Source organism: Manis javanica, chromosome 8 (assembly GCF_040802235.1).
Source record: "Manis javanica isolate MJ-LG chromosome 8, MJ_LKY, whole genome shotgun sequence".
NCBI lineage: Eukaryota > Metazoa > Chordata > Mammalia > Pholidota > Manidae > Manis > Manis javanica.
The window spans coordinates 35,735,176-35,801,174 of record NC_133163.1 but is presented as its reverse complement, the minus strand read 5'-3'; the positions used below and the strand labels follow the sequence as shown (position 1 = coordinate 35,801,174).

General features: G+C 44.0%; 3 protein-coding genes across 5 annotated transcripts; 1 reads left to right on the top strand and 2 right to left on the bottom strand.

The window, feature by feature from the left end:
- The first annotated feature begins 13,490 nt into the window (after window positions 1-13,490).
- On the top strand, window positions 13,491-29,298 carry CHURC1 (churchill domain containing 1). The gene is made up of 4 exons (XM_017660417.3): window positions 13,491-13,648; window positions 20,112-20,247; window positions 21,768-21,838; window positions 27,075-29,298. The coding sequence occupies exons 1-4, from the start codon at window positions 13,529-13,531 to the stop codon at window positions 27,165-27,167; spliced, it is 420 nt and encodes a 139-aa protein (XP_017515906.3). The 5' UTR covers window positions 13,491-13,528; the 3' UTR covers window positions 27,168-29,298.
- Window positions 29,299-32,487: 3,189 nt separating this feature from the next.
- Window positions 32,488-35,887, bottom strand: GPX2 (glutathione peroxidase 2). Its single transcript, XM_017660414.3, has 2 exons — window positions 35,505-35,887; window positions 32,488-33,186 (listed from the first exon to the last, which is right to left on the bottom strand). The coding sequence occupies exons 1-2, from the start codon at window positions 35,724-35,726 to the stop codon at window positions 32,836-32,838; spliced, it is 573 nt and encodes a 190-aa protein (XP_017515903.1). The 5' UTR covers window positions 35,727-35,887; the 3' UTR covers window positions 32,488-32,835.
- A 2,619-nt stretch (window positions 35,888-38,506) lies between these two features.
- On the bottom strand, window positions 38,507-63,218 carry RAB15 (RAB15, member RAS oncogene family). Of its 3 annotated transcripts, none has more exons than XM_037006239.2 (7): window positions 63,063-63,218; window positions 46,529-46,589; window positions 45,672-45,732; window positions 45,105-45,182; window positions 44,324-44,413; window positions 41,305-41,370; window positions 38,507-41,168 (listed from the first exon to the last, which is right to left on the bottom strand). In XM_037006239.2, exons 2-7 carry the CDS (start codon window positions 46,573-46,575, stop codon window positions 41,010-41,012), a joined length of 501 nt encoding a protein of 166 aa, XP_036862134.1. In that variant the 5' UTR covers window positions 46,576-46,589; window positions 63,063-63,218; the 3' UTR covers window positions 38,507-41,009. The 3 variants fall into 3 exon arrangements, with proteins under 3 accessions (XP_036862134.1, XP_017515901.1, XP_017515902.2); XM_017660412.3 differs by lacking the exon at window positions 63,063-63,218 and adding an exon at window positions 62,406-62,747; XM_017660413.3 differs by lacking the exons at window positions 45,105-45,182; window positions 63,063-63,218 and adding an exon at window positions 62,406-63,022.
- Between the last annotated feature and the right edge of the window lie 2,781 nt (window positions 63,219-65,999).

Here is a 65,999-nt window from a genome sequence, read left to right as displayed (position 1 = left end):
TAATTGATTCTATCTGTGCTGGTTCTATTGTCTATGGTACAACTACTGAACTGAAAAATTCTTCTGCAGGAAATGAATGGGGACAAAGCAAAAGTGTTTCCATAGATGTATTGATTCATAAGAATGGTTTTTACTCTTTTCTGGGTAATAACCCCTGTGTGACTATCTGATGAAAGCTGTGGACCCTCTCACCAGAGAAAAGTGGACCTTTTTTTTATTTTTAAGGTATCAATGATATATAATCTTATGAAGGTTTCACATGAGCAACATTGTGGTTACTACATTCACCCATATTATCAAGTACCCCCCCCACACCCCACTGCAGTCACTGAAAAATGGGCCTTTTTATAAGTAGTTTTACATATAATTCTATCCTAATTTAAGAACCCTAGACACATACAGATGGCCAGCAGGTACATGAAGAGATGCTCAGCCTCATTAATCATCAGGGAAATGCAAATTGAAACCACAATGAGATACCACCTCACACCTGCTAGAATGGCTATCCTCAACAAGAAAAGAGATAATCAGTGTTGGAAGGGATGTGGAGAAAAAGGAACCCTTGTGCTCTGTTGGTGGGAATGTAAATTGGTGCAGCCACTATGGAAAGCAGTATGCAAAAAATTAAAAAGAACCACCATGTGACCCAGCAATTCCATGTCTGGGTATTTATCCAAATAAAATGAAAATGTATAGTTGGCATATAACATTGTATTCGTTTCAGGTGTACAACATGATTCGCTATTTGTTACACTGAAAAATGATCACCACAATAAATCTAGTTAACATCCATCACCATACATATTTACAAATTTTTTCTTGTGATGAGAACTTTAAGATCTACTCTTTTAACAACTTTAAAATATGAAAGCCAATATTATCAACTATAGTTACCAAGCTGTACATTACATCTGTATGACTTATTTATTTTATAACTGGAAGTTTGTACTTTTTGAACCCCTTCATCCATTTTGCCCACTACTCCCTGCCTCTGGCAAATCACTGATCTGTTCTCTATATCCATAAGCTTGGTTTTTTGTTTAGATTTCACATATAAGTGGGATTGTATGGTATTTGCATTTCTCTGCCTGGCTTATTTCACTTAGCATAATACCTTCGAGGACCGTGCACATCATTGCAAATAGCAAGATTTCATTCTCTTTTATGGCAAATAATATTCCATTGTGTACATATGTATTATATATCACCTCACACTTTTTAGAATGGCTATTATAAAAAAAAAAGAGATAACCAGTGTTGGTGAGGATGTGGAGAAAAAGGAACCCTTGTGCACTGTTGGTAGGAATGCAAATTGGTGTGAATATGTAGATAGATATGTATGTATGTATGTATGTATATATATGACATCTTCTTCATCCATTTATCCACCAATGAAAACTTAAGTTGTTTCCATATCTTGGCTATTGTAAATAATCCTGCAGTGAACATGGGGTGTATATATCTTTTCAAGTCAGTATTTCCATAGGGAAATTTTATGTGACCACTCCAGATAGAAAGACCAAATGACCCCTTTTTTCATGCCTGAGAATCAGTTTGAATATAAGGAAATTGTGGAAATTAAGACAGAAAAGGTAAACCAAAGCCATATTGTAGCCGGCTTTAAAAGTCAGGGTGAGGAGCCTATATCTAATTCAGTTGACAATGGGAATTTGTTGAAGATTTTTAAGCAAGGCACAGATAGTATCAGAAGTCTGCTTTAGGAAAATTAATCTGGCAGCGGTGTGTAGGATAGCTGGAGTGAAGAGAGGCAGGACACAGACTATTACAGCAGTCAAGGTGAGAAGTAATTGGGGCCTGAACTAGGATGGTGGCTGAGGAAGTGGTAAGCAGGATGGATGTCAGGCTGGGAAATTTGTAGGCCACTGAAGGTTTTTTTTTAACTGAGGGGTTGATTAGGGGATTGAGAGAACCTTCAACAACAACAGAAATCTCAATATTTTAGAGATGTCCTCTCCTAACCTAAATGTCTGCCCCAGCTGTAAATACATATGGTTTCTGCCTGAATGGAAAGAGACACCAGCTGTGTGTAAAAAATTGGTCCATTTTATGGGCAGAGGATCTGAACAGACACTTCTCCAAAGAAGAAATTCAGATGGCCAACAGGCACATGAAAAGATGCTCCACATCGCTAATAATCAGGAAAATGCAAATTAAAACCACAATGAGATATCACCTCACACCAGTTAGGATGGCCAACATCCAAAAGACAAACAACAACAAATGTTGGCGAGGATGTGGAGAAAGGGGAACCCTCCTACACTGCTGGTGGGAATGTAAATTAGTTTGACCATTGTGGAAAGCAGTATGGAGGTTCCTCACAAAACTAAAAATTGATCCAGGAATTGCACTCCTAGGAATTTACCCTAAGAATTCAGGAGCCCAGTTTCAAAAAGACATATGTACCCCTGTGTTTATCACAGCACTATTTACAATAGCAAGAAATGGAAGCAATCTAAGTGCCCATCAGTAGATGAATGGATAAAGAAGATGTGGTACATATACACAATGGAATACTATTCAGCCATAAGAAGAAAACAAATCCTACCATTTGCAACAACATGGATGGAGCTAGAGGGTATTATGCTTAGTGAAATAAGCCAGGCGGAGAAAGACAAGTATCAAATGATTTCACTCATATGTGGAGTATAAGAACAAAGCAAAAAGGGAAGGAACAAAACAGCAGCAGACTCACAGAACCCAAGAATGGACTAACAGTTACCAAAGGGAAAGGGACTGGGGAGGATGGGTGGGAAGGAAGGGTTAAGGGGGCAAAAGGGGCATTGTGATTAGGACATATAATATAGGGTGTGGGACACGGGGAAGGCAGTATAACACAGAGAAGACAAGTAGTGATTCTATAGCATCTTACTGCTCTGATGGACAGTGATTGTAATGGGGTATATAGTGGGGACTTGCTAATGGGGGGAGTCTAGTAACCATAATGTTGCCCATGTAATCGTACATTAATGGTACAAAAAAAACTTAGGTCCATTTTAATCACCTGTTGATGATTAACTGTTAACTCATTGATCAGTTCTTCTCCTATCTATTTTTTTCTCCTCCCTTCCTCTAGTAAACTTCTTGCTTGGAAATCAGAAGAAAGGTACTGTGAGCAATTTGAAAAATCAGGATTTATGCTATGCAAATAAAGTGCTATCTACAGTCTAACACAGAATATAAATTCTTTATCATATCCTTCTAAAAATCCTTCCTTAATCCTGGTTATTTCTTGAACTTTCAACACATTCTTTTCTTCCTTTACTGCCAAATTTCTCACAAGATTAGCCTTCATTATGTCCCTTGAATTACTAGTTCTCATCCCCTAACCCTTAAAACATGAAGTCTACCTCCACAGCTATAATAAAATTATGCCTTCCAAATAATTTGTGTCATCCTTACTACCAAAAACTATGCATTTTCTCAGTCTTGGTCCTCACTGACCTCTTTCCAACATTTTGTTCTGTCGATTAGTCTGTCAAGCTTGAAACTTTCTTTCTCTTTGGTTGTCTAGACTACACACTGTCCTGCTTCCTTCCACCTCCGGGATCTCTCTTCTGCTATCTTTGCAAGCTGTATTCCTTCTTATTCTACAGAATACAATTGCAAGCCAAATGATAATCTTGAGCTGTATACTATTTATGATCTTGAAGAGAAAATTTTTTCCTTCAATTATCCAACACCCCACAGAATGCCTAAATCCACATCTAGCCATTGCCATGGTTCTGTGCTCCAATCCATATTTCCTGCTGGACATTTCCAAACAGATGTCTCAAAGTCATCATGTCTGGAGAAGAGCTCATCTATTCCCCAAAAAACCTAAGTTCTCTCAATTTCCCCACATTCATCAATGATACTGTCATTCTCTCAATTCTTAGACTCCAAATCTTCAGTCATTCTGGATTGTTCCTTCTCCTTAAATAGCTAGCCAGTTACCACACTCTGTCAACCCTGCCTTTGCAAACTCTCCCAAGTCTGTCTCTTCATGACCCTTTCAATTGCCACTCCTGTAGACTCTTACCACCTTTCCCAGGCATTTCCAAAACTTTGGGAACTAGCTCTCCTCCTTCTTCTTTCTTCTCCTTTCAATACATTGAACACTTTAGTTAGGAATATTAATCTTCCAAAACCATTTTGTTGTAGGCATCAATCTGTGCTCAAAACTCCTCAGTTATATTTTAACCCACTATAGGATAAAATTTGAATTTCTTAGTATGGCATTTATCATTCTCCACTAACTGTTCTTTCCTTGCTTCTATTCATCTCTCACACAGATCCTCTACACAAGTTCTCTTCTCCAGCTCAAGTGATCTTCTAATTGTTCCCCAAATACGACATACTCTTAGAGCCAACAGCTGCATGATCCAGAGGGAACCAGTCACAGAGAACATAATGTGAATGGTGTCCCCTGAAGCTATGCAATGGCTGTCTTTATTCCCACATCCATTTTGGTATCTTTGTTATTGATATCCTCCTGTAGAATGCCCCCCTTTACTTCTGCTCTAACTCTTCCTTCAAGGCCCAACTCAAGTTCTACCATCTCCATGAAGACCCCACGAGTTGCCCTAGCCATTGATAAGGACACCTCCCCTTAATTCCTGGACCACTGGTCTGTACATAAGGCGACTATATAATTTATCACCACACCGTGATGTTTGAGATTTCAGGGGACACAATTACTCTGCAACCACAGGCATAAGCTGGGACTATCCAAGATAAACTGGGGCATATGACCAGCTACTTGCATATTACTCATTTGACACTCAGTACGTGTTATCTGGCAGCTTTTGTTTCCTTGTTTGTTAAAATGGGCGTCATGTATTTTACATGTACATGCTGTATCTCCTTAAGACAGTAAATTCTCTGAGAAAAAAATATGTCCCTCTTGGGTCACCTGGTACCCCACCAGTGTCTTACACATAGTATACACTAAAAATTGTTCATTGTGATGATGTCTTTTCTGTTATTTAGGAATGAAACTGGAGGTAGGCATGAACTTACAAAAGTACTAAATTTACCCAATTATCATTCTGGCAGGAAGACAAAATTCTCAATGTCTCTAGAAAAAGATATTGACATAAAAAAATGTCCTAAAGTATTTGGTTAGGGCTGGGTCCTGGCCTCTGGCCTTGTTGCATTGTTATGTAGTAATGTCCTTGCTCCCTATCTTGACAGCAACCCCCTGTCATTGCTCTGTCATGACCCCATGAAGAAAACTGACAGCCCCAACCAGAGGCTTATGTAACTCACTTCAAAATAAAACCATATTTAATAAAATGCTGCTGAGATGAACTAACCTGAAACCAAGTATTTGGAGGCTGTGATTTGCTTGACTTATTTTGCTTAGTTAACATCTGGACCCTGTTTAGCATAATGCCTGCTAGCCTAGCAGTAACCAAAGGAGGAGAAGGAGGAAGGTCTAAGAACAGAAAAAGACAGCAGGCAGTCCTGACAGCTTCAGCTCCAAAAATGAACTATAACACAGACTGAAAAGTGAAAGACATGTGGGGAAGAAAGACTGAAAGCAGAATTATATCTCAGGAGTAAATACTTAACAGAGAACAGTGCTTCCAAAAAGCATCAAGTACCCCCATCAAATGGGGGTGTGAGTGGATGCTGAAACGCTCCTGGAAGGAAAACCATTTTATTTGAACTATTGATGGATTAGGCCTTACCAAAATCTCTCCTACCAAATAGGTGACTAGCATTAGGCAACATTCATCCATTTTTATATGGAATAATATAAGGAAGTTTGGCTTTGACAACTGCTCTAGAATTTCGTTCTTAGAGAACATTCATCTGTAAATCTTTGGCCTAATGTTTTTGCTTAGGCCAAGTTTCTGAGCAGACTCTGAGCCCTTCACGAAACCAGCAGTCTTCATAAACACAATAATCTATCTAGATTTCTTTAATATTTTTGAGAGTTTGATGAAGAGCTCCTTAGATAAAGTGACTCCCAGAGATAACCTTCTTCTTTCCGCTTAAGATCTTTTTGTACCTAGACATCTTTGGGATTAATTATATAACCTCTTAGAATTCTCAAACTTTTCATTTTGTTCTTTTTATCTCAAATGATGTAACCATCTGCTTTGGAAGATTTAATACAGAAATAGGCAACTAATGGCATATGTGCCACTGAAGTGCATTTCCTATATCCTTTGTCTGATCTTTCTGCTTCCTTCCCCTTCAGCTCTCATTCCCTTCTTTCTGCTTGTGATTTTATTTTGTTCTCTCTCCCAACCCCATATTTCTTCAGATATATTTGGGGCCCTTGGTGGCAAGCAGGGCCAAATAGCATTCACTTAAGCATTGACCATCTTAGATGCAGAGCAGTATAGTAAATAACTTCTTGAGAGTTCTGCTACCTCTGAGATTCTCTGGAGCTGTGGTTAATTATCATTCCTTGATTACTACCCACTTATCCTTGTATTTTTATTAGATTCTCTGGACTCATTTTCATCAACATAGCTAACATTTATGGAATACTTAAAAATATATCAGACCTGTACTAAGTGGATTATCTTCTTTAATGCTCACAGCAACTCAATGAGGTAAGTGTATTTCTATTTTGCATGTGAGGAAAAAGACACAGAAAAGTACCTTGCCCAGTGTGTCACAGCTAATTAGTGACAAGTCTGAGATGTGAATCTACATCTATATGGCTCTACATAACCACTTTGGTGGAAATTGTGATGCTGATACACAGTAGGAAGAAGCCTGAGCAATTTTTAAGTCTGTTACATGAAACTTCCACTAGGGCTGGGCTTAGGCACAATTATGATGTCAGTCTCCACTGACTAAGGGTCAAAACTTTATCCTTTTCATGAAAGACCTGGACATGACTTAGATCTATGTTACCTAGTCTATGCACCAGTCTTCCAAACTTGTTTCTCATGCCTCTGTGGTCTGGCACTTTTATTCCCCTGTCTAGGGAGTACCCTGTCCAACATCCCCTAATGTCCACCAATTCTTAAAGTCTGCTGAAGTATCAAATCTTTTAGAAAATCTTTGCTAACACTGTGCCCCTCCTCTTGCTGAGAAGTCCCAGGCTGAGACACCTGCCCTTTCTCTGAGCCTCAGAGGCATCCGTAAGATCAGTTATTATACTATATCATGATCACTGGGTTTTCTTCCCCCTGGCATTGTAAGCTGCTTGAAGGCTGGCAGGGAGCGGGTATTCCAAACATTATATGAATTGAGTCAAATTGAATCCCTAAGCTTTAATATTATCATATTACTTCTTCCAGATATATTTACATTTTGAGCACCGTTTTAAATTTTGTAGTGAAAGGCTCTCTGATGTAAGCTCTCAAATATTAACTGAATTGTTGAGAGAGGATTAAGAAACCACACTGGCAGAAGAATCACCTACCCTCCTTCAACTTAAATTAGCAAACCATTATTGATCCTATTATCTGTAAAAGAAAAAGATAAAGTAGTATATAGAACTAATTGAAGTCAGGAAGGTGTTGCTAAACTTCCAGGACTGAGGTGATAAACTGAACTCTAGGTTTACAGATCATTTCCTAGAGAGTAATGAGGTGTTAAATTGAATGTTAGGACACAAGTTGTTCTCCTTGTTGAGTCATCCATTCCTTAGGCAGAATTTTCCTTTTGGTGGGCACAGCATGAAGACATGACTTAGCAATCAATTCTTGGTGAGTAACTGATGGAGAGGATATTGGGTTTAAAACAATTTTAACCAAAACTTCTCCTAAAAAAATAGTTTTCCTTCTCAAATATTAAACCTTTGAAAGCAGTAACCTGGAGTGAACAGGGTGAAATCTAAATGAGACAGGTGGAATGGTGGCTACTTTTGGCCATGGAATTAGGATGGGTGAAACTGTGTTTTCAACTTTTGTAATCAATCAATCAATCAATCAAAAAAAAAAAAACCATTACTGAACGCCCACTATGTGTCTGGAAAGCTGAGAAACAAGCTGTCAATTCAAGGAGTTCACAGTCAAGTAGAGACTGTACCTTCTATAATAGAAGGATGAATTAAGTGTTGCTATAGCAGTTTAGAATAGGAAACTAATATCTGGTCTTCATGGGGGAAGTGAGGTTTGAACCGCAAGAGAGACTGAATGTGACTTCAGCAGGCAGAGAAAGGGCCATTCTAGGCAGAGGGAACAGCACACAAAAAGCTAGAAAGAAGCCTGGGAAGAAGTTGCTGTGATTAGGGCCATGAGAAGTTTGGTGAGACTACAAATAGGTGATGTGTGATGACAAGGAAAGGACAGCAGAAGGAAAGGTGGGGAGCAGCTTGATATGAAGCAAGAGAAGTGGACTGAAGTCAAATTTTAAAAAGTTTTGAATGCTGTAGTAAGGGACTTGGTCTTTACCCTGAAGGCAATAGGGAATCAGGGAGCTTTTAAAGCAGTGACATAATGAGATTTATTATAACTTACATTCTTGGCACTGTCTTCCACTGTTGCTTAATAACATGCCTCAGTCCTTTCAACCTTGGTATATACTTTCTGATTAGTTCTCAAAGAGGATTTTTTCAGGAGAAAGAAGTACAAGGAACCAGAAGTAGGGTTAGGAATCTGTGGTTCGTTAGGTATGTGCCCAGAGTAGGGTTCCTTGCCTCTGTATGTCTTTGGGTAACCTTCCAAGTCTACTTCGTGAAGGAGCTTGGCTTTTGGAGCTCTCTCTCTGCTTCCTATGGTTCTCCTCCCTAACCCAGCTCTTCTCCCACTTTATCCTCTCCAACAGCAACAAGTTCACTCAGCCTTTTCAGGTGCACACAAACCACCTTGTACAAATTAAAGTACACGGTCTCATATTACCCAGTTTAGCTAGACACAGATTCACATCGCAGGCAGGCTGTTAGTCATTACCAAGCCCCTTCTCCAAATTGATTATCCTCCCTTCTACCACCTCATGCTTATGGCCAGAGCTATTTTTCTTAGCATCCTTGAGACATATGTATATACTTATATATCTAAAGCATTTGGGTATCATTTTATAAAGTACCTCTGTCAGGTAGGTATATTTATTATTGTCATTATTTTACAGATGAGAAAATTGAAGCCCAGCCAATAAATGACTTGCTTATGGTCTCTTAATAAATGACTTGCTTATTATTAAGATACAATTGGGACCAGAATCTAAACTTTTAACTTTAAATCGCATCCTTTCCTCAAATATTCCTTGCGGCTTCTATGTACACCTTCTCTATTCCAAGGTAAACTTACTCTTTTCAAAACTACCCAAGGTTCTTGATTCCTATGGATTTTATGGCTGAATTATCTTGAAGTAACACTCCTTCCACTGGCCATTCTCAAGACAAAAACAATAGCCTCTTTGCTTCCATTTCTTCATTACCTCAGCTTCTCTGAAAATTCCAAATACCTTCATCTCTCAGAGTTGATGTATATGGTAGAGAATAAAACCCTGCTCTTCTGAGTCTTATTCTGTCTTTGGGGCACACTTGAGAAATAGGACAAAGTAAAATAAAATCACATCTTTTTAAAATTAAAGTGTCATTGATATACAATCTTATGAAGCTTTCATATGAACAATATTGGGGTTTCAACATTCACTCATATTATCAAGACATCACTCCCCACCCCCACCTCATTGCAGTCAATGTCTATCAGCACAGTAAGATCCTATAGAGTCATTACTTGTCTTCTCTGTGCTGTACTGCCTTCCTTGTGACCTACCTATATTGTGATTGTGAATTATAGTGCCCCTTATTCCCTTCTCCCTCCCCACCCACCCACCCTCCCCAACCCCTCCATTTGTTAACCGCTAGTGCCTTCTTGGAACTTTGAGTCTGCTGCTATTTTGTTCCTTCAGTTTTGCTTTGCTCCACAAATGAGTGAAGTAATTTGGTACTTGTGTTTCTCCACCTGGTTTATTTCACTGAGTATGGAGCTTCTAGCTTCATCCATGTTGTTGCAAATGGTAGGATCTATTTTCTTATAAAAGCACATCTTAAACCCAGTTACATTTTCATTATTAAACTCATCCCAATCCATGTAACATTTCAGAGATACTTCCCCAAAGGCCACTACATCAGAGATTTTGAGATATCATGAAAATTGTATCTGGAAACGATATATGAATCTTTTCATCTGTATGTGAAAAGAAAGTGAGGAGAGCTGAAGAAAACAAAGGCAAACAGTAGCCATTCCCTAGCTTTTAACTGCCAGGTACTTGAAAACTGGAGTTTAGTATCTCAATAGCTCTGAGAACCCTGAAGGGAAGAAAGTCCAATGTGACCACTGAACTAAAAACAACGTGGTCCTGAACTTCTAGGGGTTCTGTTGTAACCACCCTCAGCCAGACTTGTGTTCACTGTGCTAACGCAGAATTGCTGCTGACTCATTCATCTCAGTCAGGAGATATCAGATATGATAACAACTCCTATTTCACACTTCCCTTGAGAGAATGGAAAGAACCTAAACATACCTTCCACCAAGCAGATAAGCTTCCCTCCATCTGTGAAATTGGTGTGACAGTGGAACCATAAAGGCTCCGGGTTCTTTCTTATCCCTTTAAACAAAGGACAAGGAGGATAGGTCTGCTCAGCACTGCATCCTTCCAGCCTCTTGGCTTCCAACATCATAAAAGGGAAAAAGAAAATAAGTACTAGAAAGAGAATGCTAAAAGGAGATTCAAACTGTACTCTCAAGGGAAAATTTTAATCCTGCCCCAGGGATGTAGTTTAGCATATGTAATTGAACCATTTTAACATTTATAGTTTCCTAAATGGATTCCTTTTACCAAGTGGTAGCTCATGCATAAACTGCAACACATAGGTGTATTTGATATATATTATTGATAACACATGTTTATTCAAGATTATAGGCAGGGTAATGTCCCCAAAAGACTTCTGTTAGAAGGGTAATCCTTAAATGGTTCCTGCAAACTTGATTTTATATAATTATTAGAGAAAAGAAAATACATTTTTAAACATTTTTTTTTTGCTTATTTTACAACTAATTGGTCATTCTTTTAGGTGCTAATCTCTCCTGCTTTGTATCCTTTATTTTCCTTTCTCCCACCTGTCAGCTTCAGAGACTCTCATATTCCCATTACCACAATTACATTGCAATTTCTGGTCCCGTCTCCCTCCTCCTGCAGTCTCTTTTGCCACCTCTATTCCATGGCTATAGTTAGATTTGAGTGGAGAACTTCACTGGGTGGATAGCCATTAGCTCTTGAGTTTTTGTGCCTATGAATAAGATTTTGATTTTTTTATTCACTTGCTCATTTTAATAACAAGATACCATATTATTCTGGGAAGGTAAAAAGATGCTGGTAAATATGTAGATTGTCTTTTATGCTTCTGAACATGAAATCAGTTCATGCCAAAAAACCTACTCTTTGAGATCTTTAACACACTGTAATTTTTTTTAATTTAATTTTTTGATCATGCATGTTCTCCATTACTGATGCGACAGAAAGCTATCCATCTCCTCCTTGTGGTTCCTGTTAGTGTATACCTTTGAATGTCCAATTTCTTCCAGTTCCAATTGGTCCCAAATGATGCTAAAATAACCTTCCTAAACCGCAGGTCTGATATCACTCTCCTGCTCAGACTTCCAGTGGTTCCCTATTACATGCAGAATAAAATCCAAACTCCTTGGCAAGATCCATCTGAAATTCCTACAGTTAAACTCTCTGCTTTTGAAATGAAATACATTCTTCAAGACTCAAATTCCTCTTTCCAATACCCCTCTTTAAAATAGTCACTCCATTTTGTGCTCTTTGATCACCATCTGCCAGTAATTATAGGTATTTGTGCTCATTTATCTCTAAGACTCTGTTATTAATATCTAGAGAACAAGAAAAGACAATGTTTTTTCATCATCCTGTTGTCCACATAGTTCCTTGCACAGCAAAGGCACTCAACTAATGTCTACAGAATTGAATAGAATAGATACAATGATTAGTAAAATTGAAAGTCAGCATTAGGCTTTAAAAAAAGAGGACTCATTTTTACATGGATCTAAAGAGAGAATTGTGTAGACCAGCCCTGTGCAATAGAAATATAATGCAAGCTACATGTGTATTTACATTTTTCAGTTGCCAGGTTTTAAAAAGAAATAAGTAAAATTAATTTTAATAATATATTTTTGTTTAGTCCAATCATCTCAATATGTAATAAATATATACATTTCTAGTGAAATATTTAACTTTTTTCATAGTCTTCTAAATCCAGTTTGCAGAATGTATTTAAACACATCTCAGTTCAAAATTGAAAGGGCCTTAGTCACATGTTGCTAATGTATTAAAAAGAAGTTGAGCCAAGGGCAGTTCTAGCCCTGGCGGAATACTGAGTAATTTTGTTATCATAGACAAGACCAGTTCTTTCCTTGGTTTCCTTATCTGGGAAGGGGAGACATACTTTCCTCAACAATTTTATAGGGTTGTAAAGCACACAGAAACTGAAATGAGGACATTTTGAAAGGTTTAAAATGTCATTCAAAGGCATTATAATTATTCCAAGAATAGAGTGACTCTAAAGGCACTAGCTTGTCCAGTGCTTCTCAACACATCTGTGACTTTTATTAGCTATTGCAGATCCTTACCAGAGGCTGATATAGTAAAGGTTATAATTTCAACACTCCAGTGGGGATAGAATTCCCATATATTGGCAAACCCAATTAAACTGGCTGGATCCTGGAATCTCATATGCCTCCTGAGCTTTCTTCACTGACTTGGCTGCAATAAAGCAGGCTCAAGGGAGGATGCTGATGTTCCATTAGCTGGATATGATAAAAATAAACAAACAAACAAAAAAACAGCGTGTTCAGAAACACAAAGACAGATTTTGAAGGTGTGTATTCAGGTTCATTATATCATTGTGAATAGTAAGATGATTTCGATATAGAGGGAAAGGAAGAGGTAGGGCACCATTCGCAGCATTTTGAGTTCCAGGGGACTACAGGGATAACTGACCTGGCCATTTTCTATTTACATAGTTCTTGCCTGCCACTGAGGTGCTTCCGTGACACATAGGGAGATAGAGACACTTTCCGTCGTTATGTTCCCCAAAGGACTCTGGGATGGTCATTTGTTACTGACATTTTAAGTGTTCATTTTAGGAGATTCTCTACAGAGTTATTAAGTGCCTCTTCCCAAACACTTTAGTTATTGCTTATTCACCTACCGAGATCTGATTTATCACTCTCGACTGTCTTAAGAAATGGTATGGAAAAACATTTGAATTATTATTATTTCATCTTTATATAGAATAAATAAGCCGAGGCTGTGAGAAACAAATTATCTTTCTTGTGTACTATGACTTGCCCTTCTGTCAACCTAAACTCAGGAGAGCGCCTATTAGAAATCTGTTCAGTCCAAGATCCTTTTCCCCTTCCCGCCACATGGCCCACGGTTCTTTCCTCCTGTGTCACATTTCCAAAGTCCTATTCCCTGGGCGCCGTTGTTGCCTGCAAGACCAGGCCCCGCCCTAACAACAGTTGCTAAGGGGCGTAAACTTCGAATCGTTCTTGAGACCAAATACTCCAGGGTCGAGTACTTGGGGCGCATGCGGCAACCTTCTATTAGATCTCGCGAGGTTTCGTCTTCCCGGAAGCACAGGCGAACCTTCCTCGGTAACGGCGTCAAGATGTGTGGGGACTGTGTGGAGAAGGAATATCCCAACCGGGTGAGCGAGTGGACGCCGAGATTTTCCGCTTCCTTGGCGCGTGAGGCTTCTCCTCCCCGCGGCTGGCCTTCCCTGTGAGCCGGGCTCGGGATCGACTCAGCTACTCTGCCCATTCCGGTGACCCGGTAGCTAGCTGTATTTAGGCACCTGTCAGCGGGGGCGGCCTGCGGTCGTCAGTTCCCTCTGTCCCGGCCCCGGCGGTGAGATCAGCCGTCACCCCGCTTCTCTTGAGCTCCAGGGGCAACAAGAGAAACCCCCACACCAACAGCAACCCCAATCTACAGCAGGAGGACGCTCCTACGCCTTCCCGTGCTCTCATCCTCAGGCTCGCTTTCATGAAGTTGAATTTTCTCACTGAATTCTAGCTCTGGAAGGGGCCTCTGGGGTCATCTGTTCTAACCCAACTTTGCAGATGAAGAAACTAATGTCCAGAAAGCGAAAATCACTTGCCCAAGTTCACATTCTAGTTAGTATGAGAACCAAGGCTAGAGTTCAATTTCCTGGCTATTTTCTCTCAAATCTCTTTTCCTCTCCTGCTCAGGAGGTTGCGCAACTTCTTTACTGTCATTCACTCAAGGTACATTTATTGAACGTATGTGCGTATGTAGCCAGATTACTTTGGTGGGCCAGAAAGGGATACCAAAGAAGAAATAAAAGGCAGCTTCCGTGCTACCTTACTGAAAATTTAGGGTTTAGGGGAGTATGGGATTAACAAAAGATGAGTAGAGTCCACCATAAATGCTATTCAAGTTTAGAAAGAGGGGAGAAAAAAATCGGTTAGCGTTCTTCTCCCAAAAGAAAGGTGGATTTGAATTGGGACTTGAAAGATAGTTGTGTCTAGGGTAGAAAAGAAAGAAAGGAGAAGCCAAAGCCTGGGGGAAATAACAAGAACAAAGATTCTTGTATTGGTTGGAAGGTAGAAAATCCCTATCGTTGCTTTTGTTTCTTAGTATTTTGAGTAGCATTTAGTCTTTTGGGATGGGTATATAGCCACATAAGCACTCGCACAGTAAAACCTATTTGAAAAAGGTCTAGAATTGTCAAATAAAGATAATATATTCTGAATGACTCATCAATTCCCATTCTAGAGAAATAAATGCATGTGCATGTGTTCTTAGAGACCTGTATAAGAATGTTTATAACATTATTTGTAGTAGTAGACTGGAAAAGTGTGATATAGAATGGAACACCATTAATGAATGAGTAATGAAAGTGAATAAATGAGAGCAGTGGTGCATAATTAGGAGCGCTCTTCCCTCCCAAGGGACTTTTGGCACTACAGAGACATTTTTGGTAGTCACTACTGAGGGTACTACTGAAGTCTAATAAGTAGAGGCCTGATGCTGTACATTAATGTTTCATTTTCTGTATTGTGTTCTATTTAAAGTTTAAAAAGAGATTTTTATGAATACAGTAATGAACCCTTCATATTACATGGACCATGAGGGAGCTGTTTGTAGTGGCGAATATTAAAGACATTAGTTTGGATACATAGGAGTTGAGCTAATCCAAAGACAAACTATAGTGAGTTTAGATTTTACACTTTAGGCATTGGGCTACCGTCTAAAGAAAATTGAATAGGGAAATGATTCCAAAATCTATTATTTAGGAAAATGAATCTTACGGTTGTATGTAGAGATGATGGGATGGGGGAAATGTGAAAGGAGAGCCGTACAGAACATTTGGGGAGTCATGGCGACAGTAGTGTAGGCATGAAACAATGAGACCTCATATCAAAGAGAGAATTAATGGGACTCAACCAATTTCATGCAGTGGGAAAGAAAGAAAGAGCTATAGATGATCTTGGGGTTTTCAACCTAGGCAACTGGGAAACTGGAAGTATCATTGCAGCAATTGGTGGCATATGGAAGGAGAACCAAATGGTCAGATTGTTTTTATCATGTTTCACTTGAGGTTAAGAATGTAACATCCAAGGAGTCAAGTGAAAATAAAAGATCGCAGTTTGAGTGTCAGATTCAAACAGATGAGTCCGCCAGATAAAGGTGTTAAAATAGAAAGGATATGTTCCCTTAGGAAAAGAAAGTAGAGAATCAAGCAGAAATCAAGGACTGAGTTTCAAGGAATGAATGAATCTAGGAAGTGAAAATAAAGATGGGAAGCAGAGAAAAGGATTGAGGTGATTGGAATCCTTTCATAAGCACTTTTCTCTGACTTTATTCTGTTCTAAAATAACTAAAAGGCTATCATGAGGAAGAATTAAACTTTTATTTGGAATTTCAGAAGGCAGCTTTAGAAAGAGTGGGTGGATGTTAGCAGTCAAAGGCTTAGAGTCAGAATAAAGAATTTAAACCAACATTTTCAAAAATGGAGTGGGTAACCTTTAGATGAATTGAACTCTTTTGTTCAGTAGAGACTAACTGATCATTTGAAATCTCAAGGATCTTCCAACTCATGAGATTTTTTTTAAGGGCAGTAAGAGCATAAGCCACTTTGCTTGAACTTAGCAAAGGATAAGGTAATAAGATGGTGGTAGCAAGTGTAGTCCATTCACTCAAAAAATTTGGCAGAGAAAAAAATGAATTGGCATGTTGTGAAGCTTTTAAGTGCAGGTGAGTAGGTAATACTAATTTTTTTATCCTTGGTTTCATAAAATTTTAGAGTTTTGTAGTAGTTGTTTTTCAGAGACTAGAAGTACACAGTATTGAATTCCTAATGGAGCTCTGGCCTACTTATTTGCAATGTTACACCAAGAACTGGAACTTAAGCATGAGTCAAATTCAAAATGAACCATAGTAATTTTCTGAACCCCAGTTTTTTTACTCAGCTGTGAATTAAATTTTTTTTTTCTTTCAAAAAGTCATTTAAAACCAATTGGAACCTGAATTCTACTGCATTTCTAAAAATTAAAATTGATCAGGCACAAAATTGTAATAAAACATTTTCCACATCAAACTGGAAATGAAACCTATGTAGTTTACATTTCAGCTTTAAATTTCTTTGTAATGCAATAGCAATATAGAAATGCATCATGGATTTAGATTAATCAGAGGGAAATGATCAGTGTGAATTAGTGATATGCTTAAATTAGAAATTACATGTTTTATATACATCACTTAAAATTAAGCTACCAGAGTTCATGTACATATTCAAATTCTTGCTTAGCATTAACCATATTTAACTAAATGCTGGGTTTGATATATAATTAGTAAAACAGTTGTATGTAATGCATGCTTTAAAATTACATCCTGCTTTAAAATGATGTCCTGCACATATATTATAAAGGAATAATCTGGAATCAATAACTTAACTTTCCACTTAAGAATATGAAAAAACAAAAGCAAACTAAACCCAAAACAAGCAGAAGAAAGGAAATAGTAAAGATTAGATGTTAATGAAGTAGAAAATAGAAAAACAGTAGAGAAAAATCATAAAACTAAAATTTAGCTCTTTAAAAACTATATTCTCCATTTTTAATTTTAAACATTCTCTGACAAAACATGCATTATTAAATTGTACCACCTGAGATAATAGTTTTCTGAAAAAATGCATTGGTCCAATTCCTAGCAAAGTAATTACAGATTTATCAAATTTGCAAGATTTTATTATATATACTGTCATCCTAATTATCATCATAGTATTCAGTTATTTCTTCTTGCACACTTGCATATCTTTACAAATCCTCGTTAATATTTGACTTTTTCCCCTGTTTGCTTGAAACTGTTATAACTTACTCTTCTTACTGTGGAATTGGTTTAGATCGCATTCTTCTTTTTCCTCCCATTGTGAAACCCTCAGAAGCTTTCCCTGAATATTGTGTGCTTTAATTTACCTTCTCAAATTTGGATATTAATTTTGCCTCATCTAATAAAAGCCATGTCTCACTTATGAAGGTTCCCTCACTGCTTTCAAATGACCAAGGGCCCTTTAGAAAGCCCCATCAGTTTCTAGATAGTGTACTTGAATTTTGCCATTTCAAGTATTTATTTCCTTACAACAGTTACATAGATCTCTTTTCTCTCTGTTTCCTTAAAGTTTACCTTCTGCCTACAAACAAGGTTAAATCACAGAGGCCACATTGTATAGGGTATATTTGTATTTATGGGTACAGTCCTTTCAGAATTCTTAGAATCTGTTCTTAAAAAGTGAATTTCAGTTTATTTGAAATTGGTATTTAGATCTTTATTTTTTTTAACAGTTTTTTTTCATTCTTTAATTTCTTAGAGTCCTCAGCAACCAGCTTTTATAGGTTCAGTGCAGTCCCAATTCAAACCACAGCAAGCTTTTTTCTAAAAGTTTATAACCTGATTCTAAAATTTGTATGGAAATGAAAAGAACCTAAACTAGTGAAGTTGTAAAACATAAACTACCTGACTTAGAGACTTACTATAAAGCTATAGTAATCAAGAGAATGTGATATTAGGGCAAAGATAGACCTGTAAATCAAGGGAACCAAGCAGCCAAAAGTAGACCCACACATATATAGTCATTTGAGTTTTCCACAAAGATGCCAGTGTAAATGAATGGGGAAAGGATAGTCTTTTCAACAGTTGTTGCTGGAACAACTGAATATTCATATGGAAATAAATGAAACTTGATCCTTAGTTCATATCATATATAAAAATTATTTCAAAATGGAGCATAAGCCCAAACCTACTAGCTAAAGCTGTAAAGCTTCTAGATGTCCTTGAAGACAAGCACAGATACTGAAAGAAAATATTTGATAAATTAGATGTCATAAAAATCAAAACTGTTCTTCAAAAGACACCAAAAAAAATGGAAACCAAATCCAAAACATATTTGTAATATAAATCTGACAAAGGATGTATGTAAGATATATAAAGAACTCTTTTAACTTAGTCATAACTCATAACTCAGTAAGACAGCTTAACTTTTAACAAATGGGCAAAAGACTTGAGTAGACGTTTCACAAAAGGAGATAAGTAAATAGGCACCATGAAATGATGCTCAACCTCATTAGTCATCAAGGAAATGCAAATTAAAACTGCAAGGAAATAATGAAATACCACTTTACATCATTAGAAAGACTAAAATTAAAAAGACAACAATACCTAGTGTTGGAAAAACTGGAACTCACATTGCTGATGGGAATAGAAATTGGAAAACTATTTGGCAGTTTCTTATAAAGTGAATACATACCCTATTTTTGCTATATGATTCAGCAATTCCATTTCTAGATATTTACCCAAGAGAAAGGCATATGTCCACACAATGCTCGTACATGAAACTTCTTAGCTGCTTTATTCATAATAGTCAAAAACTGGAAAGAACCTAAATGTATATCAACAGATAAATATATGCAATGAAATACTATTTGGCAATAAAATGCAACAAATTACCAATACATACAAAACTAATGATTAATATGGACATCATGTTGATCAAAAGAAGCTGGATGCAAAAGAGTATACTATATGATTCTATTTATTTACAATTTTAGAACAGGCAAAACTAATCTCTATAGATAGATAGATCAGTGGGTGCCTGGAGTGAGAGAGGGGTTGGAGATAAACTGCAAAGGAAGGAACTTCCTGGGAAGATAGAAATGTTTATATTTGAATGGGGTAGTGATTCCACTGGCATATGTTTGTTAAAAGTCATCTATACCCTTACAGTGTGTATTTTGCTGTACGTAAATTACACCTCAGTAAAGTTTTTTTTTAATCAAACATTTGTTCTTAATAGCTAGAAATTTATACTTTAACCCCAAGTTTTTTCCCCTTTTGTAGTTAAGTTGATGTGCCTATGATTTAGTATATCCAAACTATATCTTTATCTTGATTTCCCCCCAACCAGAGTTAATCTCTTCATTAGTATATAGCACTAAAAGCCACCGAGGAGGAAGATATTCATCGTGGTGGTGAGAATTCAGGAAGGCTTCACTGTGGCATCATTTAAGGCATCATTTAATTCCCCTGATACTTCATAAGCTCCTTGATGGTAGAAAGATATTACTCATCCTTGAATCCTCTGCTGTGCTTTACACAGTATCAGGCACATAGCTGGATTGGAGAAATACTGATTTGAATAGTTTTTTGTCATATCAACTATCAAAATATTCAGTTGGACAAATGAGGTTGAATTAAATTATTAATAAAATGACTTATTTCTAAACAATTATTAGTAAGCATTTAGTAAAGACCTCCTTTGAGCCAAGAGCATAATTTGTTTACAGTTTCTTAGTGTGAAGAAAAACATTTTCCTTTTGAATGCCATGGTGTCAGTCCGATGAAATGCAGAGCTTATCTTCTCTGCCTGAGTCATACGTATCTGTTAAGACTTACATCTGTAGAACTGAGGGTTTATTTTTATTTGCTTATTTTGTGGTATATTTAAGGCTTAAGTAATTTCAAAAATTACTTGGCATAGCCTTCGAGTAAATTCTGGCCATATTTTTTGCCATTAGACATTTTAAGTCTATTAAACATTTTCACCAAGGATTTTGAAATATAAGAAAATTAAATTCCTATTTTTAATGTTTTAGGGTAACATCTGTCTGGAGAATGGATCTTTCTTGCTGAACTTTACAGGCTGTGCAGTGTGCAATAAGCGGGATTTTATGCTGATCACAAATAAATCTTCCAAAGAGGAAGATGGAGAAGAAATAGTTACTTATGATCGTAAGTAGACTTTGTTTTCATACAAGTCTGTTAGGTATTGGTTTTGAAAGTTGATATGCTGTGCAAAACATGAAGCCTATTTCAATATTGTATTGCAAGATAACAGTTACTAGTTAGGTTTATAAGAGGGAAATACATATGCCCTCTTATATCTGACATCATCATTGGATAGTCTACGTAAGTGATTTTTAGATGTAACTGAAGACTGACTCAGACAGCAGTTTTGTTTATTTTTAAAGCCTTCTGAAACAAGATAAGAGACTATTTTTTTTATCTTTAGGGTCATCCATGTGATTTTTCATTTTCTACTATAACTGTGTAACACAATGATGTACTCCACAGCTATTGAAGTGTTTACAGCTGTTTGCTCCCAATGACCCTGGGATTTTTAGTCTTATTTCTGCTTCCATCACAGTTTTTGCTTGGTCTCCCATCTCACTGTCAGTTTGTTGTTTCCTTTGCTGCTGTGAGCATGCTACCTTCATATGCTGGCCCTCATCCTCAGTGCTGGGAAACAAAATAAAGTGTGTAATAAAAGGGAATCAATTCTAAGGTTGGCACTGAAAATTCCTATGAGTATACTAAGTATGTGTACACCTTAGAGCTCAGATATTGTGACAATTATTTAAACTGTTTGAATCCCCTTTTTGCTTGTCTCATGGTTGTTCAGTATGCTCTGAATATGTGAGAAACAAATGTTGAAATAATGATTTTTGAAAGAGGGGCATAAAGACACTAAGCCTTTAGAATAAAGTCAGACTACAGAAAAATGTTCCAAATTAGAAGAATCTTTTCTTTGTTTTAGCATGTCTCCCTTTAAACTCTTATTTTGTTCCAAGTAGTGGGGCATAGTGGTTAAGAGCAGGGGCTCTGGAGCCAGAATGCTTGGGTTTGAATTCTGGTTCCAACATTTCTTAGCTCAGTAGTCCTACTAGTTACTTAACCACAGTGTGCCTTTGTTTCCTTATACCTGAAAAGGTGATGATAATGGCATCTACCTCTTTGGGTTTCTTGAGAAAAGTGAATAAACAGGTAAAAAAACATTTTTAAAAGTATCTGACATACAGTAAGCACTCAGTAAATCATGGTTGTTATTATATATGTTTTTGCTAGTCTTTTGTTACCATTAGATTCACTTTAATGACTACCATTGTTTTGATTTATGATTGGTTATAGCAGCACAATTTCTATCATCCTGAAAAACAAAAGCTTTTGTACACTAGGTCCAGTTAGTTTAAAAAACACACTTACATATCTGTTCATTGATTACCTTAGAGAGCTTTTAATAGGAATTAATATATGCACATTAAATCTCTGAATTCAGACCCTTAATTATATAGCATTGCTACATGATAGGTTCTGGATTTCCTATTAAGATAGATATTATAATAGGTTTCCTGCTATATTAAATATGACAGAGTTAAGATTCTTTTAAAGCAATTCCATGGTGAGAATAGAATTTTACCATCCTAAGACATCTTCCAAGAATTAATTATTTAAGTCTTTCTCTGTTTTGGCAGATCTGTGTAAGAATTGTCATCACGTAGTAGCCAGACATGAGTATACATTCAGTATCATGGATGACTTTCAGGTAAATATATAAAAATGGTATGTTGTTATGGGGGAAGGGGATAATAAAAGTACCTTTGGAAGTCTAGATATAGTTTTCATAAATGAAGTGTTAATGAATATTAAAGGAGACCATCCCTCTCTCTCTTCTCCCTATGTAAGTTGAGAGAGACACTACCGGTAGTTGCATCTGCTCAAACCTGACTTCACAAGAGTCACAAAGCAAAATGCATGCCTTACAAATGGCATTTCTGTCCTCTCATTTTTGTTTATGAAGAACAGCACATTATGGCTTCTTATGAGGTTACTATCACACCCGTTTTTTCTCTATCCAGTTATCTGATTGCATAATTGTTGGCTTTAAGTGTTGACCTCTCCACTGCTGGGCATGGAAATTATGAGAAGAGGTTATCTTTGTTACCCTTGTAGGTGTGTTGAGTTGAGCAACTCTGTAATCTCAGTTGTGGTAAGACATTTTAATATTATTTATTAAGTAAAATGACAAGATGGATGTACCACAGTTGGAGGAAAGAAGCTGAACCACTGTAAGGATAGAGAATGGGGATTTATTATAAGGATAAGGTCTTAAACCATTGTGAAAGCATGGGAAGAATGCCACAGAAGGCGGGTGTAGGCCTAAGTTGCTGAAGATGCACAGATCTGTGGTCAGGAAGGAAAGCTGGACGATGCGGGAAAGCCAAGGACAAACTAGAAACCACGAGAACGCACTGGAACCTGTGTCTGTCGCTCACTGCCTCTGTTTTCAAGACTTCAGATTGAGTCATTTTTTAGTGTGACTACATATTCATCCATAGGGCATAAATATCCGGTTAAAGCTTTTAACAGGCAAGGAATTTTTTTTAATCCTTCAAATTTGGGTGCTATTTTAATTATAAAAATTTTTTTTCATAACAATCTTATAAAATAGCCATTCTTATTCATTCTTATTTTAGTGTGGAAGAAAGTACTTAGTCACCTATCAGAATCTGGTCTAATATATTGTGGTCAGTCTGAACAACATCTTGACCATATCTCCTCAGCATCCAAAAATTATGCCTCAAAAAAAAGTAGATAATATGTAACTTGGGGGAAAATCAAGATCTCAGTGAATGAGTTGGAGCCAAATAGGGAAAGGAGCATGTCATGGGCTTAAAGGAGGAGCTCTATTATTTCATGGGAAGAAGAGTGCTTATAGGTATTTTGCAGAAGGTCCTAAAGCTCTGGTGAATATTTTAGAGCCCCTAAATGGATGATGCCCTCCCTAGTGGAGCCATTATATATCTCTGCCAAGAGACCAAAGTCCAGCTGATTTTCCTTTATAACTGAACACAGCCATTTTCAAAGCCACCCCAGAAATTACTCTACAGTAGGAAAACTATAAAGGAAGATGGCATGTAATCATAATGCCTACATAGAGTGAAATCTTCTTGGAAAAAACTCTTAAACTGGACTCTCTACCTCCAGTCTTCTCTCTCCCATTGGGTGTTCCTCCCACCCATATTATATATTCTGCCATTAGATTATTTTTTCTTAAAATGTTGCTTTCAGATCACATTTTTGGCCTTCCCACAGCTCACCTTTACCTACAGTATAGTATCCACATTCCTTACTCCAGGATTCTCATTGGGCTAGCCCAGCTCCCCTTTCTCTTATTTCTCACTACTCTTCTTATGTGTACCCTGCATAGATTGTCCCAACTTTAGACTCTTCCTTCCTTCCTGCTGTAGAGGAAGATTTCTATTTCTTCCTCTCTGACGATACCCCTGCTGCATTTCCTCAGGAATCTTATGCTATGTTCTTTATTTTTAGCATCCTCTTTTACTCCATGGGATTTAAAACATCTTGCACATTAAAAATACACTTAAAATTAAATATACTTAATTCTTCATTTGCTAAACGAAAAAAAAATCCTTTCATTTCACTCAGCTGCCTCTTTGATTCATCCTCTAGTCATCTTCCTTCCTTTTGCTTCTTTACTTGAATAGGGCTCTACCCTATTTCCCTTATTTCCCTATGCTCCTCTTAACCACCTATTAACTGGCTTTCATTTTCACTCTACTAAAACTGTTTTCTCGCAGGTTTCCTATAATGTAGCCAAATCCTGGGACTGCCTCAGTTCTTACATCTTTTGACATCTCTTCGGGATCTGGTTTTGTTAACTGTTGTCTTTTTGAAGCATTCTTCCCTTGAGGTCTATAATGCTAGAATTTTTTCTTTATTTTTAAATCATTTTGATGGCTCCTTTGCTTTTTCTCTGGTTTCCTTTCCTGTTTTTTTCTACTTGATTTTTCTCTGAGCTTTGGTCACTGGTCTGGAACCTTCTCTGTACTCCCTCAAAAGCGAGCACATGCACTCTAAGTCTCAGCTGAAACCTAGTGGACATCTTCCATATCTCCTTCTCCAACCCTAACCCTGCCTTTCCTCCTTTCTTTCTTTATTTCTATAGCTTTTTTTCATGGCTCTGCTGCCACACCTTATGCCAAGGACCATACCCACTGAAACCTAAATTATTGCAGCAGCTCCGAACTGTAGTTCTCACCCTGCCTTCAAATTAATCTTCCTTAAATTTATCATCCTGTCACTCCTTTGCTACTCCATATGCGATATCCTTGCTCTTTTCTGTATCGCTGTCCTTATTTGTGCTTTTTTCCTTGACTTGTCCCTTTCTCTACATTTAAGTCAACCAAATCTTACCTCTTTCAGGCTGAACTTAAATTCTATCCCCTTCTTACTTTTGATAGTCCAGCATACGTTGCTTTCTGAACTCTCCTTGTGCTTACAGCAAGCCCTGCTCATGTGCAAAGCTACCTGGGAACTTCTATCTTGGCCTGACAATCACAGAACTCTTCATTCCCAGCTTCTAAGAATAATGAATTTCCTCCATCTCTGCCCTACTCCAGCCCCCATCTAGTCCAGCAGTAGTTCAGGTTTAAGATGGTATTCCCAACATTGGTAGTGTTTTGTTTTGTTTTAAATATCTTATGAGAAATTTAAACATAATCAAAAGTAGGCAGAAGAGTGTATTAACCTCCACTACCAGCTTCAGTTTGCTTTATTTGTACCTCACTATTCCTACTTCTCCCCACAAGATTATTTTGAAGCAGATCCCAAACATATCACTACTTCTATAAATATTTCAGTATGTATCTCTAGAGGATTCTGTTTTTAAAACCACAGTACCATTGTTAAAAAAGTAAGATTTTTCTGATGACAAGAATAGAGGGGAAAGTAGAGAAAGAGTGTAAATGGAAAATACATATTAAAAGATTTTAAGTTTCCTTTATTTTTTATATCACCCTAAAAGCCATTAAAAGGACTATGTTTTTGCCTCAGGAATTGTGAGACTGCGTTTTGTTCCTCTGTGGACCAGGGAAGGAGAGGACTTGGGGTCAGAACTAAAAGGATAGAGAAAGGCCATGGGACCCTCAGAACAAAATAAAGGATCTGGTCCTATCCAAAAGTGGTTCCACCCACTCGACCCTACCTTCCAAATCTCTACCCATAGGCTTTTACGCCAGCACTTTGAGGGTCTCTGTGAATGACTGGGAGGAATTCTCATTCTCCCAACTTGGCTGGTTTTAGGAAAAGGTGTCCTGATCTCACCATATTCCTGCCAGGGAGATATGTACCTGGCATTGCAAATTAGAATTCTAGACATACTTTCCCACAAAAACACTGCTATATATGGTTAGAGTCTATAGTACTTGTGCAATATAAATTTAAAAGACTCCCTGGATTTCCCTGGGAACCTAACTGCAGTGTACATTACTTCTGTGGGAAACTGCTTTTGAATTCCAAACACTTGACCTACAATGAAATTTGGAATCCAGACTGCATATAAATTAAAGATTATAAGTGTAATCAGTCTTCCTGATTTTGATAACCTTTCCAGATTATACCATGTGTTAGATTTTTTTCTTTCTCCCAAATTAGATTGTAGATTTTGCAATGTTAGCCCTTGTCCCTGCTTTCTTTCATGTCTGCCAGTGTACTTAACACATTGCAGAACATTTAGGCGCTTAAGAAAAGCTTATCAATGGGTAGATTAATTGAAAACTCAAATATTTGTCGAGCTTCACACATTTTCCCTGTATTACTTTTCTTTCTTCATTTCTTGATATCCTACTAGTAATATCTGGTGGTGAAAGCAGAAGTATTTGAAAGCAGTAAAAGACCTTGAATAGAGTAGATTTTTATTTTGTCATTAATTCAGGAGACTTGTATTTTGTTCACCAAGCATTAGTGTCTATTTCTACTGTGTATGTAGACTTCAAAATTGTGTGGTCTTTAAGACATAGTCTTTCCACTGCTTCACCTAAGTTCCTCTGCTGAACTCACTCATATGAAATGGAAATGCAGTTGCCTACTTCTGGGTCTTTGTACAACAGTCATTGTTTATTTCTGTGACCCTTTCTCTAGTGTGACTGCTCAGACCCAGGAAACATAAACTACCTTGACTGTGCGGTTTTCAGACAGCTAGCAATTCCAGTGTCACCTGTGGGAATACTAACAGATTTAACATAAATGTTCATTTTCCTAAAGAAGATAAAAAGGTTTTTAAGCAAAAAAAGATATGTTCCTGTATTTGTAACCTAGATATTAAATGTCCTAGAAAGGGACAGCTATAAAAACAGGAGTTTGTCCTAAGAATTTTTGCCTAAAACAAAATCCCTTCTGTCGCCAGTCTGGACATTTGTTAAGCTCAAGAAACATAAAACTCCTTAAACATATCAAATTCCAGACAACTAGCTATCTAAATATGAGGCATAACATACTAATGGATTTATCATAATTGTTTATTTTCCTGGAGTAGATAAAAATAACTTGGTTTGGGAAGGTTCTTTCTTTTTTTAATCATTTCTGTTGCATGTTAGTGTTAAATATCCTAGAAAGGAACAACTGTCAGAACAGGAATTTGTCCCCAGGGACCCACACTCAAGTTGCCTCATTACTTTAAATAGCAGCACTAACTAAGCCCAATATGTGTGTACTTCAAATCCAAAAACTAGCCATGCATTTTCAAGCTGACATTCTCATATACATAGTAAATAGAACATCTGCATGTATTCAGTTTACGTAACTGAAGGACTCCAGGATACACAGAACAAACCTAAGACATCGCTGATAGGCATTGAAGAATTTGATCTAATGCACAGAAAGAACCGTGACAGTTTGTGGAGAACAGCTTTACCAGAGTAAGTTATGAAGTGTTCTTCTCCCTGTTCGTCAAGGTGATTGTGCACTTTATGTTGTTCTAGGAGTATACCATGCTGTGTCTGTTATGTGGCAAAGCTGAAGACACCATCAGTATTCTCCCTGATGATCCCCGACAAATGACTCTCTTATTCTAAGGATCTCTCTGCAGTTCTGTTTTAACTATGTTTTGTTGGTTTACAATACAGCAAGCCTGATGGTTTGTCTTAGTTTATAATGGAAATTATTTGCTTTTCTTTCTGCTTAGACTTACCTATTTTTTGAAAATAGTTCAGGGGATTGCTGGTCTTTAGAGCTGAGCTCTTCTGATAATGTTCCCAGTTCACATCAGTGCAGCCAGAATGAAGCAACTTTGTTAGCAGTTACGTGGCTAAAAAAATTACTAGGATAGGAGAACACCTGGTGGCCAATAACAAGGCTGATTTTAGGACTGGGGCACTAAATATACAAGATAAGCTTAGAGCATCTTATGTCACAAAAAAAAAGAAGTGCTCCCCCCAGAAATCACAATGATTGGGAATATGCAAAGGGATGTGAGTCAACTGATTGAAACCCCAGTGACCAAAGCTGGAACAGTTTGAGCAACAAAGTAAAGTAGTATTGGATTATAACCCAAACTATAAATATCCATGAGTCCATGCTGATGTAAATAAATGATTGAGTAAAATACAGAAACTGGAGAGGATAAATCTTCCATGCAGAAGAATTTCAAATAATATACGTAGATACCCCCATTCCTTAAGTATGGGTTGTACATAGCATCTTCTTTACAGAGAGTATAGAATGGGAAGGAGGAAAGTAACTTTGCAGTGGAGAATCCTGACAAAACTGAGCTCAGCCAGGTGACCAAGATTAACATCCTTGATGATAAGCCGTATTGATAGTATGTACCCTCGATATGAGTGAGGAGAGGGCACTTGACCTTTGTGGTCTTCCTCCCAAAATCTTATAATCCATCTAATCATGAGAGAAACATCAGGTAAATCCCAGATGAGGGCCAGTCTACAAAATAGCTGACCAGTGCTCCTCAAAACTCTAAAGGTCATCAAAGACAAGTAAGGCTGAGAAGCTCTCACATGACAACTAAATGTAATGAGGTATCCTGGGTAGGATTCTGGGGCAAAAAGGACATCTGGTTATAATTAGGGAAGTCTTAAAAAAGTGGGAACTTTAGTTAGTTAAATAGACAAATAGAATGATTTCAGTTGCTCCGAAAAGATCTTGGAAAATCTTACCTTGCATAGTTGAAAGAACACTGACTTGGGTATTACAAACCATGGCATTTGGGCTTCTCTGCCTTTTGGTAGCAGTATAACCATTAGGCAAAGCATTACTCCAGACTTTGTGGTCCCATTTCTGTAAAAATCAGGCTAATAAAAATTGATATATATTTCCTTGTTAAATGTCCAATGAACAATGAATGTAAAATGCTTTGGAAAGCATGTAAAGTATTAGATACAGTGAGCTGGTTTTAGTTAGTTCTTCGCATTCTGATATCAAAACTTAAAAGGCCAGGCATTAGAAATAAAATAGTTTCCTCTTCATATCTAAGAGATTTGGAACTAAGATTCTGAACTAAGTCTTTGCTTATGGGAAAAAAAGTGAGCAAAGTGTTTCTTCTTGATACCAAGAAAATGCTTTGTTATATAATAGGAATAATGGCAGTGGAGGTTTATTGAGTACTTACTGTGTGCCAAGGCCTTTTTAAGCACTTATTAATCCTCATTAACAACTCCATGAAGTAGGTACTGTTGTTACTCCAATTTTACAGCCAAAGGAACTAAGGCACAAAGAAGTTAAGGAACTTACTCAAGGTCACAAAGCTAGTTAAGTACAGTGACTCCCTCTCAATAATGGTGTTGAGTACACTAAAGTAAAAGGGTCTGGCAAGGTTAGGGAGAAATTGAGACTCTCAGTGCCAGCACTCGGAGGAATCTAGGCATGTTAGACCAGTATCCTTAGGCATCAGTTGTTTTATTCCTGGAAAAAGTTTTCCACTTTTCTGCAAACCTTTATCTGACCTACTGAGAATATCGTTTGGTGAAATTAATCCACAAAGCAGAGAAAATGTTTAATTACTTTAAGTAACAGCACTAAGCCTATTATTCCCTCTGAATTGTTCCTTCTTGGAGTTTGCTAATGCTTCCAACTTAGGCATTTGGAGCTCCAGAGTACGATTTTATGTGCCCCTACTGATACCCTCTTCTATGGCAAATTGTATAATTATCTCTTTTGGACTATACATATTAAAACTTTAAAACTTTAAAACATGAAGTCTTTTCTATATATTTCATTGTTAAACTAACAGTGTACTTCTAGAATTCTGTGTATCTAACAAAAACCTCTTGAATCCAGTTCTGTTGAATCCACATTTTTCTGTTTAAATAAAGGGGAAACAGGCAAAAGCATCAGTCTTCCTTCTCTTCCTGAAAGAAAAGAAGGAAAAGAATCAACTGTAGGTATAATTGGGAATGTGGTCTTGTCTTGGCACCTCATTCTTTGTCTACTCACTCCATGATGTACAGATCTGGGGTCTGCCTACTTAGACCCTGAAGAGTTCAAAGCTCAACATGTTGTTTTGTTGTTATAGCTATCTCTGTCTTTCTCAAATGGGCTCTCCCAATACTAACTAACTGACATTTCATATATTCAGGACACAACCAGTTAAGGTTTGTTGCTTGTAAATAATTACTGAGAATATATATGTTCACTGTTCTTTATTTCAGTCTATCAATAATCTGTTCAGTTTCATTATTTTATGGGCAAGGCTAAGTTACTCAGTTTTAAAAATGTATGTTTCTTGACTATAGTACAAGTCTCTATTGTGAGGTACAGTATGGTTGGGTAGAAAGGAAATCAAGGGACCTGGGACTATACTGTAGCTTTGCCACCTGCTTGTAGTGGGACATTGGGCAAGTCACTTATTCTACATGTACCTTGGTTCTTTGATGGCAAAATAGAATATAACCATGCCTCCTTCACAGAGTTTTTAAATCAAATGATATAAGTAAAAACACAATTAGGTTGTGCAGTGCTGTATAGGCAGCTGTTGGGGTCTTCATGAAGGCACTTTGGATAGAAGGCACACTGCTGTGTCGTGGCTTTAAGAGTAGAAACTTTGGATTTAACTTTCAACTCTGCTGCTTACTAGCCCTTTGTCTTGGCTGGTGTCCTACTCGATTCTCTTTAAATAGAGATAAAAATTGCTCATAGGGTCAGTATAAGGATTAAATATCCTAGTATATATAAAGTGATTAGTGCAGTGTGGGAGCATAGTAAATAGTCAACAAATGGTAGTTTGGATGTTGGTTGTGATGGTAATTGTAAGAAATCACCAGGTTTGAAGTCACCAATTAGAGTTTCATAAACTAAGAAGATAAAACTATGAGAACATAGTCACAGAGTAGATAATCATCAATTTCAGCCTGTGTATGTTGGCCCCCATAAACTTACTTATTCCAAGTTACATATTTTTGTAAGAGTCCTTAGAGAAGTGACTCCCTCTGTCCCTCCCCCAAATTGAGTAGCATTATCTTAGCACTTCTGGGAGAGCTTCTTGATGAGATTTCTGCTTGCTTCCTGAGTGCCTCTAGGGAAATTTGATTAAAAGATTTTGTTGATCTAGGAAAGTGGGTGATTATATTAAGCTTGCTGAGTCTGTTTATGACTGTAAGCTGATACTTCCTAAGATATTAAAGGGGGCGGGTAAACAAGATGAGGAATAAAAGAAGCAGTTTCTCATTTCTCTTCATTTTAACAATACAACTAAAGATTTAGTAAAATGAAATGTCCTTGTAAAACAAGTTCTTCCAGTCCTGCTTGCCCTGTTCCCTCCTCAGGCCAGGTCACTTCTGAAGCATTTCTCTGCCCAAGTGAGAAGCCCTCTTTCTAGCAGTATGGCCTTTTCTGACTCTGCAAAATCACTTATATGGTAATTTACATTCCTTTGAGAATCTCTAAATAATCCTTTCAACTTGAGCCTCAGGGGAAAAACCCAACATGTTGTACTGGTGTACCAGGCCCTAAATTGCCTGTGGCACAGTGTCAGCATCCAGGAGAGCTGGCTCTGTTCTTGAACATAACAGGCTATTGCACTATGAAGATGATGAGCAAGTCATACTAATATCCACGGTGAATTCTGCAATTCATTTCTTCAGGGAAGTGATGTGTCTCTGCAGTTACTGCTCTAAAATCAGGGCTTGATCCCACTCCCCCAAAATCCTTACCTCAGCTATTGGCTTTAAGAGCAGGAATCTTGAAAGGCTTGAGTTTTCAGTCAAGTGAAGGGCAGCCTTAATTTAACAGAAGGCCCTGCAGAAGGATGCTAGGGTATTCCTACTGTAATGCTTAGGTTACCCTTTTTAATTAAAGCACAGTTGATGACAGCTTTAGTGGAAGTTAAGATAGTGAGGATCTTCAACCTCTGTTCCACATTTACTTCTCAGATGCTTCAAGTGCTTGGAAAATAGTTATAGTAACATCATAGGAAAGGCATTTTCCCCTTTGAGGTTCTCAGTGTGTCCAGTTTGGAGGATTGTCCCTTCAGGGATTCAACTAAGAGAAGTAAAATATTTCATCCAGTGGTCAAAGAAGAAAAAGTGCAACAAGAAGTTTCCAGGAAGAGGTTTGTGGGACAAAGTGGACAGGCAGCGGCCTTTTGGCAGACATCATTCCCTGAGAATGATGGTGCTCGGCCTTGGTGGTCGTGGAGCTTTGTGAGTAGGCCTGCACTGGATGAAGAATCTGAGCCACTGTCCTTCCAGAGCCATCTGGCAGAACTCTTCTCATAGAGAACAGCTATTGTGCTGGCGGGTTATGAACAGCCTGACTGTCTGTAGGGAGGTCTCTCCCATCCCCACCCTCATGGAAAAAAACCAGTCATTCATGCCTAAACTTGTTTGTCTTGTGCCTGAATTTGTGAACATGTGAGTTTGAGAAAGACAAGGGTGGAATGTGAACTTTAAAAAGAAGGGAGAGTCAGTCTAGCAAAGGATCACAAGCAAATGTTACTCAGTCATGTGACCAAGAAAAGGGTAAGTGCTCTTTGTGTTCTCAGTAACTGCACCCTCCACACCCTTGCTATCAGAACAAGTTAACCAAATGGACTTCTCAGGAATTTCTCATGGTGCAGGTAAAGTTGGCCCAGTACCCACAGTGAGTGACATCTTCCTGATTGGAATCCTCTAACCTGCCAGTACTCTCCAACCAGAGGGCCCACTGTCGTTTCTTCCTCTCCACCTCTCCCTATCCCCCTTTTCCCAAGTTCTGGAAATTCACATTTCCCGCAATTCCATCTGCCACTGCAGACCTTGACCAGGGCCTGCTCTCCAGACAGTAATTAGGGTGTCCCTTGATCACAGTCTCCTTCTACCAAGCCTGTGCTGCCAGCTCCTCTCTCACACCTGCAGTTTTGTACCATTCCTCTATCCTCTTTCAAGGAAGGAGACACAGAGCCTGGCCATTTCCATACCTGCCTTTTATTGGACTCATCAAGCAGGCTGGCTCCAAGCTCTTCACACTTCTCGGACACCACCCATACAGGTTTAGGAAGGTGCCATCATTCTGTGAAGGCCCAAAGCCCACCCAAGTCTTGGAGCCCCAAGGTGAATCACCAACCAGAAGATGGGGGCGGGTAGGGAGGGAAAGGAAACAGGGGGACCAGAAAGGCAAGGCTCTTCCATGAAGGGGACTGACCTCCAGGGAAAGCTCAGGTCCAGCAGTGTCTCCTGGGAGCACACCGTGTCCTAAGGAAAGACATACAGGGACTAGATGGAGCAGGAGGTCTGTGTGCCCGGCAGCTTGTGCTTAAATGGCAACTTTGAGGAGGCGCTTGATGTCAGGCTCAATGCTAACAGTGGGGAAGGTGTGGCTGTAGCGTCGGAAGGGCTCCCCCTCCGGCCCAATAAGGAACTTCTCAAAGTTCCAGGCCACATCTGAGCGGCGCACCGGGCTCCAAATGATGAATTTAGGGTCGGTCATGAGGGAAAATGGGTCATCATAGGGGTAGGGGAGCTTGTCCTTCAGGTAGGCGAAGACAGGATGTTCGTTCTGACCATTCACCTCACACTTTTGGACAAGAGTAAAGGTAGGCTGGAATCCACCCCCAGGGCGGACATGCTTGAGACTGTTCAGGATCTCCTCATTCTGACAGTTTTCCTGGGGGAGGAAAAAGACAAAGGCATGGAAAAGAAAGGGGGAAATAAAGGATCCACAAAAAATCTTTCACCCTCCTATATGCCTTTCCCAGGATCATTCTTTTCTTTTTTTTCCTTTTCCCTCTGTTACTTCTCTTTCCTTCTTCTTTTGCTTTGCCCTTCTCTTGACATGGCATTTACCCTCTCATAGCTGTTGTTTGAGAGGGAATGGTTTGCTAGGCCATTTCTGAAAGTTCTTGCAGTTCCTAGCTTGTCTGTTCTTATCCTAGAAGATACAGCACTTGTCTCTGTCCAGTCTTCTCTGAGCAGTTCTAAGCATATCTGCCTAAAGCTTCAAGGAATCTTGAGATCAGGGCAATAGAAAGAAAGAGAAAGGAGGCTCAGATCATACTGCCTAGAGCCCTCCTGCCTGCCTACCTAACACACACACACACACACACACACACACACACACACACACACACACACACACACACACACACACACAGCCTGCTCCCACCATCCCTTTGGCCTCTGCCCTGGTTTTGCCTCCATTCCTTCTAATGACATGTGGGTGTTGAGTACAGCCTTTGCCTCTGCCCTGTGCAGTTCCTCAAACTATGAGTGAAACAGACCTAGAATGGGATTTATAGCTTCTTGCTTTCATGTTACCCTGTCCTTTATCTGAAGTGTGAGGAGGAGGAAGCTTTGATAAGATCCCATCCAAGGAAGTCTGGTTTTCAGGTTTTCAGGTACCACAAAAGGTAAATAAGTTAGTGACAACAGTGAATGTACTCTACTGACCAATAGGGGTGAACTAAATAGGATAGAGGGTTTAGGATTCTGGAAAGGGCCAGGGAAAGTTAAGGAAATATGTGCTTGAGGGCCAAAGGGTGTGACTGTGTAATTACCATTCTTTTCACTTCTGGACTGCTGTCCCAAGACTCCTATCCCTGAAACTCAGTGGCTGCCCCTCTGATCTCAGCTGTAAATGCTCCAGCTCTTAGCCTGGCACCTCCCCACTGCCATCCCTGTCCTATCCCCACTCAGCATTCCCCACCCGACACTCCAAGAGGGCCATGGAAACCCTCGTTTTCCACCCCTTCCCCACAGACTGAGAGTCAGGTGTCTCCCTCTGGAAAAAAGTTCCTGCCTCTGACTGATAGAACCAGTTAGTACAGGCATTCAGGCCACGTGATATCTAGAGCCCAGAGCTGATCTCTATTAGACATTTTCCTTCTTAATGCAAATGGCTGGCTGGCAACCTGTAGCTTATAAATTCCCTCCATCAACTGGCTAGCCTGAAGTGTTAGCGAAGGCTGGCGGCGTCTTTAGGGTCTAATGTGGTTTTGCCTTTTCTCTCTCTCCTAACTTGGCCAAGCCTAGAAACAGACTTGGACAGTTAAGGAACGAGGAGAATAGGAATGGTTTTGGCTCAGGTTTGTCACAGCCAATGACACTTCTGCCTTCCTGGTGATACCTCTGCTACTCTCTTCCTTGCCTTCATGCCACTGTGAATTGACCTAAGGAGATTATAATTAGCGGGTTCACTTGAGTACATTCTGCCTGCTTGTGCTATTAAAATAATAAGTGAAAACAGGATTCCTAAAAAACAACTTGAGGTGTCTAGACTGAAGATCTACAATGACTTGCCCCATGAAAGAAAGATGGAGAGGCCCATATGATGCCCAGAGGAGACAACAGGTACATTGCAAACCCTTGGCTTTCCCCTGAATTCACTCTCCACTTGGTTGATTTAAAACAAACAAAATCCTTCAATCTAAATAATAAAGTTACTTGTATCTGCATTATTACTTTATATCCTCAAGTTATTTTTGTATATCTTATCCTCTGAATCTCAAAATATGAGATAAGTGGCATTATCTTCAGTTTACTGATGAGGAAACTAGAAAAGAAAAATTGAGTGACTCTTGCTAGAGCACAAAGCCATTAAATAGCAGAACCAAGTTTAGCTGGGGTCTCCTAAAACAGTTCAATCCTAGTTTGATTCTTGATCTTCTATTTCCTCCACTCATTCACTCAACATCTATTTAATGAGTGCCTTCTATACTCCAGGTACTGAGGACACAATGGAGAGGAAAACAGACCTGGTATCAGCCCTCACATAGATAGCATAGTGGGAAGACAGACAACAAACCAATCCACACCCTTGGTGTTTAAATCACAGTTAGAATCATATACACATCCACTTGTTATTCACAGGTAGCTAAAGACCTAGATTAACGAAACATACCTATGATTCCAGACCTTGCAACACACAGTCACTCCCCGCTCTCCTTAGCAACCCAACTCCATGGTACCATATAAGCGACCCCTCACCTGATGTCCAAATTGGTTGCAAGGGAAGCCAAGAACCAGCAGGCGCCTGGGAAATCGACATTGCAGCTCGTTGAGCTGGGTGAAGTCCCGGGTGGTTGTGCCTCAGAGCGAGGCCACATTCTCAATCAGCACTGCCCGGCCTCGGAATGCATTGAAATCTACCTTCTCCCCATCCAGGCTGACAGCACTAAGGTCATAGAAGGACTTTGCAATGTAAGCCATTGTCAGAGTGCTGAGTGAGCCCTGTGGAGTGGTGTGAGCCCACTTAAGGGGCTATTAAAGGGGTGGGGAGGAAGGAGGAGGAGCCTGGCAGGAGGAAAGGAAGGATCTCACAGTGGGGCTTAGAGCTTCCCCAGGATGACTTAGCAAAAAACAGTCGCCAACTTGTAAGTGCAGTTTCAACAAGGTTGCTCCTCCTATTTACAGATTCTGAACAAAGCCGCTTCCCTGCCCTCTACTGGCAACCTGGGGAGAGCCAATTTGATATCTATGAGCAGATATGAATAATTCACTACTTGCAGGAAACCAGAGCCCCATAGGTCTAACGGGGAGGAAAAAAGGGAGGGAGGGATACAGGATTGACTCCTATTTGCCCCAGCATGTTGTTTTCACTTGGCACAAACTTTCATTGAGTGCTAGCTAAGTGCCAAGCTCTGAGTTGTGCAACTGAGAGTCCAGGGTCTGCTGAGATCTGGAAGATGAGGAAAAGAACATGCGCACCTTTCCTCTGAACTTGGACTACAACTGAAACATACATAATACTGTTGCTTTCCACAAGCACAAAATCAAGGGGACCCTTTGGAGATCAGTGTGGGATTTCGTAAAAATAATGGCTTTCAGTGCTTCAGCCTGTACCAAGCTGAAGAGATGAAGTTTGTCTTGAAAAGTCTTTCAGCCAAGTGACATTCCTTGTGCTGTAGAACACATCTGCTCTTGTCCCTGCACTGTACTGTATCCTATGCTCTATCCCACACCTGCTTCCGTAGAGTCACAAGGATATTGTCAGCTGTGGCTGTGGTAAGGGTGAGAAGTCCCAGAACAGGTTGGTAAACTCGGAGGGAATGAGCTCCCCCTTATCTCCTCAGAGAGAGGCTCAATCACTATCAAAGACTTCCCAGATGGGGCTTGTGTTGGTTCCCCATGGAAGCAAGTGTGCACTGAGTCACAGCTGCTATCATTCTAGACCCAGGTAGGCCATCCTTGATGTTTGTAGCACCAGGCAGGCAATGTGCTGCAGGACATTTGCAGAGCTGCCAAGGGAAGACCTAAAGCTTCACTTCATTCTTCCCCAGCACCCAACTCACCAAATCACATTTTTTTTTAATGACTGGGTTTCTCTATCAGTAAAACCGGCAGTTAGATTTTACCTGGCTTTGAGATTTTCAAGTGGTATTTTAATAACAATGCAGATATTTACTGGAGAGTTTTTTTAGGTACCCGTCCATTAGGAACTGTATCCTAGAATACAGAATAAGTAAGGTTGAAGAGCAGCTAGTCCTGAGAATTTGATTTGTTGAGAAGATGGAGGAACTACACACCAGGGGCATGCCCAACTTTTCTATCTTTTGTAGCCTGTTCCAGGGCTGTTTATAGCATGCGAGAAATCATCATGTCCCAGCTGGCTGCTCCCTAAACCAAGCCTCTATTACCTTAGTGAGAATGGAATTTTTGGCTAGTAGAAGAGGTAGCAGGAAGTGCGGATTGAAGTTTGTCCCCTGCTGAGCTGGGTGGGGTTCCTAGCACACAATAAATGTCCTACCAAAAACAGTCAGAAGAACTTGGCCCTGACAATGTTCTAAGTTTTAACATGAACTTGCCAGACTTACCTGTATGCCTAGAGCTTCCCCAGTACTGTCTGGGCTTCCAGACACCTCTTATTGGCTGCCATTATGTGAGCTCTTTCCAGACCACTGGGTTCCCTAGCTGAGTGTGGGTTCCTTCTTCCTAAACTATCCCTTTTCTAAAGCTGCAACCTAGGACCCTTTGAGTCACCCAACTTCTCACCTTCCATGATTGAATAAAATTGATGAGGCTCTCCTAAAATACCTTTTTGTCTCCAGCTTTACCTCAAAACTGGCCCACTTTCCAGAAGCTTGTAATTTTGAACATGCATAAGTGTATGACCCAGTTTTCCACGGGAACAATAGTTCTGGAAACTGCACTGGCTTAGTATGCAGAAAGCCTAGGTTGGTGGTTCGCAGCTGGGTGCAAATGAGAATTGCTTATGGAGGTTTTTCTACATAGAGATACCAGAATTTTTCCCTCCAGAGATTCCAATTCTAATGGTTTCTAGCCACAACTCTGCCACTGTTGCTTGGGGCCTTTAGGCACCTGTTTCCTTACCTGCTGACTTTGCATAAAGCTAATCACCCTCCTTATCTCACACAGATGTAACTGTTAGGATAGAGGAGATAAAATAGTACAAGAACTCTGTGAACTGTAAAGTGCAGTTAATCTTCAGCTACCATTGCCCTGCCTGGTTGTACTCCTCTGCCCTTCTTCATTGTTTTATCCCCCCAAAATTGCCTGCCTCTTCCCTCAGCTTCCTACCAAAGCAACCCCCAGACCACTGAGACCCCAGCCTACCTTGCTTCCCTGGAGTATCTACAGGGCTAGGATGACCTTCTGTAAGGCTACTTAATCCCTCCTCATGCCTTCAGGAAGACCTGTTCCTGTTCCAGTCCAGACAGATGAGAACTTTCTTGGCTTCAAAGACTCTTTCAAAAGTAGATATTCAGCATCCTCTCAATGACTACTCAATCTGACTTCTGCAGTGTAAGCCTATGCAGAGTGATGGGGCCATAGCTTGGGGCTCCCCTGCAGGTGGTTATTAGGAAAGGTACAAGATGGAAGCTGACATTTGTTGCTTCCATTGTCATTCTACTGCTACTTCCTTAGGGTTCTGGAGCCTCTTCTATGAGCACTGCCTTTCCCCATCCCCCTTAACTGCCAAGGTCCAAGTGAGATCTAATCCCAGGGACTCATATAGGCAGCCACACCTGTGGTTTGAAATATTCTTTATTTTGTAAACATTTGTGTTTAAAATAGATGAACCCTGCTCACAATTCATATACTGGACCCGAGACACAGTACACAAAGTTCACCTTCACAGGGAGATGGGGGTGGGGGCCTCAGGTGCAGGTGGCGCACCTGGGGCTGGGCTGAGTCTCAAGACAGCAGGTGCAGAGGTGGTGAGGAGTAAACAGGTAGGAGCGCCTGCTTGGCAGTCTGGGCCAGTGCCTGATCCCAGGCCACCTCCTGACTGGGGAAGTTTAGGGGTGAGACTGACTCTGATACCTAGTCAGCAGAGATGGACCCCAAAACCACAACCCTCCACCTGCTCCCATGCCTCTCCCCAGTTGTGGCCTGTGTGGATTGGGCTAATCAGTTCATAGAATCTAGACCCCATGTTTTCCCTCCTAGAATTCCTAGGGTACAGTAAAAATATAATCCCTCTGTCCTGAGCAAGCTAGGAGAGAAAGACAGTGGTGTAAAGTAGCAATTGTGATCCATACTTTGGACCCAATACCCAATATAACTTTGCCTTCTGAAGCCCCTGGCTGAGGGCACATTGACCTCCTCACCCCCCAGGGTGATGCGTGTCCTGATATTCAAGGAGTCAGTCCTTAAGGAAGCATCCCCAGCCATGCTTAGGACTTTATCCTGGAGTCAGCTCTCCACCCTCCTCCTTTTCCTCCTCTCTGCTAACCTATCCCCACTTCCTATATCCCAAGCTACCCTCTCCTGGTCTCTCCTGATCTGATAGTTTAATTTCTTCCCCACCCCTTTTTTGGAGGGGTCAGGAAGTGGGGCCTTTAATCCTTCACATGTGTGTGCCCTGAGTTTTGGGCCTTAATTAGTGAATGTTGAATGTTCAGGTCTTCATTTTTGCCCCAGGCTCAGCCATGCAGTGCAGAGTATGTAGCTTAGGAATGATCCTCCTCCCTAGGCTTCTTCTGCCATGGGAAGTGGGGAAGGTTACTAGGACTGGTAACTGACCTGTTCCTTCTTTCAAGGGCCTCTGTCAAGCTACTCTTAGGCCACATGGGGTTAAAGAAACTTCTTTCTAAACAAAGAGCTCAGGAGGAGGGAGTCTGTGTCCCTCCACCTGTGGCCACAGTGCAGTTGGCAAATCCTCAAGCCTCCTATTCAGGAGCTCGAGGGGCAAGACGAGCACTTTGTCTTGACTGCTGAAGAGAAGGGCACCAAGCATTTCTACCCAGGGCCTATTTTCCTTCTCCCTACGAAGTCCCTGCCCTACTCCCACAAACTCTGGGTTGCAGGAAAACCTTGTGGGTTCAATGTAGGCCCGCCAATGTGGTTATGTCCCTCTCGTCTGCCAGGAGGCTGTGGGGACGTGCCTTTCTTACACATGAAATGGAAGATGGGGCCCAGGAAGCCCTGCTGCTGCCATACTCCCAGCTGGTTTGCAAACTGCAGTCTCAGGCCTGCCGTCCTGTGCTCTTAACCTGATGTACAGGAGCCAGTCCTTCACTGTCAAGCACTCCCCTTCCTGGGGGTGTGGCTGGCTTCAGTATCACTGGCCCCAGGGCTCTCCTACCTTGATGTTGCCCCTGCAGTGCCCTCAGGCCCTGGTCTCCATCTTTAAATTCAGGAGCCCAGGTGGGGAGAAATCATGTACACGCTGCATGGGAGGTAGAGAACAGAGGTGACTTCTTATCCCTGCCACCCCTCATCGTATTGTTGTTTCTTCTCCAAGCTCAGTTCCCCCAAGAGGCAGGTGGGCAGGAAGCCATGCAAAGCCAAAGCTGGGGGAGTGGATGGGGAGAGGTAGCAGAGCCCCAGGCTCGAGGCCCACCATTGTGGTGTCTCCTTCCTACCTTGAAGTTCCACTTCCCCAGATTATCAGTGAGGCAGGCCCATGGCACAAGACTGGATGGGGTGGGGGGTGGGGGGAAGAAGTGCCCCATAGCCTTGGCTCACCCCAAAGTGGGGTTGGGGTTCTCCCAGGAGCAGATACGGCACAGCCCCATGAGTCCACTCTCTTGGGCAGGTTTTGGAAGAAAGGGAAGAAGGAAGCTGCACCAGCAGCCACACAGCAGGACACGAGGGAAAGGGGTGAGAGGGGTTCTGATACAAAACACACCAGAGGGGAAGGACAGAGAAAGAGAAGTGGGAAGGAGAGAGAAAAAGCAGAGAGGAGACGAGATGCACTGAGAAAGGAACCTTAAAGTGGTCTGGACTCCAGGCTTGGCCACTGTCTGGGGAGCTCGGGGTGGGGAGACAAGGCTCGCAAGCACATTTGGGGCTCATGGCATGCCTGCAGCTGGGGAAATGGGCTGGAGGACGCCACTCCAGGGTGGAGGGGCTGGGGCAGAGGCTGCACGGAGATGGCTGCTCTCAGGGCTCAGCAGGGGGAGCAGCAGCTACTGGTACTCCATGGGTCACCCACATGAGAGGAGAAGCAGGGCAAAGCCCAGGCCCCCTGTCTGCCTGCAGGCCTCCGGAGGGGAGGGGATTGTGTGAGTGTACCACGCTGGACCCTCAGCACCAGCAGGTTTTTGAAGAGTTCTCTGGGCCCTCAGGTTTGCCCACATCCTCCTCCAGCTCTGCCAATGGCAGCTCGCTGCTGGCACGTGTTCGGAGACCATCCAGCTCCTTCCTATGGGCCTGCAGCACCAGCTCTGTCAGACGCGTGAAAGACTGGGAAACCAAGGCACACGCATTAGTCTGCTGCCCCCTCCCCTCGCAGTCCTGTAACTGCCCAAGGGGCCAGGCTCCTCTTTGCCCCCCTCTCCTCACCTCCCCTCTCTGCTGGACTGGGATCCAAAGCTCTCACCTCTTTAATGTTGAGGTTGGTGCAGGCACTTGTTTCATAGAAGTCCATGCCATATTCCTTAGCCAGCTGCAAAAGACGAACATTCCTGAAAGGGAGTCAGTAACGGAAGGGAGGTGCCCACAGTCCCTGGCACATACTTCTTCTACTGCACTCACAGCCTATGCTGTGTTGTGACAATTCCTCAGAAGAGATGACTCTTTGGACAAGACGGTGAACGAACTCCTTCTAAGACACAGGTGAGCAGAGAATGGGAGAAGATGCCCCACAAATACACAGCCCACCTCCCCGCACACAGACACACACACTATGCCCCCACTACTTCATGTTCTGTGTCCGGATGCAAAGATACCAGAACATGGTGGCAGTATGTCCAGTGAATTAAAAACACAGGCTCTGGAGTCAGACCCAGACTTGAATACCAGTGCTACCACTTAACAGCTGTACCATCTTTGACAGGTTACTTTTCTCTAAGCCCCAGCATTGTCATCTGGCAGGGTGGGGAGAGAGTATCTATCAACCAAAGTTGTGAAATGATTAAAAAGGGTCATGTATCCAGCATTCTTCAATGAACTAGAACAAATAGTTCTAAAACTCATATGGAACCACAAAAGAACCCAAATAGCCAAAACAATCCTTAGAAGGAAGAATAAAGCGGGGGTGATTATGCTCCCCAACTTCAAGCTCTACTACAAAGCCACAGTAATCAAGACAGTTTGGTACTGGCACAAGAACAGAGCCACAGACCAGTGGAACAGAATAGAGAGCCCAGATATAAACCCACACATATATGGCCAATTAATATATGATAAAGTAGCCATGGATATACAATGGGGAAATGACAGCCTCTTTAACAACTGGTGTTGGTAAAACTGGACAGCTACATGTAAGAGAGTGAAACTGGATTACTGTCTAACACCAAACACAAAAGTAAACTTGAAATGGATCAAAGACCTGAATGTAAGTCATGAAACCATAAAACTCTTAGAAGAAAACATACGCAAAACTCTCTTGAATATAAACATGAGCAACTTTTTCATGAACATATCTCCTCAGGCAGGGGAAACAAAAGCAAAAATGAACAAGTGGGACTACATCAAACTAAAAAGCTTCCATAGAGCAAAGGACACCATCAGTAGAATATAGAGGCATTCTACAGTCTGGAAGGATATATTCATAAATGACATATCTGATAAGGGGTTAACATCCAAAATATCTAAGAGCTCACACGCCTCAACACCCTAAAAGCAAATAACATGATTAAAAAATGGGCAGGGGATCTGCACAGACACTTCTCCAAATTCAGATGGCCAACAGACACATGAAAAGATGCTCCACATCGCTAATAATCAGGGAAATGCAAATTAAAACCACATGAGATATCACCTCACACCAGTTAGGATGGCCAACATCCAAAAGACAAGCAACAACAAATGCTGGGGAGGATGCGCAGAAAGGGGAACCTTCCTACACTGCTGGTGGGAATGTAAATTAGTTCAACCATTGTGGAAAGCAGTATGGAGGTTCCTCAAAAAAACTAAAAATAGAAACACCATTTGACCCAGGAATTCCATCCTAGGAATTTACCCTCAGAAAACAGGATCATAGATTCGAAAGATATATGCACCCCTATGTTTATCGCAGCACTATTTACAATAGTCAAGAAATGGAAGCAACCTAAGTGTCCATCAGTAGATGAATGGATAAAGAAAATGTGGTACATATAGATAATGGAATATTATTCAGCCATAGAAGAAAACAAATCCTACCATTTCCAACAACATGGAAGGAGCTAGAGGGTATTATGCTCAGAGAAATAAGTCAGATGGAGAAAGACAAGTATCAGATGATTTCACTCATCTGTGGAGTATAAGAACAAAGCAAAAAGGGAAGGAACAAAACAGCAGCAGACTCACAGAACCCAAGAATGGACTAGCGGTTACCAAAGGGAAAGGGGTTGGAGAGGGCCTTTCTGCTTTTCATTGGCCTTATTCCCTGTGAGGATCTTCTGGACACCTTCTGGTGCATACTAGGGTGGGAAGGGAGGGATAAGGGGATTAAGGGGCATTATGATTAGCACACATAATATAGGGGGGCCACAGGGAAGGCAGTATAGCACAGAGAAGACAAGTAGTGACTCTAGCATTTTGTTATGCTGATGGACAGTGACTGTAATGGGGTATGTAGTGGGGACTTGATAATAGGGGGGAATGTAGTAACCACAATGTTGCTCATGTGAAATGTGAGCATAAAATTGTATATCAATGATACCTTAATAAAATAAAATAAAAGGGTCATGTATCTCAAAGCACTTACTGAGCACAGGGCCACACATGGAATGCTCAGTAAATACTATCATTCTACTAGGGTTTGCCTCTACTTGCAAATTATCTAATGACTATGTATTATTTTTTTAATACCAAAAAAACCATTTTATTTTAAGTGCTAATGGAATGCTATTGACTGAAGAGAGAGAGAAAGGCTCTTGAGGCCCATGAAGTGGGTGGGTGACTCAGTCTCAGTATCCATCTTTCTTTCTGCTCTCTGGGAGAATGGGCTCCCTCTATGCTAGGACATTCCCTCAGCACTATCCTCCTACCTTCTCTGCCCCATGGCCCCTCCATTCCAGGCATAAGGAGAAGAGCGAGGGGATGTGGAGGGGATGGGATGGCTGTAAGAGCAGCCACACCTGGGTGCTGCTAGCAGTCATCAACTCTGAGTCCTTCCTCTTCACTGGCACCAGATGAACTCTTAAGCAGAGGGTCATCCTGCTGTGGGAAACTTGGGAGCTGGGAAGTTGCTGCCCCAGAGGTCTTTGTTTCAGGATGGACCCCAGTCACTGTCCTGAAGGACAGAAAGTGAAAACCCACAAGGATGGCAGCTCATGCAGTATCTCCGGGTGCCATGGGAGTGTCAGGGTGCCTGATGATGTTGACAGAATCTTGGGTCCCAGCATCCATGACTGGCCCTGGAAGGCAACGGGAGGCCCAGGGATGGATCCGGCCAGCTTACTTCCACCTACCTGCTGCCCTTGCTCTCTTCCCACCTGCCGTTTCTGCTCTTCATCGGCTTTATTCCCTATGAGGATCTTCTGGACACCTTCTGGTGCATACTAGGGACAAGACAGGCAGAATTGCCAGTGAGTGCTACCTTTCCCTCCCATCTCCCCACCAAAGTCTACACTGGCCTCCACACCAGCACCAAGCTTAAGAGCTCAAGGGCAAGTCGGCTTACTGGGTACAGATGCCAGGCTCCCCCAAGTACCATGGCTGACCCCAGGGGCCCCAGAGGGGTACTGTGGGGACAGCTTAGGATAGGAGACCTCTACTACTGGTGCTTCCTTGGGATGGACAACTGGGGTCTGAGCTAGAGGACACATGACTTTAGTCCACTCCCATTCTACAGAGGAGGAACTGGGCACTCAGAGGGGTCAAAAGGCTTCCCCAAGGCTCCACAGCTACTGTGGCAGAGCCAAAATGATAACCCAGTCTCACAATGCCACCAGGTCCTGAGATTTCAAAAAGGAAGCTGGCGACAGGGTAGGCTTCAACCTAAGTTCCCTGCCGGGGAAGAAACAGCCATAGGCCTGGAGGGAGCAAAGCACAGAGGGCATGGTAGCTTGGGCTTGCTCCCCATGTCTTACTCACCCAGAGGTCTTCGTCCAGGGCTGTGGAAGCCAAGTTGTCCTGGTAGTGTTTGCCCGCCAACCCCAAGAGCTTCAGCCCGTCCCATCTGGCCCTCACTTTGCCTTCCCCTCTGAGGTGCCCTTTCCCCACCCCCGGCAGTGAGGTGGCATCTCCTACCTCATCCACATCACTGACCCACTTCATGATGTGCTGGTAAGAGCGCTCGCTGCTAATATCGTAGACTAAAAATATTCCCTGAGAGAGAGAAGGAGCGAGAGATGGGGGCGGGAGAAGCACAGAGAGACAGTGCATATTCATGGGGCCACAAGTGAGGGTGGGACCTTAAATGCTGGGTCCCACTCTCCCTTCTCCCTGATTAGTATAGTGAGGAGCCCTCAGCACCCAGAAAGTCTTCTTTCTCATACCCCAGAGCTATGGCTTCCTAGGCCTATCACAGAACTCTCTGAGGTAGGAAGGCACAAAGTACTTTGCCCTGGGTCTTTGGCCCATGGTGGAGGTGGAAGTTGAGGGAGAGGGTGGGGACTTGCCTGTAGCGTGAGCTCAGAGGATAATGGACAAATGAATGAACAATGAACAACTGGAAGACCACCCGGCAGCTGCCCTCCCTGGCAGGCAATCTGTGGGCCCTGCTCTGGGGGTCAGTGGTGCAGATACCTTAAACACCCAGAGCTGGGGAGGTGGGTGGCAGCATCTCACCTCTAAACCCTGAAAATGGTGGCTCACCTGCGCCCGTCGGTAGTACTGCTTTGTGATGGTCTGATACCTCTCCTGCCCCGCCGTGTCCCTGCGGTAGAAAGCCAGTCCCTTAGAGGTGCAGGGACCCCAGAGGCAGGTGGGGAGGGGAGGTGCAAGAGCTGGGAGACCCAGTGCCCTTGCAGGAAAACTGGGGGGCTGAAGGGTGAAAAATCAGTGGATCTTTGGTCCCCGAGGGGATGTGAACATACCTGATCTGCTGAAAAGAGGCCTGCTTATCTGGTGCTGACAGGGCTTATGGGGCCTCGTCAACTCTATCTGTAGGGGCCACAACCATCATTGGGTCTTGGACAACTCTCTAGAATTTGGCCATGGTATCCAAGAAGGATGGCCTGCTGCACTGAAGGCACCGCCCATACCATTCATTCTCAAATTGGGAGGCAGCTCCAAATGCTCCCAGGAGCATCAGGCCAGAGCTGGATCAGCCCCCTGTGGCCACATTGGGAACTGCACGTGCCGTGCCAAGGGACTCCCACCAGGCTCCCACTGGAAATGATGGGGTAACTGGCGGCCCTCCTAATCCTACCCATTCGGCACAGCCCACAGGTACAGCCTTATTCTGAGACGAACCCACAGTGCTTAGTTTGCCGGTTCCTTCTAATTCCTGCTTTTTGGTGATCTATGGTCCCATAAAGTTTCTTAGGAAAGAGATCAGAGATTAAGGCTCCTAGCAGAAGATGGGCTTTAAGACTTCTGCTTCTCTTTACATAAGAGGTGCCCAGTTTCCCCAGATGAGGCCTTGGAATTTTTACACCTGGCGGTGGCAGCTAGGGCTCAGCCCAGGGGCCTCTCCTCCTACACCTGCCGCCTCCCCCTACCCAGCTCACCAAATCTGTATTCGCACTTTGATGCCATCCACCTCTATGGTCTTCATCTTAAAGTCAACACCTGGGAAAGAAAGAGAGCGATAAAGTTAGGGAAAGTACCTGCTGAGAACTGAACAGCAAAGGCCCAAGGTGCACACACTGGAAGGGACTGCCTTAGTGGCATGAGGAAAGGGCCTTCTTGAATCACAAACAGACCCTAAGGAAGTATCCAGGGCACTGAGTGGGGCCTCCCTTCTTCTTCAGTGAAAGTTACTAGCAGGAAAAAGCTCAGGGGACAGAAGCAGAGCAGATGCGAAGGAATCCACTCCAGCACTAACCTCACTTAGCCCCAACATGTGTCTTACTCTACTCATGAGTGAAGTCTTCTATTTATACTTCAGGAGAGAACTGCTTCTATTTATCCCTCCTGGAGCTCGCATCCCTATGAATAGCAATCCACCTCATTTGCTGGTTTTTTTCCTCTACCTTATTAATAATAAGCAGGGTTTATAGCACTGTCATGAATGTGGGGAAGGCACAGATCATTGGGAGAAGACTGTTTCAACCCCTAGGCACCTCACAAAGGCCCACCAGGGAGAAGGCCCAGTGGATCTGCCGTTAACCAACCCCTGTTCACCAGAGGAGACGTTGTTCACTAGAAGGAGTATGGGCTCTGAAGTCATGTCTGAGCCTGACTCCTGACTCTGGCCACTTAGCTCGCGACTGTGACTTCAGGGAACCTTGCTTCTCTGAGCCACCATTTCCCCATCAGTAAAATGAGGACATTGCAACCCATTTCAGAGGGTCGCTGAGAAGACCAAATGAGATAAAGTGCCTGGTACCTGGTGGATATTCAGTCTATTGCTATTATCCTTATAACCTAGTACAGTCCTGCACAGAGGGTGCTTGTGAGTGACAACCAAGGCTCAGATGAAGAGATGTCACTGCAGGGAGGGAGAAGAAGATAAACAGGGTTCTCAAGCCCAAGGGCTTGAGCAGCTAAGCTGCCGTAAGATACAGGAAACATAAGGGATTGGGCAAACCAGCCCAGAGCAGGAACATAATTGAGCAGCAACAAGAGAAGTCAGCACCATGGGCTTGAAAGTAAGTGATGAGAGATGGGAAGGGAGGTATTTTTATAACCACGCCTCTCTTCAGCCCTATCTGTGCCCAGTGATTAAAGAGCTATGTCTGGTAGGTTAATTAAGCTTAAGTCTTCGTGTACTCCCTGGGGACATGTCAGAAATGGGCATCATTAACCAATTTTCAGGTGGAGAACATGGTAAAAGCAGGACTGGTAATTGTCACCAGGCTGCACAGCCCTGAAGAGGTGTCCTTCAAGGTGCCAGCATGACGAATACCACCGCCATTCAACATCAGCATGAACGCGTAACCAGTGGGAATGCTTCTCCCCTTATCCATCCTGTCCCCAGCTTTCCACAAAGACAGACAGATTAAATTCAGCCTCTTCGCTCTCTACTGAGACCAATCATCACTTAATTAGAAGGGAAAAAAAGATTCAGAATGGACAACACGAACTAAGTCAAGTTGGTCAGACGTGAATCATTCTTCACCAGCCCAAGCTGATTCATATCTGCTGAGCTGTACTTTTCCAAACGGGCAGCATCTGGCAGTTGCTCTTCCAAGTGCCGAGAAAGTGAAGAGGAGGAGGGTGCAAGAAGGAGAGGGGCACCTGGCCTTGGTGGGCGCAGTAGCATGCTCACCCCTCCCTGGACAAACAGTTGTCAAGAATATGCTTTTTCCCAATATTTGGCATAGAAGGGAATCAAGAAATTCTTGTTCTTTCCTGGTATAGTGCCTTCTTTCTGAGGGAACCGTAAGTTTTGTTCATTTTATAATAAGCCTCGCTCATTCTTATACTAGCCAAGCAAGCCTGGTCAAGGATAGTGCCTTGTGCAAAGTGGCCACGAGTTGTGTGTTGGGGGTCGGCGGGGTAGGGGGTGGGTCTACTTCCTTCACTCCACAGACTTCTACAGGAACTTACCTGCCCTGCACACTGCTAGGTGCCAGAGAGGGTGGCAAAAAAGATGCAGGGTCCCTGACCTTAAAAAGCTTAGAGGAAAGCAAACGAAGGCCCAGAGAGGTAAGATAATTAGCCCAAGGTCAGCACAGCAAGTGGCTGAGATTCACACACAGGCCTATCTGATGCCAGAGCCTATGCTCACCCCACCTACCATGGTTTCTTAGTGGAATGAGAGGACAGTTGTGTGTTACCCAGACCCAAAGCCCTTAAGGTAAGTACACGTGTTTCCTGTTTCTCCTTGATCCTTGAGAAGGGCTCAGCTGCGAGGGGGACTCCCAACACTAGGGGAACTCTTCCTAGAGATGAAAGCAGGCCGTTCGTTAGAAGACACAGGACCAACAAGAAGACAGGCAGCCACCCTGGGAGTGAGCACTGGGTTCAGGTTCCTCCCAGCCTCCCTCACTTAGCTGTATGTGCAGGGGCCAAAGTTGGAGAATTCTGGGGGCTCAAGGCACCCGACACACCCCACCATCTTACAATAAAGGTCCTCCCAACACCCCATTACAATTTAACATCTCTGAGCAGTCAAATGCTTCGATTTTGGCTTCTCAAACACACAAAGGAAGAAGAGAGTACATTTCAGCCTCCTGAGGGATCTCCCTCTTCTAATTAAGCCCCCACACACCCTGAACTTCCCACTGTGTCCACCCTGGCCCACTGTGACCTGTGCCCATTCACAGCCCCTTCTATCCTCCTGCATGGCTGCTGGTTTTTTCTGTGACTAGCACTGCAGGGCAGTCAAAACACTGGCCTTGTCTGTTGCCTACAGACTCCTGCTTCCTGCCTGAGCTGGCCCTCCCAGAGGCTCAGCACACTGTTGATTCAGATGTGCGCTCACCCATCACATTCCCCGCAGCCACCATTCTCCTAGCTAGAGGTTCAGCCCCAGTGCACCCCCTCCCCACCGCTGTGCACTCAATCAAATTCCCTCTCCCCACCTATGGTTCTATGGCCAAGATGAATGCCTGATGCTGCCTTTCCTCTGAGGCCTACATCCTGTCCTCAGAATTGTCCTCTGTTCCCTCCACCTTTATTGGGCAAGAGTCCTCTATCCTTCCCAAGTCTCACTGCTCAACTGTTTTCATCAGCCCCTCTGGATGCACATCCTAACAGCTGGCCCCTCTTCGTTGCATTGTCAGACTCTATGGGAAGAGAGATTCTTCATCTACTTCCATCCCCAGCATCACCTCATTCTGGTTTCTCTGAGGCAGCACTTCTGAAACTTTAAGGTGCACACAGATCACATGGGGATCATGTCAAATGCAGATCCTGACTCATTAAGTGTGGGATGAGGCCTGAGATACTGCATTAGCTTCTAGGTGAGGCTGATGCTACTGGTCCATGGATCACCCTTATGGCAGCGAGCTTCTAGGAGACTGGCTCTCAAAGTGAGGTCCCCAGATCTCCAGCATCGGCATCAGCCAGGACTTGTGAGACATGCAAATTCTTGGGCCCATCTCAGATCTACGCATTCAGACTTTTTGAGGGTGGGGCCCAGGGACCTGTATTTCAACATGCTCCCCTGGTGATTCTAATACATGCTGACATTTGAGAATTTGTACTAAAGCTTTGTATCTGAAGTGTCATATGAGGCAGCATGGGAGTCCTCCCGTTCTCTAGGTGAGCTTGGCAGATGCTCAGCTATAGAATCATGTGGGGTGATTTAAATAAAAAATGCTGTTCCCTTGACTTGCCCAGACCTACTGAATCAGAATGTGAGAGCAAGGCCCAGAAGCCTGCATGTCTAACAAGGCAATGAGTGATTTTTCACTAGAGCGAAGTTTGAGAGCTGTAATATAGAGAAGCAGCTACTATCGGCATTAGAGTCAGAAAGACCTGGGTCTGAATCCTGATTCTGGTACTTGCTGTGTGACTGTGAACAACTTTCAACTTCTCTGTGCCTCAGTTTTCTTCTCTGTGGAATGAGAATACCACTGGCCTCCTAAGGGCTGTTGTGGGACCTGATTTAGACAGTGTATGTGAGACACTGGCACAGAATAGAAGATAGTTCTCTTACTCCTAGCTTCCCTCCACTGAATAAAGGCTTCCTAGGAAACAGCCAGGAAAACAAACCCAGAGAACCCTTGATGGAGAAAGGATCACATAGTTTAGTGCCTTGCTATTCCCCTACCCTTGCTAGTCCAGGAACCAGCAGCGTGAACACTGTCAGGGAGCTTGTTAGAAATGCAGATTCCCCAGGCCCACCCAGACCTATCAAGTCTCAGGCACACTTAAGTTTGAGAACCACTGTTTGGGCCATCCCCAGGCAGAAACACACCCAAGGTTTGTAATAATCCTCAGCATTACAGCACACCCCCAGCTAGGGAACGCAGAGCCCTCAGTTCTTATGCCAGCCTATAAAGAAGCTATGAGTGGGGCTTATCATCATGAGGCATTGAGAGGCCAAGTAACTTACCCATGCCCCACATCCTGTGGCTGAGCCAGACCTGGAAACCTGCTCTCTTAACACCCACCCAGGGCACTCCTCATTCAACCAGGGGCCTCCCAACCCTTAGAGGCTGCAGAAACTTACCACCTTCCCTACCACGTGTGTTCTGGTGTGAAGCACGTAGAAGTGAAGTGGTGGGCACACATGGAGCAAGCCCACCATAACCTACCTTCAGGGATTCCCTTGCCCCTTGAGACAGTTCGCGATTCCACTAACCCCAGTGCACCACCCTGGACAGTGCCCGCTTCCTTACCTGGGCATGGGCAACAATGAGGTGTGGAGAAAGGAGCAAACCTCCTCCACACAGCTTCAGTAGACATTTCTGGAGGCACTGGGAGTCCAAGAGGAGAAAGTCAGGAAGCCCTAGCCAAGTGCCTCAAGTATGACAAGCAATTCATCGTGTTTTCTCAGTACCTCAGATATGTCAACCGCGGTGTTCACCACACCCAGTGTCCATTTCTGGCTGGAACCACCCAGCCCAAAGCCTCTGTCAAGGAAGCAGGGCTGGGCGCAGTACATTCCTTGTGGACAAGCATCTCCTAACTGGACAATGGGTGGCTATCTGACCTAAAGGAGGCCCATCAACAGGCCTGCTGGTGCCCCACAAGGAGACCTGGCCCACAGGGAAGGGAAGCTGGCTGAGCCATTCAAACTGGCTCCCCACATGGCACAGAGGGGACTGGTCAGTCAGTAATGAAGCACAGGCAGACTGATGTGCAGAGCAGCAGATATGGCAAACCTGCTAGCCAGAGTGTATCCTAGCACAGCCACCCCTGCCCACCAGCCCCACCTTCCAGCCCCCGGGGTCCTCATAGCACATCCCCCTTCCTTAATGAAGCCAGGAGAGCCTCTGGCTCTTCTAGCAACAACCCTCAGAAACTTCCAGGTCACAACCAGGCCTGAGAGGGACGGGGTAGGGGGAATGCACTGGCAGCCACCGGGCTCCTAAGGTATCTCACCTTGGGCCATAAAACGGAGACTTGCTTACTAGTAGTGGAGGGGCTGTGACGACTGGAAAGGAGGGACGAAGGCACATCCAGGGGAGAGAACACTCCTTCCCCTCACTGTTTGCCTCCAAAGAAAGCCTGGAAGGGCATGGAGGAAGTGTGTCTCAACAACAGAGTGGCATTAAGAACACAACTGAAGGTCAGAGTTGGTTCCCACACTGTCTTTACCTATGTGGTCTTGGGAAAGCTACTTAACCTCTCTTTTCCTCAGTTTTCCAACCTGTAAAATGGGAGTGACAATTCCTAATGTCAGAGAATTTTTTTAAGGATTATGAGATAAGGTATAAAACCCATAACATAGACGCTTTACTAAATGTTAGCTGAAGGGGGATGAGATGAGGGAGCCCAGGGTCACAGCTTAGGGAACAGGAAGGGCTCTGAGAAGGAGAAGGGGCTCATACTGGGGAGAAAGGAGGGTGGGGCCCAGGGGTGAAACAAAGGGCCAGTGCTAAGCTGGAGTGTTTTCAACAAAGAGAAAATGCCACCCATCTTGGAGCCCAGACGGTCCCCAGAGTCTGGCTACCACCTCAATTCTGGCACAGCTAGGGTGTGCCTATTGTCAGGCCAGCTCCTCACGGGTTAACGTCAGGTGCCAGCATGCCTGCCTGCCAGGTGCCACGTGCTTTCAGTGGAAACAGGGCTGTCTGGGTGCCACATGTTATCACCACAATCAACTGCAGCCCAGAGGACCAGCAGTGTGACCTGAGCCCTTTCATTAGCAATGAGATGCCGCAATGGGAGCAACATAATACGCCTGAAACCCAAGGCAGACACCCAACCCCTGGAGCCATGCTGGCTCAGTTTCCAAGCTGAGTCCCAGGAAGGCCCCGGCGACCCTGCAGGAGACCAGCATGCGCTGGGCACATGGAGCTCATGCAGCTTGTGGCAGGAGGTAACTTCCAAAGAGGTTGCCCTGAACAACCAAAACAGGCTTAGGGAAGGTGCAGTGTGCACCTCAGGAAGGTGGCAGCCTGACTGTGCCATCTCAAACGAGACATCAGAGTAATCCCATTTCAAAATCCCCTTCTCTCAGCAAGAGAGAAAACCAGTAAGGCCAGGAGCAAATAACACCTATTTTCCCCCTAACTGAGGGACAAGTGAGGGGAAGGACAGGGAGGACAATATACAGAGGGGAGCGAAGACACAATGCTCGAGATCCAAGACAAGGCTCCTGGCACACAAATGTCCCTCATACCAGTTAGGTGAAGGGAGTGGGGGGGGTGTCTTTGCCCAAACCTGCCACTTACCGATTCCTTCCTCCCTTCCTCCCTCCCTCTCTCCCTCCCTCCCTCCCTCTGTTCCTCCCTCCCTCCCTCCCTCTGTTCCTCCCTCCCTCCCTCCTTCCTTCCCTCCTTCCCTCCTTCCTTCCTTCCTTTCCTCCTTCCTTCCCTCCCTCCCTCCTTCCCTCCCTCCTTCCCTCCTTCCCTCCTTCCTTCCTTCCTTCCTTCCCTCCTTCCCTCCCTCCCTTCTTCCTTCCTTCCTTCCTTCCTTCCACCCTGGGACTTGCAGCCTCACTGTCTGCTGCACCATATGCCAGCTAACTCCCTTCCCTTCCTTGGCAGCAGATGGACTATCCCTCAGGGTGGCCTCATTCTGGGGAAAAGGTGCACCCAGACTCTCTGAGCAAATGAACTGGTCAGCATTCATGCCACCTCGCTCTGGGGGGATAGGAAGCAGAAATAAAAGAGGAGGCCCTGGTCTTTGGTAGACAGAATCCTGGTCCTCTGAACTCTAAGGCCATGGTTTTGTTGTTTTTTTCTTAGCTGGTTCTTTTTTTATTAAAGTATCATTGATATACAATCTTATGATGGTTTCAAATACACAACAGAGTAGATCAACATTCACCCATATTATCAAGTCCTCACGCCCTCTGTAGCGGTCACTGTCTATCAACATAGTAAGATGTTACAGAGTCATTAATTGTATTCTCCGTGCTGTACTGTTCCAAGGCTATGTTTTAACTTCCAGGACACTGAGGTCTGGGGCTCTGATTTGGATACCCACCTACAAAAAGTCTGGAGACCTGAATGATGCCCTATCCTCCTTTCTAAGATATAAGCAGGTGAGTGTGCATGCGTGTGCACATACACACACACACAACCTCAATGTGGAAGGAGAGTGGTGATATGGGGACCAGGACAACTCTGGAGGCTACCACCTTCACATAAAATGTTGAAGGCCCAGGATCCAGAAACCCAGGGGCTATTATCATGTAGAAGGGTTTTGCAGTCACACAGACTCCCAAGGTCTTGGAAGGAATGTGTGACCCCAGTGCCTGAACCCTAAGAGCATCCTACACTAGAGCCCCCCACAAGGTGGTCCTGGAAGGTCACTCCAGCAACATGGCTGAGCTGAAGGGCATCATCTGACACCAGTAGTGACCCTGAGTGGCCAGCAATACTGACCTTAGTCAAAGGCACTGACCCCTTGTCTCTGCATTCATCAAAGAAGACCCTATTCACAGGGATCACAGGAGCCACTTTCTCCTTCCATGAGTTGTACTCCAATGACTTACTTACCTGAGCAGAAGACCTAAAAGCTACTAGAAACTGATCACCCCATGCAGAGCTTTTCTACTCTCAGATCCAAACACGTGTGGCATGTGAATTTTTAATTGTCCAATGAGTCCCAATAAACCAAAAAAAACCACTTGTAACTGCCTTCGGAGAAGAGCAAAAGTCCTCTAGGAAAATGCATGTGTGCATTCATTCATTCCTTCAAACAGTTATTGAATGCCTACTACGTGCCAAGAACTAAGCTAGGTAGTAGCAGACACAGCAGTGAGTAAGCCTTGAAAAAGATCCTTGTCTTCAGAGAGCTCCTAACAGATAATAAACAAGTAAACGAATCATTAATTTCAGAGAGTGCTAAGTATTAAGAGGCAAAAACAGAGTAACAGAGTAGAGAGTGAGGAATCTGTGCAGGCTGCTTTAGATTGGCTGGTGAGAGAAGACCTTTTAAAAAAGATGACATTTGACCTAAGTGACACGAAGGGCAGCAGGGAGAAGAGCTGCAGGATCAGGGCCCCAGGCAGGGGAAGCAGCAAACATTGCTCAGGCAGGAACATGTTTCCTCAGGAGAGCAAAGGCTGAGGGACAAACATTCCTGTTTCCTCTGCTATGAAGAGGGAAAACACAGCAAGGTCCTTCCCTCCTCTGGGACCTCCTGGGGACCCACACTCATTCGTGCACATGTGTGTGCATACACATGACATGGAAACTTGTTTGGAGGATCTAACCTGAAGAATGTACCAAGAAACTTCTCAAACACTAGCAAGGCCAGCTTGAGGACTGCTCACCCCCACCTTGTGATGAGAGCTCTACACTGAATGGCTCCCATGGGTAGAGCACACCATTCCTGTGCACATAGTAGGCACAGAGTAAATACTCAAGAAACATCAGTTCCCTGCCCCTTGCCCTTCCTACTGCTGCATGCACAGACCTCCACAGGTCTCTGTGACGTGTGCCGTGTGCTCGGCTAGCCCTGGCCTGCTCCCCTGACGTGGGCATCATCTCCCTGAGCTTCCTGCTGAGTGTTCAGTGGGCACTGCTGAGGCAGCCAAGACCTGCCAGGCAACTGACCACTCACTCCTCCACCATCCTCCTGAGCCTCTTCCCAGGCATGGTCATGTTAACAGGCAGTAGAAGGTTCCAGGAGGAGGAGACGGGGGCTGGGAGCCTCAGGAGCACACATCTTGGAGGGGTTGCATCTGCCCTCACACAAAGCCCACAGAACAAACTGCTAGCAAGGATTTCATTGAACTTAAGCTGGTGGGACCATAACCTGGCCACTACCAGCTGGCCCAGCCAGGCAGAAGAGCAGCAGCCCCACAGCACCTTCTCTCCCACCCCTTGCCCACCGGGGAACCCACTTAGTCTTCAAAGACCACTCACATGTCACTTCTGTGAAGCCTTCACCAACCTACCCAGGAGGAATTCATCGCTCCTGTGACTCCAAAGCATTTGGACACTACTCTAGCATAATATTCTGGTTGTCTGCTTGGATGCCTGACTCCCCAGCTGTCTGCACTGTTAGCTCCCGAAGGGCAAAACAATATCTTATTCACTTCCTATTCTACTTGCCTAGCAGGAGGTAGATACTCCTTACATGTCGTTCCACAAAATTGAATAAATGAAGGAAAAACATGAATGAGAGGGTGAGTGAATAAATGAGTGAATGAATTAAGTCAGCACATTCCAGAAAAGGTCAGTGGAATAAAATTTTCCTCAGGGAAAAGCAAACAAGGAATGACCCACATTTTGAAGCCAATGGTCGACTCTCTCTACAGATCCTCTATAGGTCTATACAAATATCTACAGACCAAAATAGTAATAGGATGGCAACAGTCAGATCTCATCCTGGAAGGCCTCCCAGCCAGACTCCTCAATCACAGTCCCTGACTGTCTCCCAGAAGGTCCTGTCAAGGAAGCTGACTTGGCCGACAGCAGGAGCACAACTGTCCCTTCATCCCAGAGAAACTGGAGGAGTGGGGGATGACCAAGTTAGGCCACCTGATGCCACCACTTGAGCCAGCACTTCTCTCAGGGCCTCAGTTTCCCCAGTTATAAAATAAAACTAATGATTAACCCTTCCCTCCTCAGTGGGAGAAATTAAATGTTCAGAAAGCTCTGTGGCTCTCTTGACACAGAACATTGCCCAGGCAGAATAGCCAAGGGGAAGTCAGAGGCCTGTGCAGAAAATTGGCAGTTTTTGAGGAAAACAGGCACAAATATTAGATTACAGAAGAAGGCACTCTGAAAAGAACTGGCAATCAGGGTAGATGGGTAATGGCCAAATGTCGACTTTCATGTTATAAAGCTCATCACCAAGCTGCCTACAAAGCAGGGAGGAGGACGGGGGAAGAAGGCAGCAGGAAGCAGCTCAAAGCTGTGGGGGGATCTGCAGAGCTGTGACTGGGGCACAGGTGTAGAGCAGCTGAAAGGAAACCCTCTGAGGGTTTCAAAGCCATTCCCAGGGGTCACATCCTTGGAGAAGGGGGTGGGTGGAATGGGGGCCTTGAGGCAGAGCCAGCCCAGCCTCTGGGTCACCTCTCTCCCTACTCCTCCATACCCCAACTTCCTCACCAGCTCATTCTTCCTTCCCAGGCCCTGGCCCTGCCAGCACAAGGGAGGAACTGGCACCCAAACTGAAGTGAAACCAGACCCTACCCTGTGCTCCTGGAGGCAAGACGGTGCCGACTCCTGTCAGTTTTGCTCACGCTGGATCCCAGCTCCTCACATGGCACCCGGCAGAGTAGGTGTTCAGTAAGTAGTGCAGAATGGCTGAATGTGTAAGGATGGCCTCAAAGCACATTATTGACAGTTTATTAACTTTCTTATGAGCTAGGAATAATAATAACAATAATAATAAGATTATGATAGCAGCTACCATTTTCTTGAGGGCTCTGCCAAGTGCTTTGTGCCTATTAGCCTCTGCAACCTTTACAACGAGCTTTAAGAAAGATTCTGTTACCATGTTCAATTGCACAGACATGTAAATTGTCTGAAGGTGGCAGAGCCAGAAAGGCCGTGGGGATGCTCACGCATGTCAGTCTGCACCCTTTCCATTCTACTCCTGGCTTCTTCCCTTCCCTTCTGTTCTGCAGGGCCTTGGGAACAGGGTGGGAAGAGACATGTCCCAGGCTGCAGGGAGCCCAGGCCTCCCGGTGCAGCAGGGCACACGGACCCACCCTGGGCCTCCTGTGGTGTACGCAGCATAGCCACACAGCTCCTCATGGTCTGGGGACCCTGAGTGCCAACCATACACCCTGTGTTTGTTAGGCTCCCCAATTCCTGCCCAGATCTCTCCCTGCAGTCCTTTCTTGGCCCTCTCCCTCCCTCTTAGTCACCACAAACCCTTCCCCCAGGCAGCCTGCACCAGTTCAAGCCAAGCTTCCTGAGAAAGGTGATCCTGCAGCAGCCAGGCCAGCCAGAGAAAGCAGCCTGGAGCCCCCGCAGGGGGGTTCAACCAGTCAGACTGGAAATCACAGGCTGCAGCCTTGCCTCCTCCGGACCCCAAAAGTGGCCTTAAAACAAAAGCTCCCACTGGATGTCTGATCAAATTCCTCATCCCTCACCCTCAGCCTGCCTTCAGCAAGAATCCTGTCAAGTCCATAGCCAGAATCTCCCTACTCATGATGTTTCCTCTCAGTAATTTTCCGTCCACTGACCCTAGCTCTGCTCCTTATAAATTCCCACTTTCTTTGCTGTAGTTGGAATTGAGCTCAATCTCTCTCTCCATACTACAAACCTCATTTTAGTAGTTCTCCTTGGATAAAGTCTAGTCTATAGTTAAAAAATAATAATAATAAGTAAAACAAAAATGTCCAGAGGTCAGGTGACAGGTCCAAGCAGGGCAGACCAAGAATGGGAGGGAGAAAACCAGTAAAGCAGTCCTTCAGCTTGCATTAGTGGCTTACATGTCACTCCTGGCTACGACGCAGAAAGGAAACCAAAGGTTCCCTGCACACAGATGTCCACAGAGGACAGGACCCGGTGTCCCTGCCTGGGCAGGCAGCACAGGTCACATGAGGCCCTTCAGAAGTTGCCAGGTGGATGGGTTGGAACCACCCCACTTCTGGAGGGAAGGAGAAAAGGTGTGGAGTCTGGTAGGGTGCCGCAAGATGGGGAGGGGAGTGCAGGAGAAGGAACTGGCTGAGAGGCCCCTTCATGCCCAGACACCACCACAGCCCTTACCTGGTCTCCCTGCTACAAGTCTTAACCCACTCTTCCAGCCAACATCCCAAGTGCCACTGTCACCACATCATCCCCCAGCTCAGAGACCTTCTATACCTTTGCCAAGGCTCAACTTCCTCCTCCTTAGCCAGGCCCTCAATACCCTCTGTCCTCATTCATTCATTAACAATATTTATTTATGGAGATCATTCCTGGCCCTGGCCCAGTATTATGAAAACAAAGAGGATTAAGATTTGGTCTTGCCCTCAAGGCACTTACAGTGCAGTCCGGGAAACAGAGAAACACAGAAATGTTCTCACTCTTCCCCTAAAGACTCCTTCCTATTCTAGCCAGACTGCCCAGAGTCCCAGGAACACCCCCTGAATTTGCACCTCTGTTGTCTCTGCTCCTGGGACTCCATCTGCTCCTTCCCTACAGGAACCGAAAAGCAGCCCATGCTGCAGGGCCTTGGCTTCTTCCAGGCCACAGGGCCCCTCCTCTGACCTCTGGAGCACTTGGTGGTGGCAGCAGCACTCAGGATCCCCTCACCCTGTCACTGGCTGCCTCATGCACACCTCATACCACTGTTGCTGCTGATAATGACTGTAAGACCTCTTTCAGTAGTAACAATAATGATCATAACTGATCCCTACACTGGAAGTTGCTGCCTGGGGCAAGGATTTGTGGTGGCTGAGGGGGAAGGAGAGGGCCTGGTTATCTCACTGTGGCCATAACCCTTTTTGCCTGTCTGTATCTTGCTACTAGACAACTAGACTATAGGCTTGTGTGAGCAGGAAATGGTGGACTGAGTATGTCTCTAAAATGCCTGGCACGGGGCTTTGCAGTGAATGCTTAATGGCATTAGGAACGCCATGGCACAGATCCAGCTCAAGGCCACTTGCCCACCTGCTGATGGAAAAGAAGAGAGGAAGTCAGTGACTCAGCCTATCTAGGAAGTCTCCTCACTATTCCCTGGCAGGCCCTTCCCTGGAATGTCACAGGCTCTTATACAAAATGGCATAAACAGTAAATCACAGAAGTGTCAGCCTAGATGATAGCAACATGATCCAAGAATCTGAATTCAGTCTTGGCAGTAACTGGTGAATTGCCTCACTTTCCCCATTCACAAAAGTAGCCCTGGGAAAGGTGCCTAGATCAATGTCCAGCAATGGTAAAGGAATGTGCCTTAGACAAGGGTCAGCTTGAGAAAAGTGACCACATGCATCACTCATCTTGAAATCTCCAGCTCTCAGTACTGAGCTTAGCTATAGGACACTTGTATTTTTTGAATGGATAAATTAATAAATATTGATGACTTGTTAGAACCCATCTTCTTGGCTCCTTGATTTGTGTCCTGGATGCCGCTTCTAACTCCATGGGAAACTTTCTGGATCATCAAAGGCAAAGCTTCCCTTGACTCTCCAACTCTGTCCCTAAGTCTTACTTAATACTGAAAAGCATGCCCAAGATGAGGGAGTGCCTTCGTAAGCTTTAACAAGAACCCATATAAGAAACCTCAGTGGGTAGGTTTTAAAAGGCTGTTGTGAAGAAAGACAGGTTTCTCTCTCTTACACGGAACTCAAACTTCTAAAGAGTCATCTGCATCTTGGGGAAAGGTGGACCCAGCCATCAGAGGCGCAGGATGAACTAGAAGAGCTGTCCTTAGGTTTTAGGTCAATACACTAAGGACCCGAAGGGTGCTGCAGAGACACCCCACTCAGTGGTTCACCTCTGCCCCCCAACAAAGTGGTCAGCCCCAGAGAGATTCTGAGGAAGCCCCTGTGACCTGTGAAGGCAAACTGCACAGTCGCTTACCTGTGTAGCAGAGGAAGGAGACTAAGATGGGAGAAGCAAGGTGGAAGAGGCATAAGGAGACAGGCTGGTGATTAGCAATACCGGAGCAAGGGACTTAGGGAAAGCATGAGCCTCAGAGGGCCAGGTTGGTATTTTAGAAAAAGCAGTTCCCTCATTTGTGGGAAGGGAGACACATCTCTTGGAGGAGCTAACTCCCCTACAACACTGAGCCGGAGCCCAAGAGCTTCTGAAATGAGGTAGATGAGTAAAGCTCTCCAGGGACAACCTCCGTCACTCCTAGGATCTGAACTGTGGCCAGGATATCAGGGTGCAAACTACTGCTCTTCAGGCAAAAGCCAGGGGCTCCCCAGGCAGCACATAGCCTCAGTGACAGTTCAGCAGCCCTTGGCACCAGGCCCATCTAAAAACAGCCACTGCAAGTTTCCTTAAATGCTAACCCACTGCCCTTTGTCCCGAAGCCTGCAACCTCAAGCGCTCATCTCCCATCTGGTTCCTCAGCCACTCCCTTGCTCACTCCCAGGCCTTTCCCCAATGACCCCTCTTCCCTGAGCCTTCCTGAGGCATGCAGCCTTCTGCTGGCCTCCATACCCTTCCCATCCTCTGAGATTTCTCTCATCCAAACAGTGGCCTAGACTTGGCTCCCGGACCTCCTAGGAGGTCCCCTGAGAAAGAGGATTGCATCTGTTTCCTGACCCTAAATCCCTAGAAGAGAGTGAAGCAAAAAGAGAATGAGACCCTAGGAGCTCAGTGATGATGAACAGTAATAACAACTAGCGTTTATCCAGCTTCATCACATGTCTGACTTTGTGCTAATGCTTTTACCAACATTATCTCACTTAATCCCTACAATACCTCAGGAGGCAGGTGCTGTTATTATTCCCATTCTACAGATGAGACTAAAGCTCAGAAGCCTAAGTCATTGATATCCAAGGTCACACTGCCCCCAAGTGAGGTTTCCAGGTCTGTCTGGAACAAAGCCTGCCTCTTAACCACGCGGTTCTCTTCCTCCTGGCTCTACCTGCTCCCTCTTCTTTCCTGGCAGTGTGTTAGGAGGGAGGGCGGAAGCCTCAAATGGAGGCTCTGACAGGAGGAGGATCTGTACATTGCTGAGGCTACTCCCGGCATCAATCTGGATCCTGTTGGATGTTGTTCCCTCTAAACATAGGCTCCAGCATTGCCAGATCAAAGCTATGTGTCCTAAGGTGGGTCCTGCCTGCCCTCTGACCCCCTGATCTGGACAGGCATCCGGATGTTCCTCATCCTCCTCAGCTTCCTTCAAAACAATGCTTCAACCACCTGCTCTTCTGGATCTGGCTAATAAGCGCCCTTTCACACACATACACTCTCACCTTACCTGCGCCCTCCTCCAGGTGTCCCACCTTGTGGCTTACCTTCTCAACAGGACCCTGGAAACTCAATCCCGTTGGCCCCTTCCTTCCGCCTCTCTTCCTGCTCTGCTTCACATGGGGTGACCCCTGAACTGAGGGTACCCAGTGACTCAGTGACACCGCTCCCCATCCTGAGCCCTCTTCCCAAGCACAGGCTTCACTTCCCCTCCCCATCTCCACCTGGGGGTGTAGGGATGTCATTCCAGTGGCTATGATCCTCGTTGCCCAGCTCGGGGGACCCAGGCCTAACCCGCCCCGGATCTCTCGCGTGGATGGAAGGCTTCCCGGCGCGAGGCCGGAGGACCTACTCATGGTCACGGACAGCAGCAGACAGCCCCTCACCTCCAGGAACTGAGGCTCAAGCCCCCCACCCTGGGATTTACTCCCTCGCCCTGGCCTCCCGCGCCGCCGCTTCAAGCCAGAGACGGGCAGTTCCTTCCGGGCTGCGTAAGGGGAAGGGGCCGCCCGGGCAGGTGGAGGCGGCGGGAAGGTGGGGCGCCCCTCCGGCCACCGCCCCTTACCGATGGTGGAGATGTGCGAGGAGTGGAACTCGTTGTCGGTGAAGCGGCACAGCAGGCAGGTCTTGCCCACCCCGGAGTCCCCGATCAGCAGCAGGCGGAACAGCACATCGTACTGCTTCGCCATGGCTCGGGCCGGCGGGGACCGGGGGCTGCGGGCGGGCGGCGGGCTCAGCCCCGCTCGGCCGCTGCCATCGCGGCGCGCGCCAACCCAGGGACGCCGCGGGCGGCGAGGAAGAAGCCGCGTCGGCCCCCGCGCCGGCCTCGCGCGCTCGCTGGGTGCCGGGATGCGCGGCCGGGAGGAGAGCGCGGCGCCCCCGCCCGCCCCTTCCCCTGCGCTGCCGCCGGAGAGGGGCGGGAGCGCGCCGGAGAGCGGCGACCCCGCGGCGGGGGCGAGGCCGGCGCGCGCTCCCCGCCCCGAGGGTGCCCCTCTCAAGCCCTCCGTGCGGGCCCCGGGGCCCGGGGGAAACGTTTTGGGTTTTCTGCGGACATTCTGAATGAGGGAGTTGGGGTGAGCTCCAACCCAGCCCACCTCTACCAAACTCGGATTTCGGCTCTCATCACTTCTCCCCAGATCCATCCCATCCCAAGCCGGCCCTGCTCACTCCGCCCCACCGAGCACCCCGCCCCTGCAGGAGCCCGGTAATGGTCCGTCCTCACCTGGGCTCACCCCGGGGCCAAATGTCTCGATCAGGGTCTGAGTTCAAACACCCGTCTACTCAGGAAGTCACCGTCCCCGGGGAGCACGCCAGAGTGTTGCTAGAATTCTCCTTCTATGCCGTGCGGCTTCCCGGTAACCCTGTGTGACTGTCCGTCCTCCCCTCACCCCATCCCAGGTTCTTTCTCTTTAAACGGGAAATATGTCACTCACTTCCGTACAGGATGAAAAGATAATTATAAAATTATTTCTAAATGCACAATCCTTTGTTAATATTGTTTGGGGTCTCCGTTTGGGGTCTAAGCTGCTTAGATAGGTTTGGAGTAGGTGCTTAGAAATGCCAGGACAGGGTTTCAGACCTCTAAGAATTTTGCTGGTGTACACCACTGGCACCAAAGAATGAATAACCTCTTTCAAGACCTTATTTAGGGCCACCGAATGTGTTAGCACCAGAGGGAGGCAAATAAATACTCTCTGGAGTCTAGAAAGTTGTGTATTCTTAAGAATGAATATGGGGGGAAAACAAGTCTAGCCCAGTCTAGATATTTCAAACGTGATGGAAAAGAATGTGTCTGTGTTTTCAGGAGGAGTATTGGATTGGGAACGGATTTTTTCAGTAGCAGGGCAAGGAAAGCATTAAGTCCATTAACTTGAGTTATATTTCAGGCAGAGTGCCTAAATTTATAATAAAGAGGAAAAACTGAACCTGATACTACTTTGACGACATTGAAAGCTAGGAAATTGATCCTGTGGATTCCCTTGAGATTTCTGGGTTTCTCTTCACTGGATTTACAACGTGTTTCAGGTTCCTGCCAAAGGCTCTGGAATTGGGCACACTTGGGTTCCAGTCCTAGCTCGTCAACCTCACCAGCTGTGCACCCTTGAGCATGTTACTGAACCCATCTGTGCCTGTTTCCTCATCTGAAAAATAGGGTATCCTCACAGGATTGTTGGAAAGATAAAATACTGTGTGGAGATGTAGAGTAGCTGAGTCTTGGGGGTGAGGGGGTGGGTCTCTCCCTGCACACTAGGTGAGACCTCAACCTGGATGGGGGAGGGTTCTTGACTCTGAATGAGAAAGAATTCTCAAACAGGTCTATGAGTGTAGGTAAGGAAATTATTAAAGTGTAGGAAGGAATTTATTAAATGGAGAATAGCCGCAAATGGCAGCAGTCATGCAGGCAGCAGAGAGCAAGGAAAAACAGAGGGAGGAAAGGGAAGCTCACTGAACTCCTGCTCAGCACAGGGTGGATCCCTTGACATCCCCTGAAACCAGAGTCATCTGGCGCCCAGTGTTGAATCTGCAAGGCCTGGGAACTAAGCCCCACCACCCCAGGATTTAGGGGAGCTGCAGAGCCTTGGATGGAATAAGATTATTATGTTCTGAGAACTTCCCAAAGTAAAGAAAGGAGATTTGGGGGGCAGGCTACTGAAGAAAGTGACCATACACCCTCAGCCCCATCTGGGTCACCTGGGCAATCGGAACCTGCAAGCCCAAACCCTCTGATTTGGTAGCCTTTCCCTACTTGTCTGAAGTGTGTGTATAAGTCTAGAAAATCAAATGAAATAGCCCAGGACCAAAGATGCCTACCTTTGGAAGAGCACAGAGACAAAAACGCAGTAAATTGAGCACAGAGAAGTATTTAAGCTGAAGTACACACTCAAAGAAAAGGAGTGCAGGCAACCTCAGAAAGGAAGTTTGCTTAAAGGCTTAGGATTCTGTTTTTTAAAGATTTTAAGGATGGGGCAAAGAGCTGGGGCGGGTGTAGGCTTGACTTGTGGTCTCATAATGTCTCTCCAGTGGGAGACATTATGTTATCATCCATAGTCAGTCCTCTAGATATTCTATAAGATAAACAATGCAAGGAATTTCTTGATCCTGTTCTCCAAATAGTGGTTACCCTGAAGCACTGGGAACATATCGTTTAGGACTGCTTGCCAGCCTTAAATAGGGCCAGTTGTTGGCTAATTACCATAAAATATGTTAGTAATCTTACCTCCTAATTCCCTGGTTTCTAAAATGGAATTTTAGCCTGAAGATGGAGTCTCTCCTATTCTTACTGTACTATTTATATCTCTGCATTTTTCATCATAGGCAGGAAAAGTTAATCATGATCCTTATGCCATGCCCCTGCTCAATCTCAGAAGGGACTCAGCACAGCATTTGACCAGTACTTAATACATGCCGAGGGAGAAAAGCCACCCAGTAATGTTTTCTCTGTATACATGGGCGGTAAGTATATCCCACAGATGGTCAGGGACGTTTCCAAGGACCTCAGGCATTCCTGCTGTGATTGTCAGCCTCACCACCAACCACACACAACTCAGCCTGACCCTCTCCAGCACTGCAGCCACCTTCCCACTGATCGCACTGTAATGATAAATACTCCCTACAGACCTTCTTATGGGACCATTAGAGACTGTCTGCTTGCTTCAGTCCAGGAAACAGGAAAGAGGATACAACCTTTCTAGCCCAAAGGAACTTCACTTTGAAGGAAATAGCTTTCCCTAGGCACAACAGAAAAGGGAGTAAGGTTTCCTAAATGAATCCAGGGAAATAAATACTGATACTCATGAAAATTTGAAGGTATATCCTCATGCTGGGCTGAACTCAAATACAGTGGCTTCCATTGCTTTAAAAAAAAATCACCTAGAAGTCCAAGCCTCTAGATTTTCCATTCTCATCCTGGTTCAGCTACTATGAAGGCCATTATACAGAGAAACAGATCTCTCTCTTCTGTGTATGTGTACATACACCATGAGATGGAGCAGCTGAGGTTTGGGGACAATGTTAGTAAAAGAACCATATGAACTATTAGAGACAACAAAGTTCACTTTAAACAGGGTCTTTGTAGATGAGATACCAAATTCCATCCCCTTATCTCAGTCATTCAGTGGAACAACTTGGCATCCTCCCCAGTTGAGGTCAAAGTGGACTG

Bases quoted from the DNA above. Each gene is read 5' to 3' on its own strand.
- CHURC1 (XM_017660417.3), top strand. From the start codon at position 13,529: ATGCGGCAACCTTCTATTAGATCTCGCGAGGTTTCGTCTTCCCGGAAG. The intron at 20,248-21,767 runs GTAAGTAGACTT...CTGTTTTGGCAG, and splicing joins AGAAATAGTTACTTATGATC to ATCTGTGTAAGAATTGTCAT. The intron at 21,839-27,074 runs GTAAATATATAA...ATGTTGTTCTAG, and splicing joins GTATCATGGATGACTTTCAG to GAGTATACCATGCTGTGTCT.
- RAB15 (XM_017660413.3), bottom strand. From the start codon at position 62,982: ATGGATCTGGGGAGAAGTGATGAGAGCCGAAATCCGAGTTTGGTAGAG. The intron at 41,371-44,323 runs GTAGGTGGAAGT...CGTCTTTTGCAG, and splicing joins GAAGAGAGCAAGGGCAGCAG to CTGGCTAAGGAATATGGCAT. The intron at 41,169-41,304 runs GTGAGAGCTTTG...TTGGTTTCCCAG, and splicing joins CCAACCTCAACATTAAAGAG to TCTTTCACGCGTCTGACAGA.